The 72,089-nt window shown below is 40.0% G+C and overlaps 4 protein-coding genes across 5 annotated transcripts; 1 reads left to right on the top strand and 3 right to left on the bottom strand.

Moving 5' to 3' along the window:
• Positions 1-4,123: 4,123 nt before the first annotated feature.
• On the top strand, positions 4,124-9,867 carry smim22 (small integral membrane protein 22). The gene is made up of 4 exons (XM_070848628.1): positions 4,124-4,131; positions 5,521-5,661; positions 7,039-7,109; positions 9,446-9,867. The coding sequence occupies exons 2-4, from the start codon at positions 5,532-5,534 to the stop codon at positions 9,491-9,493; spliced, it is 249 nt and encodes an 82-aa protein (XP_070704729.1). The 5' UTR covers positions 4,124-4,131; positions 5,521-5,531; the 3' UTR covers positions 9,494-9,867.
• Positions 9,868-14,671: 4,804 nt separating this feature from the next.
• Positions 14,672-26,455, bottom strand: rogdi (rogdi atypical leucine zipper). Its single transcript, XM_070847452.1, has 11 exons — positions 26,299-26,455; positions 24,285-24,356; positions 21,835-21,917; positions 21,499-21,553; positions 21,309-21,389; positions 19,251-19,346; positions 19,034-19,132; positions 18,215-18,328; positions 18,076-18,125; positions 16,064-16,190; positions 14,672-14,775 (listed from the first exon to the last, which is right to left on the bottom strand). The coding sequence occupies exons 1-11, from the start codon at positions 26,371-26,373 to the stop codon at positions 14,734-14,736; spliced, it is 894 nt and encodes a 297-aa protein (XP_070703553.1). The 5' UTR covers positions 26,374-26,455; the 3' UTR covers positions 14,672-14,733.
• Positions 26,456-28,565: 2,110 nt separating this feature from the next.
• glyr1 (glyoxylate reductase 1 homolog (Arabidopsis)) lies at positions 28,566-46,565 on the bottom strand. 2 transcript variants are annotated; one of them, XM_070847598.1, is made up of 16 exons: positions 46,500-46,565; positions 45,164-45,200; positions 44,989-45,068; positions 44,757-44,895; positions 43,833-43,943; positions 41,603-41,686; positions 40,104-40,157; positions 39,186-39,236; positions 38,933-39,006; positions 38,600-38,699; positions 36,694-36,804; positions 36,488-36,589; positions 34,804-34,966; positions 34,004-34,183; positions 32,896-33,020; positions 28,566-31,670 (listed from the first exon to the last, which is right to left on the bottom strand). In XM_070847598.1, the coding sequence occupies exons 1-16, from the start codon at positions 46,535-46,537 to the stop codon at positions 31,596-31,598; spliced, it is 1,524 nt and encodes a 507-aa protein (XP_070703699.1). In that variant the 5' UTR covers positions 46,538-46,565; the 3' UTR covers positions 28,566-31,595. The 2 variants fall into 2 exon arrangements, with proteins under 2 accessions (XP_070703699.1, XP_070703700.1); XM_070847599.1 differs by lacking the exon at positions 41,603-41,686.
• A 1,713-nt stretch (positions 46,566-48,278) lies between these two features.
• Positions 48,279-69,586, bottom strand: ppl (periplakin). Its single transcript, XM_070847588.1, has 22 exons — positions 69,381-69,586; positions 64,717-64,816; positions 63,773-63,927; positions 62,041-62,161; positions 61,523-61,648; positions 61,375-61,416; positions 60,409-60,570; positions 60,195-60,302; positions 59,987-60,082; positions 59,746-59,868; positions 58,033-58,179; positions 56,829-56,980; positions 56,608-56,717; positions 55,851-56,008; positions 55,550-55,728; positions 54,303-54,441; positions 53,186-53,379; positions 52,884-53,034; positions 52,693-52,776; positions 52,470-52,586; positions 51,488-51,580; positions 48,279-51,403 (listed from the first exon to the last, which is right to left on the bottom strand). Exons 1-22 carry the CDS (start codon positions 69,428-69,430, stop codon positions 48,725-48,727), a joined length of 5,286 nt encoding a protein of 1,761 aa, XP_070703689.1. The 5' UTR covers positions 69,431-69,586; the 3' UTR covers positions 48,279-48,724.
• Between the last annotated feature and the right edge of the window lie 2,503 nt (positions 69,587-72,089).

The following is a 72,089-nucleotide window of genomic DNA, read 5'->3' as shown; positions in this document are numbered from 1 at the left end:
AAACCAATTTCACTTTCATAAATTTAATATTAACAGCCGTGGCCTGATGTTAGTAGCACAGATGCCTGTCAGCCATAGCACATACAGACAGTGGCAGCCAGCCTGTGAGTACTCATCCTTTTTGTAGAATGTAACAAAAAAAAATTATAGAAATTAATAGTCATAAAGAATAGGTTGGAATAGGGCGTACGCTAGCTAGGGATAGTTGTAGCGGCTTGACTTTCACCAATAAGGGATAATACAAGAGTCCCCCAACTTGCTCCTGAAGCAAAGCTTCAGTGTGTGAAAGAATAATCTCCTCTAATTTAGATTCCTTCTGTATGAATGATGTGTGAAAGAGGATTAGATTAGATAGACTTTGTTGATCCCCCATAGAGGGAAATTTAAATATTACAGCAGCAGCAGAGATAAACAGTAATAGAGAGAAAATAAATAAATAAACAACAGTAGAAAAATAAGCAGTAAATAAATATAAATTGTAATGAGAATAAATCAATATTTACACTATGAACATAACTGTATAGTATGGAGATGTATATGAGATGATAAGTGAAAAAAACAGTGCCAATCATCTACCGTGTAGTGTCAGCCAGTGATGCTGCTGTTAGAGTCTGATGGCTGATGGAAGGAATGACCTGTGGTAGCGTTCCTTCTTGCAGGGTGGGTGCCTCAGCCTGTTGCTGAAGGAGCTGCTGAGGGCCCCCACAGTCTCATGCAGATGGTGAGAGGGGTTGTCCATGATGGACTTGAGTTTTGTTAACGTCCTCCTCTCACCCACCTCCTCTATGGAGTCCAGGGAGCAGTCCAGGACAGAACCGGCCCTCCTGACCAGCCTGTTCAGTCTCTTTCTGTCCCTTTCCGTGCTCCCTCCTCCCCAGCAGACCACTGTATAGAAGACTGCAGACGCCACCACAGAGTCATAAAATGTCCGGAGCAGAGTCCTGCACATTCCAAAGGACCTCAGTCTTCTCAGCAGGTGGAGACGACTTTGGCCCTTCTTATACAGGACATCTGTATTGATGTAATGTAATGCGCTTTGAGTAGTCGAAATTAGTAGAAAGGTGCTCTGCATGGACCATTCAAGAGTCTTGTTATCAATTTCACATATAACCACCCCCTCCCTGACCTTGCATGTGACCAAGTCTGTATTTTGATTAGTACTGTAGAAGTTTGAATGAAGTAACTTGTATTAGATTAGAGAGTAGGTTCTTAGGTAATATGTGAGGCATTTCATCTATGTTAATTTCAAACTACCTTGCTGGTACAGCTAGCTAAACAATGACTGACAGGGGTGGGGATGGTTCTAACACCTTCTAAGAAAGTGTTACAAGCATCCCTGTAATTACAACTTGCATATTGCCAAGACAGTGGGTAAGGAAGACGAATAGGGGTGTGTCTTCACATGTACTTAAAGCTGCATCAGATCAGGTAGGGAAAGACAGGGAAAGAGTGAGATCAGTTACCAAAAACTACTTTATCTGCCATGTCACACTGAGCAGATACTGCAGGAGACTGCAAACCCTCAGAGAACAAGGTTAAAGAAAGCTGCCCAGGACTATCACAGCAGTCGAAAAGTCTTCGATGAACAGCAAGATGACTGGTTACTTGATTGACGCAGCAGACTTGTACTATGGGCTTACTGTACTGTACTGTAGGTAGGCCTACTGAGCATCTGACAGGTGCAGAGAAGTGTGTCCTAAGTAGGAATTGGTTACTCCTAGTGACTACTAGTCAGAAAAAGTCACGTGACCGATATAGATGCTGTTTCGTCTGTCACTGAGTTGCCAAACTGTGTTTATAAGGAAGCGCACCTGTCAACGGGATGCATCTCTTCCAGCTGTCCCTACAGTTTTTATGCACGCCAGCTTCATCAGTGCCTTGCGAGCGGGAGTTCTCCAAAGCTGGAGAACTTGCCTCCAAGAAACGGAATCGATTGAATGCAAGACACTGGAAAAACTTTTTTTGAATAAAAATTTGAAAAAAAAAAGAAGAAGAATTCACTTTGATTTTCACATTATGACACAGGTTCACATTATTTATTGACCGTACATTTTAAAGATAAGATATTTTACACTTAGATTAAGATATAAAATAATACAATATAAAATACAATAACAAATAATATTATTTTGTATATACTAGGTCATTTAACCAGTATGTCAGTGGAGTCTCTCAACCAGGTTGCCTGCAATAATGTTTACGATCCAGCAGGTGTCCCTATTGAGTAACAGTGACACCGTATCGACACAGTATCGATACAGTTTGGGTAATGTGCCGCAACGCTTCACGAGGTCTCATCTACCCATCACTAGTTACTACTGTATGTATTAGTTCTGAATATATATTCAGATACCATGAGGTACAACTAACTAACTAATGGCGCTTTTCCATTACACAGTTTTAGCTCTACTCGCCTCGCCTCGACTCGACACGGTTTGGGTCGTTTTCCATTACAGTAGCGTACCACCTCAACGTGGGTGGGGTCGTCATAGCAAGGCGGATCGAAACTCCAGTGCCGTAATTTGTGTGCGGCACAAACACAAACACAACTAAGGACAACTAAGGAGTGTTTGATTTGTGTGTAGCCGCTTACCTCGTTCAAAGAAATAATAAAAACGCCCGGTCGCTGTTTCCAGGGTTTTAAAAATGGCGGGTGTGATTCTTGCGAACGAATCGCTCTAATGACTCATCCAATGACGTCACTCCCTGGCCAATCAGTGGACTGCTGTATGTTGACGTCACATTTAGGCTCGACTCAGCTCACTTGGAACCCTGACCGAGTAGGTACTAAAAAAGTACCTGGTACCAGGTACCAGGTACTTTCTAGTGGAAAACCATAAAGATCGAGTCGAGTCGAGTCGAGTCGAGCCGAGTAGGTGCTAGTGGACTAATTAGATAACTAATTAGCTTTCTTTTTGGTCAGGATGTTTGCATATTAATTTACGGTTGACTACAACATCAAACATGGGATGGGATGAGAACAATATGAAAGGTCCTGATTGATTTCTCAGGCTTTTTTGAAAAGGCGTCTTAACTTGTCCATGAGAAGTGCAGAGGAAACTAGATTGGCAAGCTTTAACCATACAAATGTGGAAGAAGAAGCTGGGGGATGTACTTGAGAGGTAGAGCTTAGATGGATGCAACATATGGAATATGGACGAGACTGTTGTCTGGCCATTTAACTCAAGTGTTTTTGTGAATTTGCACCTTCTCCAACCATCCAGGCCCAGCTTCAATGGCTTCTGCAACCCCAAATCAAGACACCGCCCCCACCCTGCCTCAGACGTCCTCTACAGCTACAGCAGCCTCCACCCTGCCTCAGACGTCCTCTGCAGCTACAGCAGCCTCCACCCTGCCTCAGACGTCCTCTGCAGCTACAGCAGCCTCCACCCTGCCTCAGACGTCCTCTGCAGCTACAGCAGCCTCCATCCTGCCTCAGACGTCCTCTACAGCTACAGCAGCCTCCACCCTGCCTCAGACGTCCTCTGCAGCTACAGCAGCCTCCACCCTGCTTCAGACGTCCTCTACAGCTACAGCAGCTTCCATCCTGCCTCAGACGTCCTCTACAGCTACAGCAGCCTCCACCCTGCCTCAGCAGCCTCCACCCTGCCTCAGACGTCCTCTGCAGCTACCTCCCCCGCCACAGACTTCCTCAGACATACTCTGCAGCTACAGCAGCCTCCACCCTGCCTTAGATGTCCTCTGCAGCTACAGCAGCCTCCACCCTGCCTTAGATGTGACTGCTGAGTCCATAGCTGGACACACTGAGTCCATAATGTGACTCAGCAGGACTAGTGTAGAATTTGTCCAACAACAAAATAAAGTCAATCAAATAAAATAGTGTATGCCATCTTAAAATACTCTCTGTTTAGGTGTAGGATCACAAAATTACTTTAAACTCAAAATTACTTAAAATAACTCCTTTCCTAGCAGATCACCCTCAATACAAAGATACGACACATTTAATTTAATTGTACTTTTGGAGCCCTCTCCACCAGTTTGTAACAGTCTGCATTAGTCTCATGACCACCGAGGACAAAATGTAGATTGTGCCTTAGTGTGATCGCGTTCGTCAGGTAGACTTTCGTACCCGGAAGGAAAAACAGTAGAACAAGCAGCGCCAGTGTTCAGGTAAGCATCCTGCGCTTCCGTATAACGTCAAAAATAATAACACTACATAGTTTATAACCAATATGTTTTGTTTTATTGTGTCGTATCGATATTCGTTTAGTCAAACCTCGTATTTAAAAACGTCAGGATGAAAGAAGGTTGATACTATTTGTACGATGATTTCAAATGATTCCGCCTGGTTACCAGTCAACACAAAACTGTGCTGGACCACATAACACACGAAGTAGATACTAAGTAGTACTAAACAGGTCAAACGAGTGCATTTCACAGTTCCACAAATTGGAAAACGTAGCTTATGGATCTAAGTAAATAAAGTGAAACATGTCAGACATCAGTGCAACGATTTAGATTTCCATAAAGAGGTTTTTTTCTTGTCACAATAAGAGAAGCACAGGTGTTTCTTGAGAGTTATTTACACCTGTGTTTTTTTTTTTTTACTGTGACATGTCATAACGTCTGCAACTTTAACTACAGATTGATGGAAAGCTGCAACAGACGTTGGTCTCCTCATTTTTAGATTTTACACATTTGTAGTGACCCAAATCAGAATCCATTTCAACCTGAACAGCTCGAGAACACACACATTTATCTTAAATGTAGAGATCAACCATGAGCTTTTCCGAATCCATCTAGGGACCTAGATTCTCCATCTCTCTACCTCCTCATTTCCAGTCCTCTATAAACTGTCAACTGTAATGAAAACATAAAATGCAAAACAATTTGAAATATGACACAAAAGTGTAAATCAAACATCTTGAGTGAATCATCCTCTGTTCTTTTCCTCTGGTTTAAATTGTACATATTTCATATCTCCTCCTGCTTATATCACTGCACACTAGATTATTACTGTTTTATTGAATGTTCTACTTTTGCTACACACTTGCTGCTGTAACACTGAATTTCTCCGTTGTGGGACTAATGAAGGAATATCTGATCTTATCTCATCTTAACCAGTTTAAATAGTTTGGTTCAGTTACATACATCAGGTTACGTAAAGTTTATTTTATGTAAGAAATAGACATTACTTTAGTCCTACCTAAACATAATAAGACAAAGCTGTTTCTCTTCAGGAGGGACAGTACAAGTGCCTTTTTCTATAGTGGTAGTGTACCTGAAATTAACTGTGCATACAGAGATCTCTGGTGTTTTGCTAGATTCTGCTTCACATGAGGTTGTACACTGTGTTGTATTTCTAAACTCTATAGAAATAATCTTTTATGTAAAATTTTAATGGAATGCCAACATTCTCTCCTTTCTGTGTAAATTCTCATTGATAAGAAACTATATGCCATGAAGTCTATTTGTTCCGCCTTGTGTTGTTGTTCTCACAGCCTCCGATGGCAGTGAACTCTGTCCTCTAATGCTGCGTTCTGTGTGTGTTTCTGACAGCAGACAGAGCGATGGAACAGAGGGACCTGCAGCAGGACTTTGAGGATCAGTACAATGATGTGGTCTCCAGACTACAGTCCAAACACTTCTTCCAGTCTGACTGGGACATCGCCTCTTTTGCAGTCTTCTTCATTTTCATCGGTGAGTGAAAGTGAAGGAAATGGATTATACATACACAGATGTTGTGATGATTTCTATAACACATAAGCATCAGGGTCCATATTCATTATGCTTTTTTTGACTGTAAGCAAACGCAAAATAGAAAATGAGCAGAAGCAATGGAAAATTGCATTTTAACAATCCCCACTATCTTTTCAGTCACCCCTCCATCATCCCTTAATGTTCCACCCCTTATCAGCAATTCGCAGTATTCAGAGTGAATCTAAACATATCTAATGAAAAGTAGACACAGAAACAATAGTGCAAAACACACAAAATCAAGTTTCAGAAATCACATGAGATCCCATAGGCAGTATTTACATTTGCAAGATGGTCCACTGGAGGAATATTCAGTTAACAATTAAGTTAACAAACACAACATCTGTGAGCTGATTACATTGAGTTGACTTCTACAAATTCAATCACTGATATGTCTGGTGCTTAAACTGCCTTGACGTCTAGCTTCATTTGTCCTTCAAAAAGCTGTCACTGACTCAAACTATTTAACCTATGTGTCAGTCATAAATCAATTCACCAGTCAGCGCATAATTGCCATCAAAATGACATGTCCCATCAGACTAATAGACCCCTCTATAATAAATGTGTTTGAAAACCTGAGAACCTCAGAACATGAGTGGCCCTGTAAACTAAAGACAAAGTCAGTGCATTACTGGGTTGGTTGAAGATATTTGTACTTATACATTTTAATTCTGTGTAAAAGCGGTTTTACTCATGTCCCACTTTTGATCAAAAAGTAACACAGTTAATGAGGGATTAATGTTAAGCATAAACAAATTAGCTACTAGTTAGTCATAGAAAACATTTAACAATTTAAAGGCAGGGTTGTTGGCCTCCACTGAAGATTCACTGTTGTCCAAGATGCACCAGTTAGGAAATTGAAATATTTTTTCATGGACGTGCCTGGGAGCTAGTTAAGGTTCCCCTGTTTTGAAAAGGAACACCAGACACATTTCACACTGCCTTGTGTAAAACACACTGCCAGAATTTTGACATGGGCTGTCTTTGGTCTCCAAAGTTCTCATGGTATGTCACAGTGATGACCAAAAATGTGAGCATGCTTCCCACGATTACTTATGTTTGCCTGGAACAGTCACAGTCCTCAGAGTATGGGGACCTCATGCTTAGTCCAAGACTTAGTCCTGTGGCCCAAACCCTCAAAATGCAGTGCTAAATCACACTGAAAGTTTCATGAATCTTGGTCTCACTGCAGGTGTAGCTTGATGTGATGGTGTGGTTGCAGATGTATGAGGTTTTCCACCCTGACAAAGAACAAAATTCTACACTGAACACTGATGACTGTCAGCTTTCTGACTGTTGTTGTGCTGTGTGTGTTGTCAGGTATGGTCATCCTACTGGTCATCCTGGTCCTCATCCGCTGTTGCTGTTGCTGCTGCTGTGATGATGAGAGGGTAAACGCACACATATGTACATTCTCTCTCTCATTCTCACCCACTCACACACACTTTCACAAACAAACAAGAGAGAACTGAAGGAAAATACACAGCTGTTGTAGTGAGGTGCAGGGTGCAGGCAGACATGAAAGAGCGGAAAAGACTATATTTCAAACTCTTCATATTGATGTTTGGTCACAGTGTTTTCTTCAGGATAAAATCCAGTCACCTGACTGACATTTACACCAACTAGGGCAGGTATTTCAAATCAGAGCTCTAAACAATCAGCTTGAGAGGCATGGAATGTGTCCAAAATCATTCCATATTTACTATATTTACCCTGTATTGTTTTATGTGAATATCTGTATTGGAAGTGTAAATTTGTCTTCTAAAAATTTCATCAATGGAACAAAAAAATAGTAGCCATGTTCACATACGTTATAACATTTAAGTAAACTGCTGTCTGTTAGGGAATGAGTCTATAGAGAGGCCATTCATAACCAAGAAAGGCCTCCAGCAAAAACGTGCACATATCTAGGATCCAACCAGAACAATATAGAGAAATACAGGGTAAAAATCAAAGAGAAAATTATTATAGTCTTTACATTCAAATTTAAAACTGAATCTGAAAATAAAAGGGTAATATCAAAATTGACAAAGCAAAATAAAAAAAAGAAAAACATTATTTTAAATGATTCAAACATAACTAGAAAATGTGCAATTCCTGAAGAAATTGAAGCATTGTGAACGCTGCCTGCTGAGTAGCTGACGCCACACTGCATTGCTGCCTTTTGTAACTGTAATTCATGGTTTAGGGTTCCATAGGAATTCCTACTGCCTATGAATGCACCATGTGCGTGTCACTCAGCTGTCAGGTTGCCATGGTGATGGTGCCTGCTGAGTCACTCTGGGCTCACACAGCTCTTTTTATAGAGATTTCAGCTGTGACACATCTCTGAAAATCCAGGTTTTAGCTAAAAACTGTCACAGCTTTAATGTGTAGACATGTGGAGAGAAGACACTCTGCTGAACACGTACATGTAGTTTGATGTCTCTAACTTCTAAATTGAGAGAGCTGGAGCAGGTTAGAAAGTGTTTGTTTCTGCCTCCCTCCTGAAGTTTGTGCTCTCAAGTTAACATGGCAGGTAATGAGGCAGTTGGTTGGCACTCCTGTCGCTTCGAGGCTCATGGAGGCAGCTGTGTACGTTTTTTGTTTCCGTGGCCACATTACTGCGACGGGCATGATGTTTCCTACGTGTTGATGCACAAATGGTGAGTCTGAGTGACACACTGTGGGCGTGAGAGCGAGTTAAGACAAAATGTTCAGACAATTTTTCTGCTCCTCTGCACTCTAGCAATGATGTCACCCACTCTAGGTAGCGCAATACACACCCATTAAAAAATCTGAAAAGGAGGGAAAACGGCATAAAACTAAAACTGCGATATTGTCAAAACTGTAAAAGATATCAAAAAGTTGAAAAATCGTCTGAAAATGTTGTCTTTAGCTCACTCTCACACCCACAGTGTCACTCACACTCACCATTTAAGCGTCAACACGTAGGAAAAAATCGTGCTCGTCGCATGGCCACAGAAACAAAAAACGTACATAGCTGCCTCCAAGAGCCTCGAAGCAGCACAGCAGGCAATGAGGGCCGAGAGCACAAACTTCAGGAGGGAGGCAGAAACACTTTTTAACCTGCTCCAGCTCTCTCAATTTAGAAATTAGAGACATCAAACTACATGTACGTGTTCAGCAGAGTGTCTTCTTTCCACATGTCTACACATTAAAGCTGTGACAGTTACAGTTTTTAGCTAAAACCTGGATTTTCAGAGATGTGTCACAGCTGAAATCTCTATAAAAAGAGCTGTGTGAGCCCAGAGTGACTCAGCAGGCACCATCACCATGGCAACTTAACTAGTGAGGTTTGACACACAGAAACACGTGCATGGTGCATTCACAGGCAGTAGGAAATCCTACCACTTAAATCATGGAACCTTAAACCATGAATTACAACAGGCAGCAATGCAATGTGCCGGCAGCTATTCGGCAGGCAGCATTCACACTGCAATTTCTTCAGGAATTACACATTTTCTAGTTACATTAAAATAATAATGTCCAACCAGTGGTAAAAAGAAAAAAGTAAATACATATTGTATAATGAACCTACACAGAAAATCATAGAGGAAAACACCACAAAAGAAGCAAAAAACATGACCGGTGATGGTTGTAACACTTTTTGTCTTAGCACCTAAGACAAAACTTGCATAATAGAGAGATAGAGCACTCAAATTTTGACACAACTTACCCTCACATGCCATGTAATGAAAGTGATTAATTTATGCCTCCTCAACAGCCTCAAAGACGGAAGATTGGCATAGAGAACATGGCTCTGGAGCCCTGACAGATGAACTGCACTCATCAAGTATTGTGAAAGATCATGGAACTAGATGCAGAGCCTCATAGTTTGATTCCTGTGCCAAAGCAGAAGCTTTGATTATTCTGTCATCAGTCTGTAACCAAATTGAATCCGCTTGTGCATAGAATGAATTGTTGTTCACAAGCCCTTTGTCACCCCACTATAGACATATCAAAATCTAACACATGTGATCTTGTTGACTGTCACTACTACGTGGGGTTCATTGCTAGGATACCACAGAGGAGCTGGGAACTCTCAGCCGTCTGTGTTTTTATGACTCCATAGATTTCTAATTTTGTTTATTGAAAGGATGTGAAGTTTAAATTAGATTTTACAAAGTCATAAATACATACAAATCACTCTACGCTTATGTTGTCATGTGTTCCTTCTCATCATGCCATGTTCATCTATGGGCTACTTTTCCAAATAGTCACAAGGACATTTGTAGAGGACAAGGTACACAGAGGTCTGTATTTGTATAACGCCTTTCTAGTCATTTTGATGACTCAAAGCGCTTTTAAATTACATCTTCATTCACAAATGAGGAATATAACTTTCACACACTAAAGCTATGCTTCAGGTGCTATTTGGGGCTCAGTGTCTTGCCCAGGGACCCTTCAACATGTAGACTTGGAGGAGCCAAGGATTGAACTACCAATCTGCTGAGTGACGAGCCACTCTACCTCTGAGCCACAGCCGCCTCCCTACGGACTCAGTCCAGATTTGATCACAGAGGGCTGTAAACTGCCGCTGCATCTCCATCACTCTGAATAGTGCTGGTTTCTCTCAGAATATAGCAAAGGCTTTCAGCACAACATACGGATTACCACTTTATGACATATCATTTCACTATGTTGGGATTCTTCACAAAATCTCTTTGACAATTTACAATTCAGCTTAGTAATATTCCATTTCATTTTGCATACTATCCTGAAGAAATGCACCCCTTTGTATATTAAAAATAGCATTACTCTGCAACTTCCCAACAGCAGGTTTGAAACTCAGTATTGATGCAAATCTGAGGTACATATCTAAAGAACCCCAAAGTGTTCAAATTGAATAAATGAAAGGGACAGTACCTGTGGATTGGCAGACCGGGGTGGTGGTCCCCATTTTCAAAAAAGGGGACCGGAGGGTGTGTTCCAGTTATCAGGGTATCACACTGCTCAGCCTCCCCAGGAAAGTCTGTGGGCTTCCTCAGACCGTGACTTTCAGCATGTGCTGGGGCGGTTTGCAGCTGAGTGTGAAGCGGTTGGGATGAGGGTCAGCACCTCGAAGTCTGAAGCCATGGTTCTCTGCCGGAAAAAGGTGGATTGCCTCCTCTTGGTTGGGAGTGAGTTGCTGCCCCAAGTGGGGGAGTTTAAGTGTCTCGGGGTCTTGTTCACGAGTGACGGTAAAATGGAGCGCGAGGGAGCTGAGCCGGGGGCGAAACTCTTGATTTACCAGTTGATCTACATTTCAACCCTCACCTATGGTCATGAGCTCTGGGTAATGACCGAAAGATGATTACCCAGACCGAGATCATGGATACAAGCGGCTGAAATTAGTTACCTCCATAGGGTGTCTGGGCTCAGCCTTAGAGATAGGGTGAGGAGCTCGGACATCCGGGAGGGGCTCAGAGTAGAGCCGCTGCTCTACGGGCAATTGGTCAGGATGCCTCCTGGGCGCCTCACCATAGAGGTTGTCCAGGCATGTCCCTCTGGGAGGAGACCCTGGGGCAGACCCAGAACCCGCTGGCAGGATTACATCTCTCCGCTGCCCTGGGAACGCCTAGGGATCCCCCAGGGGTAGCTGGAAAGCGTAGCTCGGCAGAAGGGCGTCTGGAGTGCCCTGCTGTTGCCACCGCGACCTGACCTCGGATAAGCGGAAGATAATGGACGGATAAACCCATTTGTTAAATAATTAAGAAATTATTATAACTCAATTTAATACCATGAAATGTTATGTTAATTTTATTTTATTTCATGATTTTGAATGCAGGACTTCGTCAGTGTAATTACGTGTTTTTTACACATTGGTATTACATATCTTTACATATCTCTTTACATGTGAATGCGAACTGACAATGGAGTTACAAGTTTAATTTCTCTGCATGTTTACCATGCGATATCTTTTTTGGGGTGAGGTCAACACAGACAGTTCAACATGCATCTTATTGTTTAGAATATTTTTATTGCACAGATATAAGATATATAATTTTCACATTTTATATGATAGGCAGCTTTTAAATTAGATTAACACTTACTGGAATGAAGTCATTTGTTCATGACTGGATTAGTGTTTGGTTCACAGGGAATCAACAACATATGTGCAAAACATGTAAAATAAATATGAACATAGAGACAAACACTTGAAATCAAAGGTTACATCAACATGTCTAAATGATAAGATGCATATCATTCCTATCATCAGTAACAAACAGGGAATGTGAATTGTCGTCATGTCATTTCCACCAAATGGGGCAATGAACTACAACAAAAAAACCCAACAAAAAACAAAGCACTGGCCCAACTCTAATGTCTTGCCCTAACGCCACATTAATGCCATATTACAATTACTGTATTACCAGTTTACAACTTGAAAATCTGCAGCAAAATCCAAGTTGTAATTATGACTGGGTGACCAGTCTCAGATTTTCCTTGAATGCTCTGATATATTTTACTATAGATATCCAACGTGGTAGTTTATAATACAGAAATGCTGAAAACTAAGTATGAAAAGACCATTGTTCAGTGTAAATAAACCTGAGAGAACGCCAATGAATTGTTACTAAAGCATATGTGAGAACTTTGTATCAAGCCTTTAAGTGTCTCCATAGGGAGCTGTGTGAAATCCGATAAATGTCCTGAAGTGATGTCACTCGACTCTGTGTTGGTTGGAGCTGAAAACTACAAGTTAAAGGGTAAAATAATCTATTGGTGTGGAGTTAGAAAGGAGTGAGCTGACCAGAAATCTGTAGCCCACTGCTCTTCTCAGGCTACAGACTCCCTGGCATCCCAATCTCCCACCCAGCTGTCAGTGGTTGAGTTTCACTATGGGGCAACATGTTTTAACAAGAAATAATAAAGACAACATCTCTGGTTCTGTTGCATCAGTGGAGTAATCTTTTGTGTATAAGGGATCCAAATATGGGGCAGCACAGTGCGGTGGTTAGCACTGTTGTCTCACAGCTTGAGGCAAGCAAGAAGGTTCCAGGTTCAAATTCGCTGGCCGGCAGGTTTGCGGTTTGAGCCTTGAACCTTTCTGTGTGGAGACTGCAAGTGCTTGTGTGGGTTCTCTCTGGGTACTCCGACTTCCTCCTACAGTCCAACAACATGCAGGTTAGGTCGACTGGCAACTCTAAATTGCCCAGGTGTGAGCATGAGTGGTTGTCTGTCTATGTGTTGGCCCTGCGATTGACTGGCAACCAGTCCAGGGTGTACCCTGCCTCTCACCCAAAGTCAGCTGGAATTGGCTCCAGCCCCACGCGACCCTTAAGGATAAGCAGTATAGACAATGGATGGATGGATGGATGTTAACACACTCTGTATTGTATCTTATTCCCTTGAGCAATGTCTATGGAGCTGAAGACACAGTGTGCATAAGACCTAAAACTAAACTCAAGGGCCATAAAGCGCTGTCTCATTTACTGTGAGACAACCCCAAGCCTTTTGCGAGGCTATCAGGAATGTCTTTAAACATTGAAACTGGGAAACAAATAGATGACACTGACATAAGAAACATACTTTCTTTTACCAACATGTTTGTGTCCACAAGAAGATCACAATGGGGAAATATTTTCCTTGTACAACTCTATCCTTTCACAGCTCTTTTTCCTTCCCTAAGAAAACATTTTGCCAATACTGTTGCATTCCAAATATAGAATGCAACATCAAGCTCTCCATAATTATGGAATTAGTGAAACTAACAAATCCCCAGAGTAAGGGGGCTTTTTTTGGTAAAATAAGTAGTGAGAGGTAGTGTCTGCAAGATGGCCATAACCAGGTACAGTACTCTGGATGGGCTTCATTAGTAAAGGAGGAGTACTGTAAATGTAGAGATTAGAAAATGAATCCAGTGGTTTAGTATTGCACTTCCATATTGTTGGGGGATTTACAGCAGGCAGATTAAACACGAATGGTCAAAATCTTCTTTCAAACCACACTTTCCTTCTTTCCACACATTCTCTATATCTTACACAGAAGTTCTATTACAAATTTGTGGGCTTTAAACCCAAACTCAGGCTGTTTTCAAATCTGTTAATCCGTAGTTAGGTGTGGATCAAAACAGATGCAACAGTACTGTTAAGAGGAAGTGGTCTCACTCAGGTCACAGGGATATTCTGAAGCAATTTGTGGTGGGAACATCATTGACCTCAATCTGATCCAATGACAAGGTCTACAATGCAAGTTTGAGTTAAACGGCTCCTGTGGCCAGGTGACATTTGCATTTTGGGATGCCCCTGAGTGAAATCAACAGTTGTTAGCAGTTAGCAATAGAGTGACTTGAGGTCTGATCTGGATTAACAACCAAATATGTAACATTTTTGGGCTGGTAAGAAGCTTCCTCCTGTGTTCTTTCTTGTTAATGTTCTCTCATGACATTTACTAATGTGTTTTGGTTCACTTTAATTTTTCTCTGTATGCGAAGAAGAAAAAGGGGAAACATAACAGCTTAGTGGTGAAAACCATGACCAGAAAATTAACTATGACAAGTAAAACTGGACTATACTGTGACGGAATCCAAAAGGTGAGGAAACTTTAGAAGAGCTGTGAAGGAAGTCAAAGTATTTCAGAATGAAAATTCCCACTGTGACCTCTTAGTGCTGTTTGTCTTCCAACCCTGAGTGCACAAATTAGTGTTTGACACGACAAGACAATTCATAAGTATCATTAACTATTAACCTATTATATTCAAACCTAAATACTAAGTCGCTTGAATGTAACACAACATAATCCTAATAATAAATAATAAATCAGCATCAATCACATTCATTAATTGAGAAATTCAAGTCAGTGCTAGGAAATGCAAAACAAAGACATCAGAGAAATGATGAGTCAGCTGGGCTAACACAATTGGGAATGGCAAACATTGATATCTGCTCTGGTTTGACTGGCTCCTTCAACTCATCATGGAACACTTGAAACTGAATGGCTGAATAATATTAAAAACATAAAAACCTTCCCAGGATGTCCCTTACACTTATTGTGGTTAGTTGCGGTCTGACCGGATGGATGAGAGATGGATTAGAAAGGTCTGTAGTTCCAGAAACTGGAGAAGACAGATATCTGCATGGACAGAAGGACGATTGAGTTATTCTATGAGTGATGACAAATAAAGTATTAACAATATGGATCATGCTTTTTTCATTCATATCCTGATCCAAGTCCTTTCATATAGGCTATCTATTGATATCGAACCTGATCTGATGCGTGTATTTACCTGATTAATAATTAGTGGGCCGCTTGCAAGCAAGGCCCACTATTGTTATTTTGTTCGTTTATTAGTGGGCCGCTTGCAAGCAAGGCCCACTATTGTTATTCTGTTGGTTTATTTTTTGACTTATTATTCCTCTTCTTCCGCCAAAATTTCACAGCGCTACTCCTCCCAGAGCCTTTGCACCACACACACAAAAAAACGCATCAAAATGTGCGGCTCGGTGGTGGTCGAGTTGCTATATATATATATATATATTGTATATATATATATTGTATGTGTGTGTGTGTGTATATATATATATATATGTGTATGTGTGTGTGTGTATGTGTATATATATGTGTGTGTGTATATATATATGTGTGTGTGTGTGTATGTGTATATATATATATATATGTGTGTGTGTGTGTATATGTATGTGTATATATATGTATGTGTATATATATACACACACACACACACACACACACACACATATACACACATATACATATACATACACACACACACACACACACACATACAATATATATATATACACTACTCACAAAAAGTTAGGGATATTCGACTTTCAGGTGAAATATATGGAAAATGTAAAAAGTAAATGCGACAGTGATATTATATCATGAAAGTAGGGCATTTAAGTAGAAGCATGCAATGGTCATTTTATTCATCTTAAACAATTTATTGAAAGAAAATCTAACAACAGCGGTGGGTATACCACAACAAGCCTAATATCCCTAACTTTTTGTGAGTAGTATACATACATACATATGTGTGTGTGTGTATATATATATATATATATATATATTTATAAATCATGTCATTGTTTACCTCTAATCTGCACATTCATCTGCACACTGACTGTACTTTATGTTAAGTTGCACATTTTGTAAATATATTTATATGTCAAGCAATAGCAGTTTATTTAGCAATAGTAGTTTATATTTATATGTTTTTATATTTTATTCTATCCTCTTCTTTTTTTACTCTTTGGCATTCAGTGTGGATGGCAAAGTAAGATTTTCATTGTACAGGGAAACCCGTTTCTGCACTGTACACTTGACTATAAACGCTTTAAATCTTGAATCTTATTGTGTATTTAATATGTTAAAAGTCATCTTGCAGAGAGACACCCACCTTGTCCTTGAGCTGCTGACACAGCTGCAGGGAAATGGTGAAGAACACTAGTGTATCATTAAGCCAAGGCACCACGCACTCTACCTTGTGAACATGGCTCACCTCAAACCGGTTATTGTTGAGCTCACTGTGGAGGAAAGTGTTCACAACAAAAACAGTATAGCCAAACACAGCCCTGAAATCCCAGAATACCAGTGTACACACAGAATATTTCTTAATTAAACTATTAGCAGTAACTATCTCATTCTTTCCATTTACTATTCATATATTTGAATGTATTCGTTGTATCTTATTTATGGTAATCAGTTAATGTACAGTTGTGTTCAAAATAATAGCAGTCCAACATCACTAACCAGATCAATCACTGTTTTTGGTAGAAATTATATTTCTACATGGCAAATAATTTACTAGTGGTGTAGTAGAGTAATAGAAAACCAACAGATCCAACAGTCATGACATGCATGCTCCTGATTCTGTGTTATTGAATCATTAATTAAAAGGGGCGTGTTCAAAATAATAGCAGTGTGGAGTTCAATTAGTGAGGTCATTCATCCTGTGAAAAAACAGGTGTCAAACAGGTGGCCCTTTTAAGAACAAAGGCAGCAAATGTTGTACATGCTGGTTATAGGGCATTTATCTCTGAAAATCTGAGTAAAATGGGTCGTTCCAGACATTGTTCAGAAGAACAGCGTACTCAACTTTTTAATTAAAAAGTTGATTGGAGAGGGGAAAACATATAAAGAAGTGCACAAAATGATTTGCTGCTCAGCTAAAATGATCTCAAATGCTTTAAAATGGCAACCAAAACCAGAAAGATGTGGAAGAAAATGGAAAACTACCATTCAAATGGATGGAAGAATAGCCAAAATGGCAGACTCTGCCAATGATCAGCTCCAGGGAGATCAAAGAAGGTCTAAAGCTACCTGTGAGTACTGTAACAATTAGAAGATGCCTATGTGAAGCCAAGCTACCGGCAAGAAGCCCCCGCAAAGTCCCATTGTTGCAAAAACAACGTGTACTGAAGAGGTTACAATTTGCCAAAGAACACATTGACGGGCCTAAAGAGAAATGGCGCGACATTTTGTGGACTGATGAAAGCAAGATTGTTCTTTTTGGGTCTAGGGGCCGCAGACAGTTTGTCAGGCGACCCCCAAACACTGAATTCAAGCCACAGTACACTGTGAAGACAGTGAAGCATGGTGGCGCAAGCATCATGACATGGGGATGTTTCTCATACTGTGGTGTCGGGCCTATTTATCGCATACCAGGGATCATGGATAAGTTTGAATACATCAAAATACTTGAAGAGGTCATGTTGCCTTATGCTGAAGAGGAAATGCCCTTGAAATGGGTGTTTCAACAAGACAACAACCCCAATCACACCAGTAAGCCAGCAGCATCTTGGTTCTAGACCAACAACATTAATGTTATGGAGTGGCCAGCCCAATCCCTGGACCTTAATCCAATAGAAAACTTGTGGGGTGACATCAAAAATGCTGTTTCTGAGGCAAAACCAAGAAATGCAGAGGAATTGTGGAATGTAGTCCAATTGTCCTGGGCTGGAATACCTGTTCACAGGTGTCAGAAGTTGGTTGACTCCATGCAACACAGATGTGAAGCAGTTCTCAGAAACAGTGGTTATACAACTAAATATTAGTTCAGTGATTCACAGGAAAGCTAAATCTTCAAGTATTTTTCAGTTTTTACAGTAAATGTTTGAGTTTGTAAAGAAAAATGCAGACACTGCTATTTTTTTGAACAGCCTAATATTCCTTTTTCTTCACTTTCTGTAAAGTAAACAAATTTGATGCATTTTGCATCTTCATGTTTTGATTTGGAATAGAATGTGCAGTGCTCCCAATGCATTTGCGTGTATGGAAATAAAAGCTATTATAAGGATTTTGAGCTTTACTCACTCTTTTAAACACACTGCTATTATTTTGAACACAATTGTTGCACGTAAAAGAAAGAAAAGTCAGGAAATGAATGGAGAGAAATTAAGCAGGACTTACAACATTGCCCCAGGGTTGTGCAACACTGAGCTTCCAGCTGGCTTGAAATTCTGTCCAGATAAGACACAAAACAAGAAAACATGAGTCACATGATGCTGTGTGTAGCCTAATGTAGTATTGTGGAGTCACATGCTCTAACCTTAGTGGTGTTGGGAGGCAGCACATGAAGCTGGTACACAAACAGACACAGTTTGCTTAAGTTGATGTAAAAGTTCACCATCACATCCCCAGGCATTGGAGGAGTGAACATTTTCTGGTGATGAAAGGAGACATACAGAGAGGGTCACCAGAGGAAAAGGAGGAACATGGAATAATAGAACAATGCTTCATCTGCATTTTGTCATTGGGTGTGTGTGCACCTACATTACACAGGCAAATGTATGTGAACACATTTCAACTTTATGTGGTGGTTGAACATGTAATTGTGACACTATGAGCATTAATGTACTATAACAGCCCCCACTTTTCTAGTTCCAGTCTTTCCACCAATTAAATCTGCAGGTATTCTTGTTTCTTGGTATAATTGTTTGTTTTTTAACAAAAAAAGAAGAAAATTTGTAAATGGTCCGTACTTATACAATGCTTGTCTAGTCATTCCACCCACCTAAAGCGCTACATTCACCCATCACTCATAGAGGAGGAACCTAAGTTGGAGGAGACTATTTTATCACACACTCACACACCAACGCTATGCTTCAGGAGCAAGTTGGGGTGCAGTGTTCAGTGTCCGTGGACACTTAGACATGTGGACTGAGGGAGCCAGGGATCGGACCGCCAATCTTCAGATTGATAGATGACCTTGTCTACCTCTGAGCTACAGCCGCCCAATATTGGCCAATATATTATCTTCATTATGATTTTGTCAGAATGATGTTTGCCTCAAAAATGTATTGTCTGTCATGGTCCTCAATGTGTAAAAGCAGTATGTGCCTAGTGTGTACTCTCTTATGTCCTATACCATCAGACCACTGGTGGCCAGTTCAGGCAGTGTCATGGAGGCTGGGGTGGTGAGGCGGTTTCGTGCTCGCGTCAGCTGGAGCATCACTGCATCCATGAGCTACAGCAATAATAGAAACATGAAGTTAGTGGCACTGACAAAGTAAAGGACTGCTCTCCATGTTCAGCTCTGTACCAACTAGAGCAGGGTGATTAGCATGAGGAGACAGAGGACAGACCTTATTAACCTCAGCGCCTGTTTTGAAGTGATAGCTCTCATCATGGCTGCTCAGCAGCTGGAGAGCCTGGGTCACATGGTTCCTGGCATCCTGAATCTGATCGATGAATTTAAAGAAGAGAGAGGTGGAACTGTGAGAGGGATGAGTAAGGCAGGATTCAAGCATTCATATATTTTGCAAACAAAAGCAATATTTTGTATTTAAAGCCACGATAAGACTATATTCGACATATACATGGTGAAATGGGTTCAAAGTTGGGTGATCATTCCCATGGAAAACCCAGTATTCATGTTCTGACCTATCATTAGGCCCTGCAGTCAGTATCAGACTGCATAAGTCTACTGAGCAAACACTGGGTAGTTTCAAACGTATGCTCCTTCCAAACGTCTACAGTGACATAAAAGGGTGACTGATAATATCATTAATTTGTTTACAATATACACACACAAACACATATATACATATAGAAAACAGTATTTAAGTTCTTTTTTATTATCTTATATATTTTACTATAAAACTAATTCCAAAACATGTGTAATACTGTCACTGTACACTTACTGTAAATTAAGAACTAAATGAAGTGCTTGGATTTGTGGGATCAGACAAAAAACTATGACATGAATACAATGTACTAGATGAAGAATACAATGTACTAGATGAAGAATACAATGTACTAGATGAAGAATACAATGTACTAGAAAATTTGCAATTCCTGACGAAATTGCAGTGTGAATGCCTGCTGAATAGCTGTGTAGCACACTACATTGCTGCCTGTTGTAATTCATGGTTTAAGGTTCCATGATCTGAGTGGTGGGATTTCGATAACCTTTCGATTTTGATATGAATGCACACTAATAATAAAGAACAGGATAGCATTAAGGATAGGATGTGAATGCTGCTGAACAGCATTCACACTATTACTATTATTCTGACTTTTTCTTCTTCCGTACGTTTTTCGGCACTTAACAACTCCTTCATACTTTCAGCTACAGAAACCATTCATCAAAATGTTCAGCTCATTGAGGACATTCCAGCCATGACTTTTAACATTTCAACCTTTTAAACTTTTTAAAATATTCAGCTTTTTTTTTTAACATTGAATTCTATGGGCAGAATGTTCAAATCCTCTTCAACTTCCTCCACTTTGAAAGGTTCTAGCTTCCTCATTTTTGACATTTGACAATATCGCAGTTTTAGTTTTATGCTGTTTTCCCTCCTTCTCAGATTTTTTTAATGGGTGTGTGTTGCGCTGCCTAGAGTGGATGATGTCATTGCTAGAGTGCAGAGGAATAGAAATATCGTCTGAAAATTTGGCTTTAGCTCACTCTCACGCTCACAGTCACTCAGACTCACCATTTGTGCATCAAAACGTAAGAAAAATCGTGCTCATCGCAGTAATGTGGCCACGGAAACAAAGAAATGTACACAGCTGCCTCCATGAGCCTCGAAGCAACAGGAGTGCCAACCAACTGCCTCATTGAGTGCCATGTTAACTGAGAGCACAAACTTCAGGAGGGAGGCAGAAACAAACACTTTTCTAACCTGCTCCAGCTCTCTCAATTTAGAAGTTAGAGACATCAAACTACATGTACGTGTTCAGCAGAGTGTCTTCTCTCCACATGTCTACACATTAAAGCTGTGACAGTTACTGTTTTTAGCTAAAACCTGGATTTTCACAGATGTGTCACAGCTGAAATCTCTATGAAAAGAGCTGTGTGAGCCCAGAGTGACTCAGCAGGCACCATCACCATGGCAACTTAACTAGTGGCGTTTGACACACAGAAACACGCGCATGGTGCATTCATAGGCAGTAGGAAATCCTATCACTTAAATCATGGAACCTTAAACCATGAATTACAACAGACAGCAATGCAGTGTGCCGGCAACTATTCGGCAGGCAGCATTCACACTGCAATTTCTTCAGGAATTGCAAATTTTCTAGTACTACATTTGAGATACCTCAGATACAACACTGTATAAGAGAAAAAAATCAGCTATTGTGTTTTTCTCAGTTTTGTTTCCACTGTTCTGGCGGTGTTACACACAGACATACTCTACCTGCTGCAGTTTCCACTGCTTGTCCTCTCTGAACTGAAAGTGCAGCACTTGGCTACTCTTTGCAACCTTCAGGTTTATGTCCTGTTAAGAAAACCAAAACAAAACATTAACAGGGGACGCATTAGCTTAAATAAATATTTCCTTGTCACATAAGAGGGATACAGCCTCAATAAGAACAAGACAAACTCACAGCCTGAGTCAGAGCCTCCCCCTGCAGAGTGAGCACCCCCTTCACTTGATCCATGCTGTGAAACACATCACATTTTTATTTTAACATCACCAGAGAAACATTATGAAAGACATTATGGCAAGGGAAGACTTAACAGTGTTTGAACGCGGAAAGATTACAACGTGAGTGAAATTACCTACACATTCATTTAGTATCTCTGCATACCATCTATCACTGAGCATCACATGGCTACTTCTTTCACTAAAGATGAGCTAACCATTGTATCACATTTATTATGGCTATAACTGTACAAAAAAATTACACATGAAAACAAAATGATCAGAGGTGCAGCATTACGTTGAGCTGCCGAGGATGAAGTTTTCCTGTTTGAGTTGACTCTCCAGACCTGGTGATGGCATTGAGAAACGTCTAGATGCCTCCTGTTGATGGCAAAAACATACTATTAGAATGACATTTTAAACACTGTGTTGTGAAGTCCTTTGAGCTGATATCATTATATATACAGTCATGGAAAAAATTATTAGACCACCCTTCAATTTCTTGTTCATTTTAATGCCTGGTACAACTAAAGGTACATTTGTTTGGACAAATATAATGATAACAACAAAAATAGCTCATAAGAGTTTAATTTAAGAGCTGATATCTAGCCATTTTCCATGGTTTTCTTGATAATAACCAAAATCACTTAAGTTCTTACATCAATAGCTATGGCATTGTACTGCCAAAACCAGTGCTTTTAGGCATTCCATGTTTTCTTTTCTGTCTGTTAGTCACATGATACAGACAGGAGTTAGTACTTGATTGCATAACCATTGTTTTTGATGACTGCAGCCATGTGTCTTAGCATGCTCTCCACCAGCTTCTGACATTGTTCTGCTGTCACAGCAGCCCATTCCTGTTGCAAAAATTCAAACAAATTTGCTTTGATTTTGAGCTTGTGGTTCTCCATTTTGAGTTTGATGATGTTCCACAGGTTTTCAATTGGATTTAGATCTGGTGATTGAGCAGGCCAAGGCATGGTTTGAATGTTCTGGTTCTCCATCCAGGCTTTAACTGACCTTGCCGTGAGGCAAGGGGCATTGTCTTGGTGGAAAATCCAGTCATTCGAGGCAGGAAAGAGTTTATCAGCTGATGGAAGAAGACTGTTTTCATGAGTAGCCCTGTACGTGACCTGGTTCATTCGCCCTTCACACAATTGCATTTGCCCTCTTCCACCCATACTGAAACAACCCCAGATCATCACCGATCCACCCCCATGTTTTACTGTAGGGGCAAGACAGTCTGGTTTGTAGGCTTCTCCAGGTTTCCTCCTAACCAGTAAGTTGGCTGGAGTGGGCATCAACTCAACATTGGATTCATCACTGAAGAGAACCTTAGCCCAATCATCAACAGTCCAATCCTTGTGATCCCTAGCAAAGAGTAACCGGGCCTTCCTATGCCTTTCGTTGATGAAGGGCTTCTTCCATGCCCTGTGTGACTTCAGACCAGCTTCAAGAAGTCGGTTTTGAACTGTCCTTGCTGAACAAGTAATTTCTCGACAGTGCCCACTCATTTTTAAGGTCCCTGGAGGTCTGACGACGATTCCTGACACAGGAACGGATGAGTGCACGGTCCTCTCGTGGGGTAGAAAGACGTTTCCTGCCTCGACCAGCTAGCAATTTGGTAGTACCAAGTTCGGCTTGCTTTTTCTTGGTGTAATGAACGGCTGTCTTGGAGATCTTCAGTTTTTTGGCTACCTGTCTCTCACTCATGCTAATTTCGAACAGTGCCAAGATGGCTGCCTTTGTGGCTTCACATAATTCTTTTGTTTTAGGCATTATGTGAGATCTGACAACTTCTGAGTTGTGCTACGGCTTGAATGTAAGCAGGAAACCACTCTAGGCCTTTGCACGTGCAGTGCTGCTTATGACATGAAATGGCCTCTTATATACCCTGGGAATACAATTAAGCTTAAGCATGTCAAATAGGACATGACATATTATGGAATCAGCTGCATTTTTTGTCGTGTTCATTGTATTCTTCAGGTAATATACCTTTAATGGTACCAGGCATTAAAATGAACAAGAAATTGAAGAAAACAAGGGTGGTCTAATAATTTTTTCCATGACTGTATATATATATATATACACACACACACACACACATATATATATATATATATATATATATATATATATATATAGCAACATTTTCACAAGTTTCTTTTACTCAAATTAATGATTTTGAGAGAACTGAAAATGAAAACGAATAAAAACAACTTTACTTGTGTGTGCGACGCTTTGTCTCTTCAATATGCATCACAGTGGGACACTGTTCATTGCATTGAACACTGATTATTCATTGTCCATTGGGTTAGGAGACAAAATCGATACAGCAGATGCTGAGATATTCTGATTTTTAGTCCCTAGAGTTGGTAAGTGTCAAAAACACTAGATCCTACATTTTTCATAATGTAACTTGACTGCACCTCTTCCTTAGACCCTTTGTGACTAGTAAACACCCAGGTCTTTCAGACTCCATGCAACCAGTTTGTAAGGCAGGATATCTATTATAAAAGTTTTTAAGCCTTGGCAGGGGTAACATCACCATGGCCATTTTCTCACACCTGACAAGGCTCCTGCAGACATACAGATAACTGTTTTCACAGGCTGAGTAGGACTAACTACAACAAGTCAACAGATCTTCGTGTGTAACATTACTGAAATGGCCTTCTAATATTACAGTACTGATTTGTGTCCCATCACTTAGCTCTAAATACAGTAAATACATGTAAATTTAGCTTTTACCTTGAGGACATCCTGGAGCTGCTTCAGGACAGCATGCACTTCTTCTTTAAGCAGCCAGTTGAATTCCTCCTCCTACCAAAAAGAAACTTCTACTTGATTATCACAAATAAACATGGGAAATGGGGTGGGACAGTAAGCAACATCAAAATCACTATCTAAATGGATGACCTCTGCTTCCTTTGCTGTCTCTGCAAAGCTGAAATTCAAAAGTCCTTTTCCCAGAAGAAACAGGACTCCTCTGTCTCAATCAAAGGAGACATAGAAGTACTTAAGGACTTTAAGTACCTGGGTGTCCACCTGGACAAGTGGACTAAGTGTGGAACACTGAGACCCTGTACATGAAGACTCAGAGCTGACAGTACTTTCTGAGGTGTTCTAGTACCATCTGCAGTAGCAGGTTTCCTGAATGTTGTTGTTTTATCATTCAGGCTGGTGGTCAGGATGGTGGCTGGTCCTGAAGGTGGAACTACATTCTCTGGTGGAAGTGTTAAGAGTTGTCCATGATGCTCTGTTCTTTCTCTCACTCTCTTTATATCTGGCTGGGTGAATACAGATGATGCCATCACTGAATACTAAAGATGATCCTACTTTAATCTGTGCAACTCCTATCTCACTGCTGGACATCATACATTATCATAATAGTAAATATATGTCATTGCTGTTTTTAGCCTTGTAAAAAACATCTCTGACATGTTGTATCGTGCAACCTTTGATACAGTTTATGTAATTATTGCTTGTAAAGCTGTAAACAATAACAGCAATATATAGATGTACCTTAATGCACATTTTTTCGTAGCTTGCAATTTCAGTCATTTGTACTTTGCACCTCATTTTATTTTCCAGGGATATACACTCAGTAACCCTCAATGTGCATTAGGGGCCATGTCTGCCTCGAGCCAAAGGAGGAGCAGGGAGTGCTGACTTACAGGGCCAATATTCAATATTACATAAACAACACAGCTACTTCTTCATATGAATAAATACAGACACAATATATTTTCCACAATAACAGTTGACTCCAAGTCGAACATATTTCATTCCAGCAGTATATTCAAAATGTCATTTTTCTAATGTCTGTTTTATTGTACAGTGCGATGTTTTCCAATTACATTTTCATTTTATAATGCTATTTTTCATTACAGTCTTTATCTCTCAATGTAGACAAACAGGGCTGATCATCCAGTTATGTGACTGTTCTTTGGTCTGAATAAGCAGACAATGAATTACAGAACTGGCTCTGCCCAGTAGTTGAATAAAAACAGACTTTGGAAGGGGACATTCTGAAGTAAAACCTGCTGAAGTAAACTCTGTTATTGAAATAACATTTCATAATAATGGGTTGAGCTTTTAAACGTGTGGGTGTATGTAACAATCTCCCAGTTACTCATTACACTGCTATTTATCCCTATGAGTGTTTATTCTATTAAGTCTCCATTGGTGAACTCCAGGATCAATTCAAAAGAGAAAAATGCTTTGTCCCCACGTGACACTTGGAATAAAGCATTTCCCTAATCCATTTACTATAACTCAGGTCTACTTTCATTAACTACTACTAATTTCAAAAGGTAAGTCATAGTATTAATAATGTCTAACCGGTTTACAGTACAGTACAGTATATAGTGATAACGGGCCATATCCTTCCCTAAAGACAGGGCAAACCCACAACAGTAAATACAACGAATGGAAACCGAATTCAGTTAGTTGTTGACATTTTTACGCTAACTAGCTACATGCTAAGCTTGTCTTGTGTTATGCCGTGTTATCATACAAACAGGCCGATTGTTCATCATAACTACAGTGACAGCGCGAGCCCCGGCTACAGCACCTGCACGGGGGCGCGTGGATGCTCCTGTCCATCAGAACAGCAGATATATAAGCAGATACGCTACTAAAGCTGCGTCCAGTTACGTGCTTTTAAAATATCAAACACAAATGTGAACACGTTATATTAACCGACAGTCAGTACGCAGCTAGCCAAATAGCACTGCTGCAGTGCAGAGGCACAACACCTTACCAACACAGCTCTCTCCACTTGACTGGCAGCGGACATCTTGGGAAGCTCAGACAGAGACCTTTGCGGGTTGAGCATTTTGTGAAGCAAACAGAATATCCCTCGATTACCACTTTTAATCGCTGTCCTCTCTTTGAAGGTGTCTCACTACCATGAACTACCTATTAGCTTCACTGAGGATCTGTTGCCTTCGCGTGCTGTCGGAAATGATGCAAGCGCCCACATGAGCGATCCTACTCAGGGGTAAACTCAATTGACAAAATGACCCATTGGAAGATACAAGCTACTGGCGTGCAACGTTTAAGGGACTGAGAGCAAATAAACAGCACTATGTTTTCAGCCATGTGCTTTAGTCCTTAATTTCAAGCATTCATTATGCCACATGTGTAATTTGTCGTCTTCATTCTGACACTGGGGCACAACGCAGTTGTATGCTGTTTGTCAACTTTATAAAAAGACATCCAGAAACAAGTATATTTATGCTGACTGACATTTTATTTTTTCCGACCAAACAACTATGATGAGGGGACTGCAATTGGGTCGTTACGAGAACTACCTGAATGCGGCATTACGCTAGTCACAAGTTCACCATTAAAATGGCCACACCTACTAGTCCAGCGTCACACAAACATACGTCACTGCGCAGCTTAAAGTGACATGGCGACATTTCAATATATTTGAACTCCAAGTCTGCATCAGTGTCGTTTGAAAACACAATAGCAAACTTATGACATTCCGGGTCAAATTTGACCCGTTTCATAACATTATAAAAGGTACCTGAGCTGCCATTTCAGTGACATGGCAGGAAGACTTGGTGTGCATAGGCTATTTAGACATTCTAAATAGATCTGTAGTTCAAAATTTGGTATAGACAGTCACTGAGGGAATTCTTGGACCACGCTGTGAAGGCATAAAATATGAACAGTATGTAAGGGTTAAGTAGCGCCTTTATGAGTTCATCTGATAACTTACAACAGTGCAAGAGAGTTTGTCTATAATGGCAATAATGTGATTTTATGAGGACCCTCCTCACATTGGGTTCCTGGTCACAACCAGGGATGGTATTCTGGTCATGGCCTCTCAACTGTTACAAACCTGCAGTTATCATATTTGAGATCAGATTTTGTCAGTATTTATTTTATTTGTATGCAACTGATTCAAGTACAAACTCTGAACATAATCTGCTGCGGACCACATTAAATTTGCGGTTTAATATACCATGGTGATCTTGTAAGGTTGAAGAAGAGCCACCTTGGGGATACGGAGAATGCTGACTTTAGGCTTAACATACCTCACTAACCCACTGACCTCACTTCCTAGGAGGCCTACACCCGTCATCTTATGACAGGTTATAAAGGTGGGATCTCGTGCCCAATGTGAGAAAACCCAGAGTTTCTCACACTTCACAAGAATCCTCCACGGTTATAGAAAACATTGTAAAACGGTTTTCACAGACTTGTGTTGCATATCATGTCACAAGTAATCTGATCTTTGTGTATGAAAACAGTGTTATGCCCCTCCAAAGCTGAGATGTGTCGACAACAGATGAAATTGGTGGACTGAATGCACAGTGAGTAGCTCTATTTATGGTCTCTTAAGTCAGCATACCTTCATGCGAGAAGGCCTCACCTCTAAAATGGATTATGAAAAATACAGGCTTGATCCCACTTCAGGGCCTGGATCCTCCAAACTCTGCATTTCTACACCAAATACATCATAATGTACCTGTGTATTTACATATGCTCACACTTGTTACACTTCAAAAGGATAAAGATAGTGATATTCATTTTTCCTATGGTGAACAAATCAAGTGTTGCGTGTGTTCAGCCTGGTATATCTTCTTTCTCTGTGCCATAGAGCTCCAGTTTTGTCAAGGAACACATTAATGAGCCATTTTGTTGCACTGGGTGATATGGAACATGCCATTTTTATTAGCAGGAAAACAGTTTCTTTGATTCAATCCCCCACACACCATCCTGCTGCACCATGATTTGTTGTTTGAGTAATTTTTGATAAAACATGTGACCAGCCATTTTAGAAAATTCAAAGCCTTTTATAAAAAACGAAACTATGTGTCTGACTTGTTTATTAGGAGCCAGGGAGCTTGGGACAGAGATCCACAGATGTGGAAGAGAGGTCAGTAAGTGCTGAGATGGACAAACACATTGCTGCTTTTGGGAGGCCAAATATTGGCGATCAAATTCGTTCAAATAATATCAACAGAACAAAATAACATTTCATCAGTGATTAAACATGCATAAACATGTCTGTAATCAGTAGAGGATTTATTAAACAGCACAAAAGTCTTGATATTTCCACATGTACACAAAATCATAAATATCCTCCAAAACAAGTTACACCCTCCTTCCATTGACGGAATCCAAGCCATTGTCATTTCAATGCGATAAGCCAGATTATATAAGCCACATAATAATAAACCATTAACACTTGAACAACTGATCAATCTACAGTATTAGGACACAAAGATGTTAAGACAGTCGCTCTGTAGAGTCAAAACCAAAAGTAGTAGTTTTCATTAATCCCGGGTATTGTCGATATAAAAAGAAACCCTATTCAATGTAATGTGCTATTTACATTTGTCTTCTAAAAACAGTTCTTTACACTAGAGTGTGTCTAAGGGGAACCAAAATTAAAAACTTCAAACATAATTTGTATGGCAATTTATTTTTCCAAATGGGACATTGGATATTTAACATGCAACAAAATTGTTTTTTTTGAGAAACTTGTTCATTTACAGTATAAACTAATAAGAATCATTAAAATGAAAACAGAATGTGATCCTTGAAGGAATAAAACGCCATGCGGTGTTTACCTCATGGTGTTCAAAAAGCAATTACAATTTGTGATTTTATTCTTGAAGGAAAAGAAAAGATTAGCATAGATAGAGATTTGAGATCATGATTCACCCATCACTTGCTTACAGACAGAATTTGGGTTTGATTATAGTGCTAAAATAACACCCAATCTATCTTGCCCCATGAAACTGTTGTCATCATTTGTTAATCTGACACAAATTAACATATAACATCTGTAAGTATGGTAACACAGGTGCCTTAACTATGACTTCATGCATTGTGTTTGAACTGTAGTTTTTTTGTGGTGGAATAAAGAGTGGTCCAACAGGCAACGGCAGATTAGAATGGAATTGATTTGTAGTTCTATCAGATTTCTGGCAGACATAAGAACTCAGCCGTTCCACCCTCTCAGGTACACTTCTGGTTGAATATACACAACCATGCCATTTTCTTTGGCATCCATTGGGCTATCGTGGTCATCATAGGTTCAAAATTCATTCATAGAAAAACTACCCAAACCTAACTTGCATAAATTCATTTTAAAAAGACACCCTATTGGTATAGACTCAAATATAATTAGACCCGATCCAGAATGCGGTGGTTCTAGAACAAACAAGCAAATATACTGGAAAAGAGTATTAATACATTTGATCTTTCCTGTACTTCATTTAATTTTCTGATCATGGTCTCGAATTCACTCAGGTATTAGACATACTGATACACAGACCTGAGATTTGTAGTAAAAGAACGGGACCCGAGCAGACTTGGACTGACTAAAAGTTGGACATAAGTAGATCCTAACTGGCACTGAATTTGAACAGTTGGTAATATACATCCTCCAAAATCCTTTATATTTTTCAGCAATTCCTTAAATTTGTTTACTGAAACACTGTGACCACGATATGTTTGCACAACATTTTAAAGTGCAAAAATAACCTTTCAGTGCTCTCTGATAGACATACTATGATACAGAGACACAGAGTTATGTCATGTTTTTTTCAGGAGTTTTTTTTTTTTAAATGATCTCATGTTGACAAGTGATGAATCTGTCATGAGCTTAAACTTATTGTTAAATTTGCTGGCCAATTCATTTTACTTGGGTATCGTTCACTAAGAACCAAGTGGACTCGTGAAGACCTCTACTATGCAGTCAATATTACCCCTCTGTGATGTGACCACCTGCTGGCCCTCCCTTTATTTGACCCGTTTGAGGCCAACGCAAGAACATATAAAACAGAATCCATGTTAACATTTAGCTTGGGGCCCTGATTGTTACATTTTCATATTTACCCAAACTGGTTGGCTGAAATGAGTTGTGTGTATTAAGGTAATGCTAACGTAACAGTTAAATGACAGTCAGTGACATTCCAACTAAAATCAGCTGCTGCCTGTGGGGCTTTGAAACAAATGAAACCTTCACCACTAATCTGCTTAAAACAGTTTCATTAGTTTGGTTTTTAATATACTTGTGTCCCACAACAGTCTAAACTTGTCCTTCAAAACCCCACTACAACTTGTGCAGCTACCAAAAAAAAAAATTTTGATTGACAATGGGACTTATTTATGACCTCCAGTTAAAATGCAATTCAAAAGGTGGATTCATCTAAATTCAACACTCAAAGAAATATGTTAAAAAAACAAAAGAAAAACAGTGTCAATGACAACTCTTCCAAACACAAGAATGAAGGGTTTTGAACGTGGTAATCTCAAATCTTGAGAAATGAGAAACACCAATTATTACTGCATTTTAAGGCCTCAACAAATCTGTTGCTGTCTTTAACCTGTTCAAGAAAGATCATTAACATCATACAGCGTAAAAGCAAAAATCATCTTGTCAAATACAGACACAAGCCATTGCCAGACTGCACCAAGACCTACAAAAGAAACATAAATAAATACATGTATATTGAAAGATTCGAGGGATTACAATATTAAGGCAATGCAGTGGCATGTTCTTGGTGTTTTCTCTCATGGAATTCTGGACAATTAAAACAAAAGCCAAGATCACACTATATTAAATAAACTCATTATTTGCACATGAACCAAAAAATATTTAAGTTTTATGAACGCACAACACCAGACAGCAATTCCTCTGGCTTGAGCTGGACACCTTGCTCTTCACAGTGGCACTGGACCCCACATCCTTGCCAAACACCCTGAATAACCTCTGTCATTTCTGGTTGTCAGAAACTGCCAACTGGCAAACTACCCCAAACAGCAAACTGCAGCAGTACAGTCGTACCACCTCTTCTGGAGCATTCTTTGAGTGTATATTCCCCTCCATTACAGTCAGTGCAATGCTCAAGGTTGCCTCTAACAAAGGAATCATATCCCCTGACATGTGGGCAGGTAACATGGTTGGCGCTGGGGCAAAATGAAAAAAAAAAAAAAAATCTAGAATTTAAAATAATAAAAAAAACACTCTTTACATGATGAGGGAGAAATAAGGGATTAAAGACTGTGTGGTCCAGAGCACACCTTGCTTTAGTGAATGTAGGCTCTGTAGACTGCAGAAATATCATTGTCTGACTGATCCAGTGCCTTAGCCCTCTTATAAACCTGCACAGAAACAACAAAAGAGCAAAAAGGTTTTTAGTTGCATAGGACATTCATTACTATTGTAATTTTAGTATCTATTCATTTATTGTTAGAAAGGTTTCAGTATTTCTGTAGGTGGATGAAAAAAACGCTTCAGTGGAGAAAACTAAGCATTTTGTGCACAGTCAAAACACACAATGTGTGGAGAAAAAAAGTAAAAAAAAAAAAAGTACACCTCTAGATGACTAGTGCCTTGCGTGGTGATAATGATCATACTAAAGTGTCAGAAGGAGAGAAGTCTGTGTATGTCGGAGTTTCCTCAAGGCTGGCTGATAATGTAATATTATGAAGAACTTGTATTCTCAAAACCCTACCGTTTAAGGTTTAGTTTCGGCTCCTCTTTGAGAGAATACCTGGATTGGTGGTAAGGAATCTCTTATCAAACCTCATCTCTCCACACTCTTTTTATGAACAGAGGGCAGTGTTCAAAAAATTTAGGTTGGGCCTTCTTGGTTTTAGCTGACTGCTGCTGGTTAAATGGCACCAACAGCAGATTAGATCAGATGAAGAAGATGACAGTTAACTCAGTAAAAGCTACAATGAGCAATCTTTTCTCTGGTTGATGTGCTCCCTGCAGCTTGGGTCTGTAGTAGGACAAATAATATTTGAGTGACAAGACAACCCTCTGTAAAAGCATTGTTACAGTCCAATGCCACCTAATGATTAAGTGTGCCCTGCTTTATTGTGTATTTTACTCTAAATGGGAGCGTACTAGTGATTGACACCATAAACTCATTAGGAAAGTGTTTACTGAGGTCGTAAATCAATTAAGTAGTAAGGTGACTCCATACAATCTGACTTATTTTTGCATCCAGTAGAGTTGGCTTCACTTTTTATACCCAGAGGCTACATCCACTTCTTCTATACAGTCTATGGTCATTACATGAACTCAGTCAGTCTCATAGTAGTAGTCTCATTTAGCACCATAAGGCATTATGTTCACTGAGACATTTGTTGTGTGTTTGTAGCAGCATGTGGAATGTACTCCTTTCATTTTAACTGAATGAGCACTGAGAGGCAACTATTTGGTCAACAAATCACAGTAAAGAAGAAAAAAAGATTAAATGCTATTGTTATAAAACCTTTCCAGCAAATAGTAACAAAATTCTAAAACAAAATGTGCACGGAACAAGTGCACAACAAGCAAAAAGGAAAGTAACACCTGAAAATTAGCACACAGTTGTACCTCATTGGCAGCTGCAGCCATTGGGGTTGGATGGTTGGCCATGTCACCCATGGAGATGGCAAGCCTCAGGTCCTTCTGAATATGTTTCAAATAGTAGTCTGGCTTAAAGTTGCCCTGTAAAATATCTGGAAGATGTAAGAAGAAAGGCTTATAATAACCTATATTCAAAAAGAATTTCTTAAAATTAGTTTTGAATTGTTTGTTCAAGTGATCAGTTTTTCTATGCCGACAGCTCAAAACGTTACCATTTTCGACTGAAAGAACATAAATTAACTAGAAAAATTGCAATTCCTGAAGAAATTGCAGTGTGAATGCGCCCCCTGCTGTCTCGCTGCTGCTGTAATGCCGCCACGCCGCTGCTGCTGCTTTACATGCTGAATGGCAGCTCTGCTGCCACCTGGTGGCTCACAGGTCTTTAATAACCTGCTGCTTCTGTCTTGACCCGTTTGTAACGGCGCTGAAGAAAGCGTCGATGACGTCACCACATACACACTCATGTAAAATGAGAAAAAGGAGGGAATAAAACTAAAACTGTGATTTTCGTCAAAAAAGTAGATCATAGAGCTGAACCAACAAATCGTCATCGGTGACATCACCCGCTCTAGCTCGGCCATATACACACATTGTAAAATGAGAGAAGGGAGAGCGGTTATAAAACTAAAACTGCGATATCGTCCAAACCGTAAAAGATACAAATAAGGTTTCAATGAGGTGAAAACAGCTGCAGATCTTGTGACTTGATTAAAATTGTAATGGAGTTTCTAGCTGAAAGTATGAGGAAGTTATAAGCTTTGTAAGTGGAGGAAGTTGAAGAAAATGTCAAAATTCCTCCAAAACAGTCAGTTTTTACAGAAAAGTTTATAAAGTTTACAGAGTTTAACAGATAGATGTGTGAAAAGTCATAGCACCCTAGAGACCGCCGAGCTGGACAGTTTGGTTTTGGAGCGGTGTCTGTAGCTCAAAGCGTTAGGCAGTTGAAACGCGTTGAGAAAGACTAATAATAAAATCGGATAACAATAGTGAATACAGTTGATAAAAGACGACAAGTAAGAAAGATTCAGTTATATCCGTATACACAAGGCTTAAAACTTCATTTGTGTTGATTTACTTTGACATTTCTGGTCCACAAAGGTGCTTGCCATCTGGCCCTGGCACAGGATGTCCAAGAAGGTCTGCTGTGACTGGCCAGTGGCTTGGGCCAGGGTTAGCCCCTCTGCAATGGTGGCCATGAAGCTGCCCTGCACCATGTTAAGAATGAGCATCATCCTTGCTGCATTCCCCGCCTCACCTGAAAACAAATAAGCATTTGTACACACAGACATTACCTTAATGGAATAGTTTTTATGAAATTTGCTCATTTGTTTATTGTTGACTGTAAGATGACAAGATTGCCATCACTGTTATATTTGCACATTGAATATGTAACTGAAGCCAGCAGCCACGTAGCTAAGTTTATCACAAGTTTGTAAACCGTTCCAATAAATGTTAACATGTTAGATCTTGTTTACATAATCTCAATCCATTGTCTATACCGCTTATTCCTCAGGGTCCCGGGTGGCTGGAGCCAATGCTACCTGACATTGGGCGAGAGGCAAAGTACATCCTGGACTGGTCGCCAGTCAATCACACACTGATACACTGAGACAGACAACCACTCACGCACACCGGCAACCTTCTTGCTGTGAGGCAACAGTGCTAACCACTGTACCACCCTGGGCGTTTATATAGGCTGTTATGTGCCAGGCTATTTCTTAGTGGAGACAAGCAACTTTATGGACTTCCTGCTGGTTGCCTGGCAACTGCTAAACGCAAAGTAATAGCCAAGAAGTGGTTCATCTTTGTTAAAACTATAGTGAAACCTAAACATGTGTCACAGTGAACTGGGAGCAGACTTGTATGAGTGCATACCCAGGAAGAAGGAGGTCTTGCCCATGGCTTGGAAGCAGCTGCTACAGTCCTCGTAGACTGTTCTGTCACCAGCAGCCAGGATGACCAGCATCCCATCATTAGACAGCTGCTGGCTTCCTGCCACTGGAGCCTCCAGGAAACGTCCACCTCGCGACGTGATCACCTGACATTCAAACATGGAATAACTATTTGATACAGTAATACTTACACTATCCCAATGATTATAACAGCTACTACTGTAGAGAATTGAGATGAAGAAATGCCAGTCATCTGGGTTTAGGACAGTTCCTTTTTTAGAAAGCTTTGAAACAATGTTTACTTTAGTAGTGCATGCTGTTCTACTGTGTACTTAACGGTAAATTTCTCCATTTCTTTATCTGGATGCCCAATCAGGGTTGTTAGTAAATGTAATCAATTGACAAACAGTTATCTCAGTGTGTGCTATATTGGTCGAGAAAGCGTTCTCCTGCTGCAAATGTGTTTTAGAGTTCTGAATCATGAGCACTATCATGGAAGAGCTACAGACTGCATCAACTTAAGAGTTGTCTCTGCCTCTGCATATCTAGGGGGAATACAGATGCTGCCCCAAAACAAAATGTTCTTGTTCACTTCTGTTGGATTGTAAACTAAGTAGGTTTCTAATGGCAAAAATGGCATTCTAAAATACATGTGCAAAGGATGTTGATAAAAAAGATACCACTTGCAATGTTTTGGCTGATCAGCTGAAAAAAAAGCAGCAAAAAGAGGCAGAGGCTGCTGCCACCGCATTGGCTGTGCAAGGGGAAATGGCAGGCGTGGACCTCCAGTACCTGAGCCGCTGATAGCAAACAGTGACTGGTGGTGACTTGCCCTCTGATGCAAACAGAAATTGAAACATTTTTGTGAGTGTGGCTCCAAACACAACAGTGATCGAGACTAAGTTACCTCCGACCACAGTGACATCTGATGAATTCTGTTAGTGTATGCATCCATTAAAATGTGAGTCAAATATTCTAATGTTTGTTACACGCAGTTCATGGTTATATTAAGCTGGAGTGCATTTGTAATAGCATGTGACATTGTACTGTACTTGTATAGCACCTTTCTAGGCTTTTTGACCACTCATTGTGCTTTAACACTACACTCGCACAGTCACACACTAAAGCTATGCTTCAGGAGCAATTTGAGGTTCAGTGTCTTGCCTGGGGACACCTCGACATGTGGTCCAGAGGATTCCAGGATCGAACCACTGACGACCCACATAGCCACCCATACATTCTGCTACAGTTAATGCATTTTGGCTGCTATTTTTTGCTATTGATAACTTTGCACACCGACTGCTTGTTGACTAAGGCCTGTTACAGTTTGAGTGCTTATTCAGCATTTGCTAGCTTATTACACAGTCATTATGAGCCTGTAGCTCTGTATGACAGTAGTTATCTGTGTCATTTTTGAGCCATCTGTCAAGAAAGAATTTGGCAGTTGGCTGCCAGAAGCTTGCACGCAGAGCATCCTGGTACACAGTCACTGCCACTCTGGCTCGACAAGCAGGAGAACTCAGCTTTCTCAGCCAATATAGCATGCACCGAGATGTTTGTTGCTTCAATAACTACATTTACCACCAGCATCAATTGGAAAACATGGCAAATTTTAAGATATGGTTGTTAAGACTTTAAGAATTGTGGCTACTTTAGCATGGGGTTACCTGTGAGAGTTCTGTGATGGTCTCTGGGTCTACAGTGGACATCTCTACGTAGCATTTTCCTGGCCTGATTCCCTGCAGCACTCCACTGGGTCCCATCACCAACTGCAAAGCAACAAACACAATTACACATTTGTTTTTTAACCCACAAACCAGGAGATTTACACTTTTGCCTTGAAGAAATTTACTGCAGTCGAGATAGTACTCACATCCCGGGCAGCCTTTGGGTCAGAGACACAAGAGAAGGTGATATCACACATGGAAGCCACTTCTGCAGGAGTACGGCCTAACCTGGCACCCTCCTGGATGAACAGGTCACACTATGGAACACAGCAGGCAGAAGTCATTTTCTAATGAATCATCAGCAGCATGCCAACAGAGTGTTCCATGATTATTGTATGGTTTGCCACTGGTAAAAAGGTCTGTATTTGTATAGCACCTTTCTAGTCATTTTGACTACTCCAAGAGCTTTTACATTACATCCTCATTCATACAGGAGGACTATAAGTTGGAGGAAACCATTCTTTCACTCACACACACACACACACACACTGAAGCTATGGTTCAGGATCTAGTTGGGGTTCAGTGTCTTGCTCAAGGATACTTCGACATGTGGACTTGGAGGAGCCAGGGATCGGTCAGAAAATCTGACAATTGATAGAGGACCCAATATATGCAATATATTTCAGTTGTGGTTTGAATACTTGTTGTTACACAGTTGCAATTACTTAATTCATATTTACAGGCTGAATAGCTATTAAAACCTATGCAGAGGTAGAAAGAAGTTACCATTTTTATTGTTGTAATAAGTAAAGTGGAGTCATATCCAATTCAAGAAAAACAAAACCAAAGCAGGAAAACAGAAAATGGCGGAGGGCCAAAGATTCTTGGCATTACATTCTGCACCTTCCTATTTAAAACCCAAGCATGTGGATTTAAACAAACATAAATACTGGCCTCCTTGCTGTGCTCACAGCGGGTGCTGAGTTGGGCGTGTTGTTCAAAATGGCAATGGGGAACTTCAATAACTCTGTCCCACATCATGATAGCAGAAAAGGGCAATGGCCGAGGTGTAGTGCTCACTCTATGGTTTATAACTACCCCTTCTCCACTGTAGAGGCAGCGACTTACATGGGAATGTCTTTTTCCACCTATTCCCATTGTTAGCTCCTGCCATGTTTTTCCCAGCACTTCCATGTTCACTGGTGTTAATGATGCTGTTTGCCTTTTGGCGGCACCAGAGAAACTCGCCGATAACTCCCCAAAACGTCTTAAGGCACTACCTCGATGAATAGGGATGGCTAAATGCAGCAGTTTAAGTTTATTTAAATAAGTATATATTACATTTACCGCTTTTTTATGACAAGTCAGAAAGATTGATTGATAAGATCAGCGTGTTGTTTTTGGAAATATAACATATGATATACAGTGTATGATACAACTTGTTCCCAAAATCCCAAGTAGATAAAAAAGAAAAAGAACAAACAAACAAACAGCAATACATTGTAATATCAAATTTCAATACTTAAATATAGCCGTAAGTGGCAATGATTGAGGTTCAAGCAGCTTGCGAGCATTTGGATGCTTGTTTGCAGTTTAAATGTCAAGAAACAAAACTAGATTTTCTTTAAAATAATTCAGTGCAGTCATCACTATATGCTGATGCTATGTTGGGGTGTATAAAACTACTTTAAGATTTGATGTAGCTTATGACTAGATATTTACTCTTTGCATTTATGATGCCCCTAGTGGTGAAGCACAATGCACTTTAATACATTGATATCTCTATGCAGTTTTTCATCAAAATAGTTAATATCAAAAATGTGCATTAACTCATGAATGCATTGAGCAATCGGACTGAATTGAGACACTGCCATTCTAAAGTTGTTGAATGTAAAATTTCAAAGGCCTAGATGATGCCTCATTTTGGGACTATTGGCCAGGAGTTTGACAAGACGTGAGAAATTTGTACTTTTACCCGTTCTGTATTACAACATCTACTGCACTTCTGTCAGATTAGGAGATTCAAATTCAATATATTATCAGTCAAACTGACGTTAATAAGACCTCATTCATTAAACATTGCGACAATGACTGTGTGTTGCATTACAGTACCTTTTCTGCTGTGCGGTTCCACACTGTGACAACATGACCCATTTTCAATAGGTTGGAAACTATACCACTACCCATCAGCCCCAGACCCAGGAACCCTATCCTGAAGGGCAAAATCCCAAAAGAACAAATAAATCAAAACATGAGCAAGCAAACAGTGAAATTAAAAAATAGCATTCATATTTCTGTGTGGTCTGAGCTAAAATCAAAGAAACACTTTAAAAAGGTAATAAAAAGTAATAAAATCAGCAGTAATAATGTTAAGCCTGTGCTGCATTTTAAATTTAGCAATTCAGTTTGATGAGGATATTCTGTAATGCTGCAGTGAGTGAGTACCTTTTATCGGTGGGTGTGATGCTGCCATTGATCGCTGTGCTATCTGCTGCTTGGATAGATGTTGAGCCTGTGTCCTGCACAATCAATAGAAACGGTATCAATTTCAAACTGACGGGAAAGTGAAGCCTTACGCAGCTTTCCTATGCATTACTTAAAGTAAAATTCATTCCTGAAGTTTTGGTACTGAAAAATGTAGTTATCAGATGCAACATTTTGACTTGTTAATTTTACTGAAATTTCAAAGATATTTTACCTCTTCAATGATCTTCAGGCGCTTGCTTATTGGCTCCATTGATGATGCTGGCTGTGGATAGAGATGAATAAGCCAGACAAGTGGTGACCAATATACTCTACACATACACTTCACCCAGTAATGCCAAGTTCACATCAGATATACAATATCCATGGTAAAACCCATTTACTTAGTAGCTGCTATTTTAGCAATTTTTTTAATGACTTTACTCTGACAAACAGCATTTAATGTAGATCACTTTCATCTATGTGACATATGGCTGTCAGCTTTTAATTTGTGCCAACTTCAGAGAGTGGGACCAGGACCTGGCACCTCCTTCAATAATCTCAAAATCCATAAATAGCGGAAAAGAAAAGAAAAATCCCCCAATATGGGATTATTTTGCACCGTGTCTAAAATCACATAGTATGTACTACATTCCCAATATGTGTATTATCCTTCAAGATATTTTGGTGTGAGGAAACAGCAGTATATATTTTTTTGGATGCACTGTTCAGCAACTTCCCGAAAGCCTCCTTGGAGACACGCGTTAAATTCTTGAGGAGGCAGACCAATAAAATAACGTAGTGACATAGCCAGGCGCTGAGCTGCCATGGATCAGTGTATCCCTGCAAGGCCGACTGGGAAACTACCCGTGTTGATAATTGTTCATCTTCAGCAATGTGCAGAGCAAGACAACAGCGGGTAAGCAGTAGATTGTGCTGAGGATCTCTCAGCCATGTAAAAAGGACACCCTAACCATTGCTTTCAAGGTTGCAATACTGTCACCATAGACTTAACGAGAGGCATAGTTGCATCTATGAGTCTCCTTCTAGTGGTTTGTCAAAATAAAAGTCCATATAACAAACCAAGGGGTGGGGGTGGGGGGGGATTATTCAGTGCAATTGTCAAATTATTGAGCTGCATATTTCCTCTTACCTTCTCAGACTGGCTGAGTAGGAAGTGATGGAAATGTGGATCATCCTTCACAGGCTGCAATAAAAGAAGAGTTCAGTGGGACAGTCTTTTCTTTGCATATGTGCTGACCTGACAGAATATAGGGGGCAGAAACCCTTAAGTCTACACCACACATTGCTGACAAATCGGGGTTCCGATCATTAACGCTACAAAACGCCATGATTTAGAGTTTCTGAAATTTGAGAAGGAGTCCATTTGTGGCCTAAATTATTATTTTTTTGAGTATTAGTGACAAAAGGCCAATTAAATTCCTGAAAATGATACACATTCTCCCTAAAACCTCTACAATATAGCGTAAATTCCATAACCAGTGAGAACCGTGCATGTGCTCAACTGCAGCACCAATCATTCATGTTTAAAAAAACAAAACTGCATCATATCTGCATTGGCTGACTCACATCAATACAGAGCAATAGCAGTTTGTGAGTCAGAAGAATGACAGGTTTACCAATAGCAAAGTTTTATAATAGACACAAATGCACATGCATTATATAGTGTATTGGATGACTAGCCTATGAAGTAACAATTACAGATAGCTCATGGATTGTCTCTATTCTATTCAATGTATCAAAAGAATTCATAAAATAAGTGTAAGGTTATCATATGAGACACTGTTAGCAAATCACAAAGATTTGGGAATTTATCTGTGACACAATGGCAGAATGTGTCCTTCTGGTACCATGCACCTCTAATAATATTATAACCTCAACCTACCCCAAAAAGCCAGTCACCATCTGAATTTCTTCATGTTAGTGGAAACACAACTGACAATTTCATTTTGGCCTGCAAGTAAAACAGTTTCTAAAAGCAGCAAAACATGACCATTACATATAGAACAGGCATAGATTCCTGTGGCTAACAGCAGCTGGCAGTGTGAGCCCTCTACTGTTTTGTATTAACTGACACACTAACTACATTCAAAAGAGTTATGAATCAGTGGGATGCATAGTTTCCTCTATGAAGAACAACTACTAATAATGTATTTTTAGGCCTTTTGGGCAGTTTTTCAGTTGCAGTGAAGCTGCAGCAGGAAAATTGCAATTTTTGACATTAGTGAAAATGTTTCCACTGACATATAGATCAACAGTTCCGCCCCCCCCCCCCCCCCCCCCCCCCACACACACACACACACACACAGTGTTCAAACCAGTTAAAGAGCATTATATTGAGAGTGGTCATCAACCCTGTGCCTGAGGAGCAGGTTGACTTTCAGAAAAGAGGTAGCTGGGCCAACAGAACCAATCCTCAGCCTTCTCTTGAGCCTCCACATACAAAATTGGCGACCATCTCAACAAGCAAACCATAAAAAAACAGTTTCAGTAGTCAAGAGTGAGCACCAAACAGGTCAGAAGGGAAAAGTCTGCAGTTGTTGGTGATTAAAGCCAAAGATTAAAAGGTCAAGTAGAAGAACAGCAAGACAAGGCAAGCTTAATTTGAAGGGGGAGGGTGGGTTCACCTACACTGCTTTCCCATTTGAATCCTGAGCCAGGTCCAGCCCCAGGCCTCTCAATAGTGGATGGCTCTGGGTCAGAGTCAGTTAAGTCCTTGAGGAGAGAGACACATATTCACCTAAATAAAAAGGGTTGAGGTCTGCTGTAATGGGGGACGTTTTGCTGTTATATACACAGAATGTGTTGAGGACCAAATACAATATTCCATCTGCATGGAAAGATACCACTAGAATATAAGTTTATTGTAATTTAGGTGAGCCAACTCTTTAAGTAATGGTGTTGATGCCAGACACAGTATTGTGACAGCATTGGCTCCACAGCCTCTGCTGCTCATTAAGTGCCACCTGTTATTTCAAGTTGACATGTCCTACTTGGTGTCATAAAACAGAGGTGAAAACTTTGTTAATAAGGTGAATTTGACTAAAGAGCTAAATGAAAGCTTGGTTACACAAAATTGACAATGATGTACATACCACTTGGATTACAATACCAATACTCAAATGTAAGGAAAAAGGTTATTCTTTGTGTTTCTCCAGGGTTTCTGCAGGGTTCATCAAGTTAAACCTTCCTCAAGTCTTTAAAATACCACACAGAGTGCAATTTAATACCTAAAATTCATGATCATAATAGTGAAAGTATGAAAGCATGATGGAAAACTTTTAGGGACGATATGGCTTACATCTTCCTAGCCACTGAGGCTAGCAGTAGCAACAATGTTTGCTACAGGTCTGCTTTTGTTGATTGAAACTTCACAATAAAAAAGGACTGAACAGCCTCCTGCAGCACAATACACTGTTGCAAAAATTTAAGTTTAGGTCTGCAATGTTTCCTAACTGCCAGCAATCACATATAAAAAGGGTTATATTGCTAACTTAACTGCCTACAGCAGGCAAGGGCAAATGTACGTTTGTAAAGATCTTCTCCGAGTCCTTTTCTGAGGAAAATTAATTAACGCTTTGAAATTTTTCAAGAGCTGCAAATACCCCCTGTAGAAATCACAACACAGTTTCTGTTCCATGGTTAAGCAAGGTCACATAGTAGAGGAATAAAGTAATCAGCTGTTGAACAGAAGAGAAGAAGTGGCTATGACACTATTATAGATTATCTTTTTAGGTTTATGCGAATATCGCATACAAATTTTTATGCCAATAGTGAAGCAAGGGCACAATCCAGTCAGTGGCCCAAACTGGGGTTAGGCCTTCCTTTGCTCCATTCTGGGCTGGGTACCAAAGTTTAATACATTTACGGCACTGACCAAATCCCTTTGTTACTAGAGTGTATCGAGAAATACCTTCTCACGAGGGTCCGAAACGCTGCCAAGCGCTAAATGAGAGAAGATTTTCCGTTATGTGAGTAAATCTCACAAGGCTGTCCGCCACATTGTTGTACCAAAATAGTCATGTAATACAGAATTATGCTGAGTATCTACCATGTTTAGTGTATTTCACAGGCACGCTGCTTCTGCCCTCTCTTGTCTGTCTCAGAGTTTGACACACACAATACCACATATGTTTTTATGCACATCCAAACAATGCAGCAATGTCTCACGCACTCCTTGTTTGACGACTATCAGCCACTCCAAACATAACGGGAAACAATATGCTTCATCTAAGGAAAACTCTAGCCACCATGATGCACTGGCAGTTTCAGATTCATGTCAAGAGCCTCATTTACACGGGATGATGGACGTGAATGTAATTGGCTGTGATTTTCACAGCCTGTTCACCACCGGTGTGCCACGCAGGCCTGGCCATAACATGACAAAAACTGCATTTGACATGATCTGACTCAGGGGATGGGATGCTTTTGGCTGCAATCTGGCCGCATCACTTAGAGAACTTTGTGTCAAAAAGTTCATTTTGAACAGTGCTTGTCACTGGGTACTAAATATGATACGGAAGGAGTAAATCTCACCAGCATCAGTGAGCCAGGAAGCGTGCAGCATGCTTGTATCAAGATGTAATACTGCTGGTGGCATGCAGGAAAAAAACCCCATCCATATCGCTGCTGCTCTGCATTGCGTACTACCTTGGCCGGGTGTGCGCTCATTTGGCAGTTAGCGCTGATAATGTCGATGCAGGAGCATGGTGGTCAGAACTTAGTTCACCGTCTGGAAATCAGTCGGTCTCCATCTTCTTGTTTGACTATTTTTCCAATCTAGGTTTCATTTTTGCATTTCTAAATAATATACATTCTTATTCAACTAATGCTTGACATGAGAATGTTTTCTCACACTGACCTTCTCAGAGGGGTCCTTCAGGGCACTGAGATCCTCATCATCCTCCTCCAGGATTTTCAGTGGCTTGTTAGGTGTTCTCTTTCCTTTTGAGTCTCCTTTGCCATCTGAGTTCTGTTATAAACAGAGACTATTATGTGGTGCTACTTTTTGCATGTGATGACAGTTCTCTTCCTACTTGCCGAATGCATCTGTGGGATAAAATTGACTTGGGGAGCACCTTGGTAGTCAAATCTTAACAGCATATGGCTGTATGATTGAAACGGTTACCAATACCGTTCTACTTAGCAACCTTTATTCAATGTCAAAAAATATTTTAAAGAAAAGAAAAAAAAAAATACAGTTTTGTTCACAGTAGCCACTATAGGACAGTATATTGTCTGTTCTATAGTGGGTACTGTCTACTACAAGACTCCCTTTGTAAACCTTTCTGTGCCAATACTGTGTAAAATGACAGAACATTTTGATGATGAACAGCAAAGTTTCCCCACTGAGGGATCAATAAATAAATATCTTATCTTATGAATTATTTTTTTCTTGATCGATAATTCAAAGCAATGTTTTGAGGGCAGCTCTAGTACTTTCAAGTAGATCAAAAGGGTATACAACAAATGACAGCCTGTCTGAAGGAAAGAGTTTAATTAGGTCAGTGTGACATTTATAATGCTCGTTTTGGTAGATCTGTACATTCCATATCCCCAACAGAAACTGTAATCCCACATTCTATGATAACATTACAACTCATTGCGTCATGTTGAGTTCATGCGGTTTCTTTTACTTTACCCAACATACTTCAACCAGTAACCTACTGTTGCTTATTTTCTAAAAGTCTGTGTACCTTTCAATACCTCCCACTCCCTGAAATCCTTGCATTCAGCATATAAAAACTGTCAGCAATACTAAAACCAAAATAATTCACCCCCTCACCTGTTCTTTCCCCTTTGCCTTCTTTAGAAAATCTTCCACTGCATCTACTGCCTGCTGAAAGCGCTTTCCTTTATTTATCTTGATCATCTCCTCTTTGTGGATGTGGTACGGCTTCAGCTGTTCTACTTTGATCCAGGCACTGGACAGGAACACAGACACACAGCTCTTACACATTTGATGAAGAGGAAAATGCGAGGGCTATCAGAACAGGTACCTCACCATCAGGACTTACTGGTCTTCAGTTCCAAAGAATTTCACAAAATGGCATTTTTTGCCCCTGGGTTTTTTCAGGTCCTTCGGGGGGCTTACTATCTGAAATGTAAATATTGCAGTCATTAGCAAAATATTAGTCAGACTAAGGTTCAAATTTATTTTGCTTTGAACTAGTCATTGGCACATTTTCTTACCTTTCCTGGCCATGGAGGGTAACGACCAAGCTTCCCCCTGAAAGAAGACATTTACATTTAGCCCAGGTATATGTCTTTCTTGCTAGTTCACAAAAGCATAACAGCATTTTTCATTAATCTAATGATTTCATGTTTGATTGACACTACTTGCTGCTAGGGCTGAGTATTGAACCTCAATACATTTTTACTATTACTCAAGAAAATATGTCGACAGCACCAGTTATCAAAAGCATAGAAAGCAGGCAGACCAACTATTGTACCTCACCTTTGGGAAAGTCACATATTAAGTTAAATGTGATTTAGCAGTAGCCATGTGTCGGCTTTACTTTTTTTTTTTAAATCAGCTATAAATGGTTAAAAACAAGGAGCTTCAGATACTCAAAGCAGTTTTAGCCAACTAACATATGGTTGCACGTTTTTGCTACAGAAATTTGTCGATTAATCGGCTATTCACCAACAAATGTGAAATAAATAAATAATAGAGCAAATATTCGAAATGTCTCTCGTTTGTCTCCATTAACATGCCATTTGGTTATGTTAATGATAATACCATTGTGAAAACATAAACTTGCGCTACAGGCAACATTAGATGAGATAGTTCTTTGTTTATCCCAAAGGAAATTATTGTCCAGCTGTTGCAGTACAATGTAGGAAAAAGTGTAAATATACAGAGAGCAACTTAAAGGATACTCAACGTAAGAATAAAGAATATCAGTAGGCATCGGCCCCTGATGAAATGTAACGTTAAAAGTAAGGTGACCAGTTCGACGTTAATCTCTAAACAACTAGGCCACCTATCTGGGTTAAATGATCCAAACCTACATGGACGCTCGAAGGGAAATTTGTTAACCAAAACAAATAAACGAGAGTTTAGGACCTGCAACAGTTTACACGGAAGCCGAGTTAGATGCGAAGACACCTACAGAAACTTACATATGCTACGGTGTTAGCACAGCTCGTCCATACTACAACATTCCTACAGCATTAGAAAATTAAACGTATATGGCGAAGCGATACAGAAGAACACGCCGGGGCAGGAATTAAGACCTGCGAAGACAAGTTTACACCCGAAAAATCTGTCGTTTAGGTCGAAGCCTTTTTGTAACAGTTCCGCTAGCTAGCAGCTAACGACGGCTGCTGGCCGAGTCAGCTTGGCTAGCAATTTGTTTGGGTTGACCATCAACTAACGCTAGTACGCCAACACTTCCTTTAACTGCGTCTGGCTAACACCAACATGAAACAGTAACGGCAAACAGGCTAATACAACACTATAGCAAGAATGCAAGAATATTAAGCTGAAACGGAGGCGTCTGACGATGTTTAAAGGTTATCTTACCACACAAGGTCCCCGATCCTTAGATGCACCGTCGCCATCTTACAAGTTTAATAAAACGTCGCACTGAATGAGGGGGAAAGGCAACACACACCCACTAATCACATGTGAGGACAAGCCCTTCCTCTTTATGTAACATCCGCTACTGTGCTTATTATTACTTTGCATAGTTTCTAACAACCCCAAACACACACACACACACACACACACACACTCATATACATATGCACATACAAATTACAAGCTATATATTTTTCATGTATACAAAAGAACATCAAAGAGGGAAATTACTTCTCTAAATGGAAATAAAAACAGATGCTGTGGTAAGTCTACATGCCAGAACGTGTATAGTTAATATACTTAAATCTTATGCTTTATATTATATTTGAACTTAATATTTACTAAGATTTACTTTAAAATGACACCAATTTCTATTTCTGTGTGTAGCATATGTGCCTCCATGTTCAGCTCTTTTTAGAAGGACTTACTGCCACCTATTGTTAGGAGGACGACCATCTCTCTGAGTCGGTGGTCTTTTATGCCTTAACACCAAATACAGGCTAGTAGATAGTAAGGTACTCAAAAAGGTAACTAAGTATTTTACAACAAATATTTGCTTCGCTGCATGAATAAGTCAAGGAGTTAAAAACTAACTTTAAAAAGTTATAGGTTTATGCATATTATAGTTATATATAGATATTAAAGTTAACATGGATCTGTTAAAAGTTGAGTGTGAAAGTTTATTATTCAAAATTCATTGAAAATGGTAGTTTGACAATCTTACAAATCCCATATTATGGAAAACCCACTCTTCTCAACATAAATACGTGTCCCTGGTGTGACTCGAAACCCTCAAAATATGAGAAAAGACTCTTGTCTCTCTTCTTCTCCTGCTACATCTTTCACTAAAAGTGTAAAAACGCTATGTTTAGATTTGGCTCCCCATGTGATGTTGTAAAGGCATCTGTCGAACGTGTCCTCCTCCAATCTCTCAGGCTGACTGTCCTTGGCTACAACAAGCCTCCTAAATCTACCATTGTTTTTTCCTTGCACATGCCAACTCCTGGTAACATGAAAATGTCAAAGGCAAGAGCAAACTGTTCTGTTTTTCTAGAATGGGGCGTGCAGAAAGAGGCTGAAAACAGCTGCAGCAGTCATGTCTGCCATGAGAAAAATATGTTAATTGAACATTAAACCATGTAAACCTGTTCTGTTAGGACCCCCAAATACCAGTATGAACTTCAAAATTAGTAGAATATGGGACTTTTACCTCAGGTTCCACTTACAACTTTTTTTTCTGGAACTGACAATTACATCTCAGTCTTCATGAGGAAAATTCTGAGCAGCCTGTGTTCAAACTCCATCAGCCGATAAAGGCAGAGAGGAGAGCATAAGCAATTTAAATGATTTTGGCAAACTGAAAACAAAACTGTTACTACTACAATATATACATGCATGTTTGCCTTTTTTTAACAGTTGACAGCGGAGAGGGGGAAAGAAGTCAAAAGAGAGCACCACTGTGGCTAATACTACTAGCTGTTACAGGCGACCTGGTATCAGGGCAAATTTGAACATTTCATATACACATTTTTCAGTTTATCATTTGTTATTCACTTATTATTATTATTGTCATTGTTCAGCTGTTCTCTGGGTGGTCTTCTGTATTTACATCTTTAGTGTGTTATGTTGGATGAAGTATACTGAATGAAATGTTATATTCCTCAGTAATACCATGGAAATCTATACATATATTTTACCATAGTTAGATTACACAGACAAAAATGATTTTGATTTGACTTTTATTGAAGCTTACAGTGTGCACATGAGATAAACCTTGGAAAACCCTTCAAATAAATGAAGCATTCAGTACCCTTGTGGATTTCAATGGCAATATCAAATTAAAGATATGGTCTCTACCCTATTCCCCAGTGTTAGAAATTAGTTAAGCAAACTTTTCCTGTCATTTAAAGTGTTATGTAGTTGGCTATAACATTAGTAATCTCACTCCGAATAATCTAGCCACTACCACAAAATGTTATATGCGTAACAAAATAAATACATAGTGCATTTAAGAATTATGGATTAAGTACAAAATAATGCCAAGTCACCATAGCATTAGAGTCAGAATGGAAATACAATAGAACACAAGGAGATTTTTAAAACAACAGAGAAAAAGAGGAAATCTTTTATAATCAAACCGGAAATGCCTTATTTAGCATGTTTGCATTTCATTTGCTCTTGCTCTTGCCTGACACCATTACACCAAACTCCTGGATGGAGATTTCTTTGTTCATGTACTGCTGAAGATGGTGATTTGTGATGTACCCGAGACGCAATGCATCATCAATGGAGAACTTTTTCCCAGATTTTCTATCATGAAGAATTGAGGATTCTCCTTTGGGGCCCTTAACCGTGATCTCCTCCCAGTCACATTCCTGGCTCTGCAGGTTGACAAACATTTTCCAATCGATCAGCCCTTCTTTGTAGGCCTCCTCTGGTCGCATCTCTTTGCCTGTATCTGGGTCAATGACCACAATAGACCTACAAAGATGGCTCTCCCTCTGTTCTTTCTTCATTCTCACTGCCGCCAGGTTCTTCTGAAGCCTCTCAATCTCATCATCCTTTTGGATGGTTATGGCTCTGAGCTCTGATAGTTCCCTCTGTAGTGAATCAAGCCTCAACTCCAGGTTCTTTCCATCCTCCCTTGGTGTGGACTCAGTGATAAGTCGAGTCTCTTTGCTGGTGATCTCAATCTCGGACCGAAGCTTGCGGATCTCATTCTGCAGCCTTTGGTTTTCTTGCTGTAGTCGGCTACTTTCATCACGGATGTAGTCCAGTTCTTTAGAAGACTTGGTGTTGGAGAATTCCATATCAGAGAACTGTGAAGTCAAGGAGGCCAACTCCAGGTCAAGTTCTCGCCTTCTCCTTTTCTCCTCTTCCAGAGTCCTCCTTAGGTTGTCAATCTCAAGCTCGGCCTCTGGGTCTCTCTCAACTTGGACTTTTTCAGTGCGGACAACTCTCTCCTTCACATCCATCTTCTCCAAGGTGAGCTGCTGCTGAATGAGGGCATTCAACTCTTTCTCAAGCAGAGTGCGTTTGTGCCTCTCTTCCTCAAGCTGTAGTCTGAGGATGGAGTGTTCTTTCTCTTGTTGGGGATCCTGTTGTAAGACTACCTTCTGTTTGACTGTCACCTTTTCACGGTTTTCTTTGTCACGGATCTCCAGCTCATTAAGTCTGACCCTAAGCCTTTGGATATCCAGTTCTGCATCACGTCTGGCCCTCCGCTCACGCTCCAATTCTTCCAGTTGCAGATCCAGGTCAGCCTTTTGTCTCTGCAGTTGGTAGAGTTCCGTTTTCAGGCTCTCTTTTTGTTTCTGTTCATTGCCAATGTTTTGTACGAAGGTGTCACATTCTGACCTAAGGATAGGATCTTCTTCCATCTTAACCACTTCTTGCTGAACAATTTTCTCACGGACCTGTGAGAGATCAATTTTCCTCAGTCTGATTTTCTCCTCTTGGGCCGACCGTTCTCTCTCAAGGTCAAGGCGTTTCTTCTGTTCATCAGCCAGTTTCCTTTTGAGAGTCTCGATTTCCTCCTTAGTCTTGGGGTCTTCTCTGTACTGCAGAACTTCATTGACCACTTCTTTAGTCTGTACTTGGGGCTTGGTGTCCCTCCATCTTTCAATTTCATCATGAAGTTGGCGAATTTCCATCTCAGATTTCTCAGTCTGGTGGGTTTTATCTACGATTTCATTGCGAAGTCTCTCGAGTTCTCTCTCAGTCTGTGGATCTGTCTTGTATTTGATTACTTCTTTTATGGTCTCTTTGACCTCCACTTGAGGTCCTCTGTTCCTCAGCATATTCAGCTCATCCTGCAGGGATCTAAGTTGGAGCTCTGCATCTTTATAGCGCCTCTGGTGTTCTACAAGTTCAAGCCGGAGATTGGCCACCTCATTTTCAGCCTTGGGGTCAGGACGGACAATCTCCCGCACCTTCTCCTGAATAACAACCTTGGACTTCTCCTCCTCTAGGCTGGTAATTTTCCTGTGGAGATCAGCCTTTTCTCGCTGTGATGATCTTCGTTTAGCCTTCTCATCCTCATACTGCCTCCTGAGGTTTTCCACCTCCCTTTCAAAAGCAACATCTTTCTCTACTTTCAGCACCTCCTTGATGGAAATCTTCTCCTCTGCCATTGCTTTCTCCTTCTCCATCCTTCGAAGCTTCTCTTGAAGAAATTGCAGTTCATCTTCTAGCTGCTTCCTGCCATCCATTTCCTTCTGCTTCCTGTCAAGGAGCACCCGGTACTCTGTTTCAAGCTGGGGATCGTTCTGGATTTTGATCACTTCCTCCTCAGTGATTACCTCCTGTTCCTTGTTCTTCTCCTCAGCCAGGAGTGTCACCTGCTTTTGTATCTGAATCAGCTCATTGTCTTTCATCAACTTCTGCCTTCTTAACTCATCCAGGTCCTCCCGAAGCTTGCGCATCTCCTCCTCCTGACCACGGTCTCTTTCAATGCGCAGGACCTCCTTCACAGTGTATTGCTGTGCCCCTTCTTTGACCTCTGTCCCAAGGCCACGCAATTTTAACTTCAGTACCTCAAGATCATTCTCCAGGACATGGGTAGTGCGGCGCTCTTCTGAGAGTTTCTGCTGGATCTTATGGACTTCCTCATCCAGCTGGGGGTCAGGAACCTTTTTGATCAGCTCCCTCTTAACAATTGTGTCCTGAGGTTTCTGTCCTTCAAGGACATAGATGTCAGTCTGGATACTCTCAATTTCTTTCTCTAACTGCTCCCTCCTATGGATCTCATCTTCCAGCTGTTTCTTGATTCGCCAAGGTTCTTCTCCTGGGACAGCAGCATGGACTGACTGAACATTTGTAGACTGGATCATAGGGGTCTCAATTTGCTATAGAGGGTAAATCCAAATTATTATTGTTGTTTTTAATGTCAATATTGTCATTATCATTATTACTATGAGAAAATACTTCACCTGGTTGAGAAGACTTTGAACTAACTCCAGATTCTGCTGCCTTGACTTGTTCACAGCGTTCACCTCAGCAAACTTTGCCTCAATAGCAGCTTCCTGTAAATATTGAAATTATATGTCATGGAAAGCTCACACAATAAATCCTTAAGTTACTTCAGTGGTTCACAAACGTTTTGGCTCATTACCCTCTAAATTAAAGTAACTTCTTGTTTGTTGTTGTTTCAGTCAAGTTTTGGGTTTTGAGAAGCATGAAGAAGGGAAAACTATCTGGCAATCCATAAAAAAGAAGCAACTATAGCAGAGTCAGAACCACTGAAGGCTTTGCAAAGTGGCTGGATAATTTATGTATAATAATTATTGTAAAAGCACATATGTGACAGAGCCACCTGTTGAAAAATGTTTATTAATTGGACACCAATTGTACGCATTAAGATCGCTTTACTAGTCATGAGGACCACTACACAGCTAGTTCTATATTGTCTTTTCCAGCTCTGGGTTGGTTGTTGAGACTTCAAATCTTAAAACAAAGGGCTGGGACTGTGGGGTTTGAAATAAGTGAGTGATTATCAGGCAGGTAATGTCTAATAAAAGATGCATTAGTTGCATTATGGTTGGATCCAGGGTTTGTGGGGGAGTGGTTTACACCAGGGAAGTGTAGAGGCTATCTCTACTGCATTGATTTTGATTTATTTTACAATCTGACTCTAACAAGCCCCTAAAACTTGTGGAAGTGCATTACTGAATTGTTGGACTAACCCGTTAAATGTGGTAGCTGTTTTTTTGCATATAAGTTAAGCATATGGACATGCTTGAACTCCATCTGGAGGTAGAGGATATGGAGCACATGAATGAGGAGGACAAGGACACGGTGTATGTCTATTATGCTATGTACTTTCAAACACTGGTTCATTTCACTACGGTCACCTACAGAAGATATAATGTTCTGACTGAAATGGCAGTGACATTTTTGGCTGTTGTGTCTCACCTCTGCCTTGACTATCAGTGCAGGTGATTCCAGTCTGCTCTTCTTGTATGTTTGAGGTACAAGTCCATCCTCAAGGTCAAGAATGGATCTGAACTTCTCAGTTTCATTCTCATAGTCCTAAATAAAGGATCAGTGAACCATTAATTAAACCTTCATCTTGTTGTATTTATGCAAATTAAAAATGTGGTGATGCGGTGGTAAAAACCGATGTGGAATATCTTACTTTGACAGCTTGTTGGTAAAACCGGGCATTCTTGGAGACATTGTTCAAATCAGATTCTTTTCTTGCAATATCAGAGAGCAGGTTCTGCAGAAAACAGCAAAATTGTTATAAGCCTTTTTCTATAGTACCACCATATTAATCTCCAACAGGTAACATGCTGAGTAGGAATCACCCTGGCTCATCACTCTCACCCTCTGATTCTTCAGCTTGGCCTCCACTTGTCTTGCGTCATCAGTTTCACGGGGGTCGTAGTTTGGGACACGCGACAACCAGTTGTTCAGATTCTCATAATCATTGCGGTAATTGTTGTACGCCATCTTGGCTCTCTGCAAGCTTTGAGACCTGCAACATACAGCAAAGAGATCATTATTCTGCAAATATTAGGTGTAGGCCTATGTGATATGTTTTTGTGGTGTGATACTCAGTATTCCTTCCAATAATTATTGATGCACAGAACTTACTGAACCTCCTCTCTTTGTCTTGAAGCGCTCACCTGGTGTCAATCTGCCTGTTAAGGTTGTTGAAGCGTTTGTTGAGTTTCTGGACGTCTGCTTCCTGCCTCTCAATGTCAGGGCAGTGCTCTTGGAATTTAGTGGCCATGTTGTCACAGCTGCTTTTGGCCAAACGCAGGTTCTGCTCTGTCTCAGTGATAACTGACCTCTTGGATCTTACGTCTGATGCAACATTCTGCCAGAGCAGCAAGGGAGACTCAGTGAATATGCACATGTTCTTCAAGAAATTATAATACAGACATGTCAGTGATAAAATGAGACAGTGTCTAGAGGCTTTCATGCTTTTACAGTTTATCCTTCGCATCCAGCACATACTAAATTTTTGATTGTGTCCAATAATTCCTCTAATCTTATACTGCATATTTGGTGATTGAGGTACCATGTTTTCACCATGTTGTTTATAGTTTAAGATTTGTTTAAGATTCTTACTTACTTCCAGCAATTATGCTTCAAAAATCATAAAAGTGGTGTTCATTTATGAAGATTACTTTGCTGAACATGTGCAAATGTTGCCTGGCCCCAGGTTTTTGTGTGTCAATGAATGTGTGGCAATTTGACATGTGAATGGTAGGAAAACTACATTTAAGAATATGCTACATGAGAACACAGTATAAACTAATTAGTCCAATCAAAAAATACATGTTTTCATGCAGTTGTTGAAAAACATAGCATGATATGAATGTAGAATGCATTATTTTTATAACCAGGCAGGTCAGGCTTTAGTGTGGCCATGACATATTGAAGTATTGTTTATTCATTTAGGGAAATATATGTGTACATATGTTTGTACTATCTTTGTAAACCTTGGAGTAAAATGGTATTGCTCCAGTAAGTAGGAGCAGCTCTAGTCAACAACAATCCAGCTATGAGGATTAATGCACTACACTACTACATCAGAGCCATGCAGCTATCTTAAAATAATACAAATCCTCGACAGTTTACTCTGTCCATGGCTGATAAATATGTTGCTGAATAGCACTACTAGTGATTAAAAACTTCAAGGTGTATCTTCAATAATCCATTCACCAGTATTTCTTTTTTTTAGTTAGTTTGGGATATCATTGTAATATGTGCCAAAGAATAAAAGAGATATCTTACTGCAAGCTCCCGCTGGGTTTTCTCAAGTGAGGAAATGTCAGCTGGAGCAACCTCCTCCCTGGCCAACTTGTTCTCATAGGTAGACAGTAAAGTCTTCCCATTTTGGAGGGATATCTCCAGCTGGTTGGAATTCTTCAGTCTGAAACAAAGGTAAACACAGTAGAAGTAGAGTGAGTAGAAATGCATGTGCAATGTCATTTAACACACTTGATTTCAACCCATTTAAAGAACATTCAAAAGCAATTCAGACACAAAAAACAGGATGTTATCCTGTTCGGCCATTTTCCGTACGTTTTTCGGCACTTAACAACTCCTTCATACTTTCAGCTACAGAAACCATTCAAACATCAAAATGTTCAGCTCATTGAGGACATTCCAGCTATTCAACTTTTTTTAAAACATTGAAGTCCATGGGCTGAATGGGCTTATGGTTTTGACAATATCGCAGTTTTAGTTTTATGCCGTTTTCCCTCCTTCTCAGATTTTATAATGGGTGTGTATTGCGCTGCCTAGAGTGGGTGACGCCATCGCTAGAGTGCAGAGGAGCAGAAAAATCGTCTGTTCGTATCGTATCGTATGTTGTCTTTAGCTCAGTCTCACGCCCACAGTATGTCACTCACACTCACCATTTATGCATCAAAACGTAGGAAACATCATGCCCGTCGCAGTAATGTGGCCACGGAAACAAAAAACGTACACAGCTGCCTCCATGAGCCTCGAAGCGACAGGAGTGCCAACCAACTGCCTCATTGCCTGCCATGTTCACTGAGAGCACAAACTTCAGGAGGGAGGCAGAAACAAACTTTTCTAACCTGCTTCAGCTCTCTAAATTTAGAAGTTAGAGACATCAAACTACATGTACGTGTTCAACAGAGTGTCTTCTCTCCACAGGTCTACACATTAAAGCTGTGGCAGTTACTGTTTTTAGCTAAAACCTGGATTTTCACAGATGTGTCACAGCTGAAATCTCTATGAAAAGAGCTGTGTGAGCCCAGAGTGGCTCAGCAGGCACTATCACCATGGCAACCTGACAGCTGATTGACATCGGCTAATTAGTGACGTTTGACACACAGAAACACGCGCATGGTGCATTCATAGGCAGTAGGAAATCCTACCACTCAAATCATGGAACCTTAAACCATCAGTTACAACAGGCAGCAATGCAGTGTGGCATTCAGCAGGCAGCATTCACACTGCAATTTCTTCAGGAATTGCAAATTTTCAAGTATACATATGAAGTCCCATACTTCTCCTGAGAGCACTGAAGAAGCTCCTCAATCTTGGTGTACTTCTTGTTGGCTTCATCCACCTTGCTATGGAGTTGAGGGGCACTGGCGCAACTTGGGTTTGAGGTCAAGAAGCTCTTTGCTTCCTGTACTTTAGAGGACTTCTCTGGTTCAATCTTACTGACAGCAGCAGCAATATCCTGAAGGGAAATTTCTGGGTTGGTGAGTTGTAAAATGAATGAATTCTCTATTTCAGCTTTTTGAGCTTAATTGAGAAATGTAGGGACTGTGTGAAACAGCAGAATGATGTGGGAATCATTACCCTCATATCCTGCAGGCGGTCAGCGCTGTCCTGCAGTGGCCTGATCTGCTCCAGAGGCGGGCGCACTCGAGCATAAATGGCCTTCTCTTGTTTGTCCAGGTCACTGGTGACTTTATCCAGACCGGCCATCAGCTGGCGGCACTGCTGCTCCTGCTTGTCTGAGGTCACACGCAATCATACACAACAGAGTGAGCTTTGTTATTTGGATTCATCATTTACTTCAGTGGCAGTTCTAGTAAGAAGTAAAGCATGTTCTCTACAGGACTTCCTATGAAATCTTTGTTTGACACCGAGTAGCCTATAGTTTTGTTTGGTGTTAAATTATTGCTAGATTTCATACAAATCTGTCATGGCTGAATAGCAACACTTCGGTAAAAGTTCAGATAGATGTTGTTTTTAATGCAATTAACCATTTTTTATAATGTAAAGGGTGATTGTAGTTTATTATTGTGGATTTTCATAGTTTGGGCTGTGAATTTGGTTATGACAACAATACTAAAAAGTAATTACTGAAATCTGGGATTGCGCTGACATCCCTACAACAAACTGGCTCATGCAAGAATGTTTCTAAAATGCGATGAATGTTTACAACACACTGATTTGTATAAATATGCACATGGTTTTTGGCCATATGAGGTTACAGTGTATGAAATCATATATTCAAATTAGAGCAACAAATAAATCACGTGGTTTGAGTATGAAGACATGATAAGTTTCCTAAAAGCTGCAATACAACAGAATTGAATGTGTTTTGTACCTGTAGCTGTACCAGCCCCTCTCTCCTTCTGCAGCTCATCAAAGCGTTTCAGCAGAGTTCCTTTGCTACTTGCCATCTTCTGCTTGATGGCTTTTTGCTGACTGGCCAGGCTGCAAACACACAATATAACAAATTGTTAAAACTGAACCACAACAAAATTCAACTAAGTTTGTCATCCAGTAAATGTTGATTTTGTGTTGTTGATCTATGGACACACTCACTTGTCAGAGATTGCCACCGCTTCCAGGTCAGTAGGGGGGATCATGAAGCAGACGGCTGGGCCGGTGAGTTTATGTCCAGCTGCATCCTTCACGTCCCATTTGCCCCCATTGTTCCGGAGCAGAGTGTACCTCTCCCCACGCAAAATCTGGCCCTGTACATATCCAATAATTACAGCCTCTCATCAGCTACTGAACCACAAATACAGCTTCAGCTAAAAGAATCTCTTTAAGGACACTGGAAAAATACATCTATCATCAAAAAGGCTGAGGGACTCAATATTGATTTTTAATATGACTAATATGAATTTTCATAGAGGCCTTTAAAGTTTAGCCTTACCCTATAACATAAATGTTGCAATTCCAATAAAAAATTGTGTGATGACTTAAATTTGTAAATTCAATTTTAATTTATTAGAATCTAAGTTTTACAATGTTTAATTAAATTTAATTTAAAGGTCAAGAGACAACCTGCACATGAAGAACTTTGTGACACCAAAGCAGAAGTGCTCCATAGGCTCTTTAATACAGACTTTTTCAAATCCCCTGTGTTCTGATCCCTGGGGGTTTTAAATAAGATCCTAAGAGTCTCAGACCTGGCTGCCAGGGGGATCTGAATACATTACACCACAAAGCCCTTACATTACAGGCCTAGTAGTTAGAAAAGGTAAAGCAAAGGAAGAGTGCTTAGTCATGCACTCTGAAAGTAGGGAACATCCTGGGATTAGAGCACTGACAGCCAGTGATAGAGAAAAAATAACATAAAATAAAGATAAAATGAACTGTCTTGAGTGGAAGTGGGGTTGCTGCAGCTCAGAAAAGGAAGGAAGGAAATGAGACAGTCAGGAGAAAGTTTCCAAATATGAAATTAAAGGAAGGAATGCAATTCCATAATAAAATAGAGGAATGATAAAACAACAGTGAATTACATTTTCCAGCTGTTTAACTGCTAACTAAACTATGACTAATTCTTATTTTAGTTTATGTAAATTAGTGTTGGTACCCCACATCATAGCTTAGCATCCTATGATGATCTAAATCTTCTTTTAGAGGCTTTTTGACCTAAATAAGAGTCCAGCTTCAAGGAAAGCACTGAAGACTTGAATACCTGGAAAATAAGGGGGGGTGGGGCGGTCTCTCACATGTAAAAATAAGCAAGAAGTGCAGATTAATGGCAGGTATTAGCTCTCAAAAACACACTACAAACCTCATCTGTGTCAAACTCGCACAGAGCCTCAATGGGCAGCAGCTTCTGGGGTGATTCCCGGCGGTAGCTCAGGGGCAAAACCTGTAGGCTGCGCTTCTGAAGAGCTTTGACCCGTTCATCAAAGTGATCCATGGCCTTGGCTTGGTCCTACACACAGACACAACACACACACACACAGACAAACAAACTTAGACACTTAGATAAGCATATGTTTCAGTGTTGTTGAAGCAGTTAGTGGTACTGTCAGTTGGAGATGTACACACGTGGACAAAATTGTTGGTACCCCTTTGTTAATGAAAGAAAAACCCAGAATGGTCACTGAAATCACTTGAAACTTACAAAAATAACAATAAATAAAAATTTACTGGAAATTAACCATTGAAAATCAGCCATTACTTTTGAATTGTGGTTCAACAGAATTATTTAAAAAAAAAAAACTAATGAAACAGGCCTGGACAAAAATGATGGTACCTCTATAAAAGATTGAAAATAATTTGACCAGAGGGACATGTTTAACTCAGGTGTGTCCTTTAATTGGCATCACAGGTGTCTTCAAACTCATAATCAGTCAGTCTGCCTATTTAAAGGGTGACAAATACTCACTGTGCTGTTTGGTGACATGGTGTGTACCACACTGAACATGGACCACAGAAAGCGAAGGAGAGAGTTGTCTCAGGAGATTAGAAAGAAAATTATAGACAAGCATGTTAAAGGTAAACGCTATAAGACCATCTCCAAGCAGCTTGATGTTCCTGTGACAACAGTGGCACATATTATTCAGAAGTTTAAGATCCACAGGACTGTAGCCAACCTCCCTGGACGTGGCCGCAAGAGGACAATTGATGATAAATTGAATGGTATCCAAAGAGCCCAGAACAACCTCCAAAGAAATTAAAGGTGAACTCCAAGGCCAAGGTGCATCAGTGTCAGATCGCACCATTCGTCGTTGTTTGAGCCAAAGTGGACTTCATGGGAGACGACCAAGGGGGACACCACTGTTGAAAGCAAATCATAAAAAAGCGAGACTGGAATTTGCGAAAATGCATATTGACAAGCCACAAAGCTTCTGGGAGAATGTCCTTTGGACAGATGAGACAAAACTGGAGCTTTTTGGTAAGGCACATCAACTCTATGTTCATAGATGCAAAAATGAAGCATACCAAGAAAAGAACACTGTCCCTACTGAGAAACATGGAGGAGGCTCGGTTATGTTCTAGGGCTGCTTTGCCGCATCTGGCACAGGGTGTCTTGAATCTGTGCAAGGTACAATGAAATCTCAAGACTATCAAGGCATTCTGGAGAGAAATGTGCTGCCTAGTGTCAGAAAGCTTGGTCAGGTCATGCGTCTTCCAACAGGATAACGACCCAAAAAACACCCAAGAATGGCTAAGAGAAAAGCATTGGACTATTCTGAAGTGGCCTTCTATGAGCCCAGATCTAAATCCCATTGAACATCTGTGGAAGGAGCTGAAACATGCCATCTGGAGAAGACACCCTTCAAACCTGAGACAACTGGAGCAGTTTGCTCACGAGGAGTGGGCCAAAATACCTGTTGACAGGTGCAGAAGTCTCATTGACAGTTACAGAAATTGTTTGACTTTTGTAAGTTTCAAGTGATTTCAGTGACCACTGTGGGTTTTTCTTTCATTAACAGAGGGGTACCAACAATTTTGTCCACGTGTGTATGCATATTCAGATAAAGAAAATGCTCACATCAATTTCCCTAATTAGACCCTCCATTTGATAAACATCTTTGAACTCAGGGTTGTACTTCTGGTTGAGCTCTGTATCCAGCCGTTTCAGCAGGTCCTGAGTGTCACGTGCCTCCTTCTGGTACTGGACACACACACAGATACATACACAGACACTGATGAACTTTACCTGTTGAAATGTGTTTGTGTTTGAATACTAAGTGTAAATTTTTGTGAATGCTTATCTGTCTTCTGTGTCTAACCTTGTGGTACTCATCCATGTGTTTAAGGTGGTTTTCCTCACAGATGAGCAGGTTCAGGTACTCCTTCCAGTCAGCATGGACTGCCTCCGTATGAGCCTGACAAACAAGGAGTCAATATGGTTCTAGGAAGCCCAGGTGCATTTGCAGCAAGGACAAAAAGTATACCATTTAGAATTTATCTGAATGGAGTAGAGAGATGAGTCTATACCTCAATAACATTCTTCCCTGGATGCTCAGAAGCAATCAGCTTCTCTCCATCATCATTCAGCTTGGTGATGGTGGCCTCTTTGGACTCCAGACATTTACTGATGAAATTCTGTTGGAGCAAGACAGATATGCTGAGTAAGAAGGGGCTCATATTTTATTTACTTTGTAGTATCTATCCTTGTATGCACTGATGCTCATTTTATATATGTAGTTACCTCATACTGCCTCTGGCGGGCAGGGTAGTCAAGGTTGGTGTCGCTCCAGTCATATTTGATCCTCTCCTCAGCCTGCTGGTCCATCCAATACAGCTCATTTGTGCAGCGCTGCATGTAGTCCCGCAGGCTCAACAGGTTGCGCTGACGAGCACTGGAACGGGCCTGAAAGGAGAAAGGAGAAACTACTCCAACAAGTAGACTCTCTCACATGGAAGCTAGTGTGCAAAGCTAACAAAATCAATGAAATGGTAAATGGTCTGTATTTGTATAACTCCTTTCTAGTCATTTCGACCACTCATAGCGCTTTTATATCACATTCTCATTCACACATCATTCACACAGGAGGAATCTAAGCTGGAGGAGACTGTTCTTTCACACACATTCACACACTGAAGCTGCTTCAGGAGCAAGTTGGGGTTAAGTGTCTGAGAGGTGCAACCTACTGCTTGATGGACGACCCACTCTACCTCTGAGCCACAGCCGCCCATTAGAAAAAAGTGTATTTTTATGTAAATATTTAACAACATAAATAGTGCTTTCTGTAAGTAAAAAACGTTTAGTCATAGTGAAAGTATCTAATTTAAGGTGAATTTTCTTACATTGTCATATTTTCCAGCTGTTATTAATACACTGATACATTTTGAAGGTTTTCATTTCATTAACTTAAAGATTAGCATTAATCTAGTTTTGACTTTTTTATATACAAACTAATTAAAAAGACCCGACCTGACAACACTTGCGTATGTTGCTCTCAGAAGTTCTTTATCTTTAAAAGCAAAATATAATGGTCAAGTCATGGTTCATGGTAATGAAGGAGCATGCTACCCAGTGCAACAATGTGATATGATCAGCCTACAGTCACAGCTTGTGCTTATTGACACACAGACAAGTATCAATATATAAACATACAAAGTACACATCCATGGGCTTAGAGTGTGTGTGTATTGGGAGGGGGGTGGTTATTACCAGGAGTTTGTTGTACTTCATCTGGAGGCTACTGACATATTCCTAAAGAGAAACAGTGAGAGTGAGAACAAGACAAACAAGATGAGGTTGATGTGAATAATTTACCTCCTGCATATTGCACAACAGACATGGCCTTTTTTGTTAGTACCTTATCTCCGCAGGTGGATATGTGAGGAGCCAGGGCCTCCACCTCACTGTGGAAGATGTTGTGTTCCTCCACCTCATTTTCCACAGATGGAAGGTCCTGGCCAAACCCCTTGTTGTTCAGATTGTCCTGGTTAGTGAGACAAAACAATACACTTTAGTCTACAAAATATACATGGAAATGTCATCATCATTAGTTTGAATGGGGACCTTTGTTGAAATATCCAAAACATAATTTAAAAGTATGAGACTACAAGCAATATGGATCTATACGTAAATAACAAAAAAGTATAGATTGATGCAGCTTAAAACAATATAGTTTAATGTCCCTCCAATCTTGTATTTTTACTACTCAATTGGATTTTGAATAATTACACGGACCATTAAAAAAAAAACACCCAAGAAAACCTCATAAACCATCAATATTACATTCACTACATACACAAAATACACAATAGACACAACACATTTATGTCAGATCCATAGTGGCACCTTGTGTGACTGTACAGATATGCTTCCTACCAGTTTCTCATCCATTATGTTGCCCCAGTTGATGCTGGGCATCCCCTCCATGCGGATCAGGTGGTAGATGCGGTCATGGTCCTCTCTCAGCTTCATCACTCTCTCACGCAGCTGCCTCATGCTGAATATACACACACACGCAAGATTATACAGAATGTCTTTGTTTTTGGTAACACTTATAGATTAGTAACACTCATTAAATTCCGAATGAATGATAACAACACCTCAGTGTGTACGAGTAGTTATATTTCTTTTTTATAGATGACATTGACCAAAGTAAATGCAAATCATTAGTAAAAGGTATATTTCCACGGCATCATTTATCATACTCACCACTCTGCTGATCTCACTTTCTCTTTTTAAAAGAGGCAATGTTTTCATTCACTAATCACTGTAATTTCTCAGTTGCTTTCATTTCTTTCTTTTTCTGTTCCCCAGTTGACGCAAACTTAACACCTTCTCCAACTTTGCCTGCTGTCTTGATGAAGACGTGCCCAGTGGGTATTTGGGGTAACAATTTTTATTTGACAATGAAAGTGAACTCTTCCTTCAGAGTTTTCATATCTAAAGTCTTGTAGCCTTCCGCTTATAGGTAGTCTTTGGATATGAAAGGGAATGTTTTGATCTATGACATATGTTGTTGTGGGCTACATGTTATTTTGCCTCCCAGCTTTTATTAGCAACCAGCCTTTATCTGTTCATGCTGGCCATGCCTCGGTTTTTATTTGAGCTTGAGGTCCATTCCATACTATCCTCAGACTCCCTCACTGAATGCTAAAACCAGTCTCTGAAGCAAATGCTATGGAAATTTGTGAGTAGCCATCTCCGAGTGCTGTGTTCCTACAGGGACCTGCATATGGGCAACACCCAGTGACTGAAAGCTGTTCCCAAAAGAGGTCTGCTTCTCAATGGTATAGCACTAGCAATCAAGTGGCCCTGGGACTTCATCAAATATTACCTCCAGGGGGGAATATTACCTCCACTGGAGAAAGACGAATCTCCAGTGGCTTGAGACAATGAAGGACACATTTCCATCATTTATCACAATCCAGGCAAGGACAACTGCACAGCAGATTACATCTCTTGCTGGAACTGCACAGCAACCTACACACCGGTGTGGTGGCTGTTGCCACACCCATAGAATTTAAAGTTTCACACTCAACCACATCATAACCCAGTTATTTTCAGTTGCACTCACTTTACATAAAACGATTTGTTTAGTTTCAAATTTCTTTATTGGCACCTTTTGACAACACACTGTTTTTGAATAGTTAGTTTACTTTGGTTTGTCATATTGCTAGTTGGTTTACGTAAGTTATATTAATTCCTTTATTTTAGCCTTTGAGTTACCTGGCTGCTGAGTTTTCCTTCCTAGTTGGAAAAAAGATAGGGCTGAGGGTTCAGGCAGGTTTTATGCAGAGGTCCAAACCAAGGACCATATCAAGAGCTCTGACAGCATTGTTGTCCTCCCTTGTGTGTTTATTGATTTGATTATTCAGTATATATCTTACCCTTAAGTACCATTCCGTTTGGTCTGCTAGTTGAGGTAACATCTTGCATTGTTAGCCTTATCTGTCAGTAGAGTTATGTTTTGTTAGCCTTTTAGGGGCACCATAACTCACAATTTTTTTTGGGTGTGACCCGGTGTTCTTTGTGCCTTCAATGCTTGGCCCACAACACACAGTGCAGCCTTCAAGTATTGAAAGAATCCCTAGAGCTCAGTACTACTTACTCCTGTTCTATCATCTCAGCCTGTGGATGTTGGAGGCGCCTGGCGTTGACGGCATCCTCATCCAAGCTGGTGAGCAGTTCCAGAGAATTGAGGATTCTCTTGTTGGTGTCATCCTGATAAAGCGGCTGCTTCCCCTCATTGATCTTACTCACATCCTGCAAAAAACAGTGTCACAGTAAACACAAACAGCAATTGAATAAACACATAAATCAACACTTTTTGTTTGAAGTTGCATTCTGTCCTCTTTTTTATCACATTCTTTGGAAATGTGAATAATGTTTTGGCTGAAATCAACACACACACACCTACTTAGATACTGCTCTGCTAGCTACCTACACAAGCTAAAGGTCAAGTGTGGTTTTACATGACGGACGAGGTTAGCCAGTCACTACACTGTGATGTCTTGGGTCTCAGTTAGTGTGCTGTCAGTTGTGGCTCATTTTACTGGGCTGTGCTGTGTTTATCACAATTACACTATGTTGGTGTTTTGATTGTTTATGAGAAGTTGAAATTTAGGAATGTAATTTAATGTTTGATGTCTTCTCTAAAACCTCAAACTTTGTTTTTAGAAGCACAGCATTTACAATTACCATTATACCTTGTGATATGTGGGATTTGCAGTGATCCCACATATATTGTAGTCTACATTCCCAAGACAATGTAGTCTACATTATTGAATAAATAAATAAAGAACATTAACACACTTAAGTTGTAAAACACTTGACAGTTGACACAATGTGCTAAGTTGCTCTGTTAGGTCTGACCAAATAAAGCTTGATGATTGTCAGAGTGATAATAGTGTGTGCTTAGAGGCCACAAACAGATGCTGCTGAATGAAACTAATACTCAATTTCAGTTTTTATTTAACTGACAAATTATCTGTTTATTTGGAAGTGGTCAATATTAACTGAACTTTGAGGCCCTTTGGAGACTTTTTTTTGTACCTTGTTGAGGTTCTGCTCAATATCGTCGATATTCCTCTCCACTTTATCAGCATTCTTCTGCAGCTTCTCTATCAGAGCGCCCAGCTCTGCGGACGGAGCACTGGAATACAAACACAAAGAGGTGAATTGAGACACTGTCTGTTATATAAGTTGTCAGTTTCCCACCTTAATTATCATCAGAGGCTGTAATTTTTAACGTCACAATGTGTCGCAGCAACCATGGATCTAATGATGTGAATGTCTATACAAACTTGTGAATCAAAATGTCAGTGCCATTGCAGAATAACAATCATCACTTCAATAGTGTTGTACCTTCAGTGACCAGCTGGAACTTTTGTCCTTTAATGTTGAAGTACCGACTATCACCAGATAATAACGCTAAATCAGGCAGAAAAATCTAAACATTGTCTGGTTCCAGCGTTTCAAGTTTCAGGTTTTTTTCTATTTTCTGTTTCTTTTTCACATTGTTGTGACTTAAAACATTGACATTTTGGACTTTTTGTTGAACAAAACCACCAATTGCAAGATATCACTAAGGATCTGAGTACTTGTGATGGACATTTTTATTTGTTTAAAATTGTAACATTTTATAGAATAGATAATTGCAGCTTCTTGCTTTTAGGCGGTGCAAACCATCACTTTCACCAGTTAAAATGACAAGCATAGGCACGTCATAATCAGCTAATCCATGTTAATTCTGTGAATGAATAACACTGAACTAGTCTGTTCTGAAAGCTAGTATCTGAGCTAAAAATCTAATTTAATTGTGAGGAAAAAAGTTCCAATCTGTAAAACCACTGTGCAATCAGAGTGGACTCAGTGTCTGTAGTTCCAACAACTCCAGATTGAGTGAGTGTGGTCTTTAGTGTCATAGTTACATCTGTCATTTCAATGAGATGTCAAATGCGTATTTAATCAGCATCAAGATAAATACAAGTATTGGGTATCAGCAATCTGTAGTTTGCAAACTGTTGGATGGGCAGACCAAACTGACTATTGTACTGTATATTGCAACTCCTGGACCTTGATGCTAGTGGGGTAAAATATCTACCTGTGTACTATCTGCACAATCTACTGTATTAAGTCTTAAGAGCTAAAGTAGAGGAAACTAGCCCAGCAGGTTATTGCCTCATATCATGCAGCAAACACACCTAGTCTTATCACTGTGATAACTATCACTCTCTGTAACATGTGCCACAGTGCATGTTCAAGTGCTCTTGTGAAGCATGGTATGGAGTTTGCAGTGTTCATATGGAGCACATATCAGGAGAATTTCAGTGATACAGATGGTGATTTATGTTTATTTAGATTAATACTCTTGATGGAATTTCACACATCAATTCAAAGCAGCAATTTCTTTTACAGTGTCTCCCAAATCATGTCTTGGCGTGATACTAGTAAATGTTCGGACATGAATGTTACAGATGAAATAACATAGGCAATTACAATCTCAGTCATTGTCTCCTAAACATGATTATAATTATGCTTTGTGTGTGTGTGTGTGTGTGTGTGTGCGCGCGCACATGTGCGCGCTGGTGAACCAGAAACAGACCAAAGAGTCCATGTCTGCCATTTCAAATCCACCATCCATCTCCTAACACACACATGCACATCCACACCCATTCACCATTTGTACACAAGTTACATAACATCTGCTGAATGCACACTGAATACTGACTTTAATTTAAAAGCCCCTGCTAATTTGGAAATGAAACAAGTGCAAGAACAAGTCTGAACTAGTATACTGTGGAATTCTGCAAAACAGCTGAGTTTCCCAGGCCCATCCAAATGAAAAACAACCTGAGGGGGTTTTCTGTCAGGCTGCTAAACAAGCTCATGACAGCAAACACATACAGTTCACTTTTCTCTATGAAACCTTCAAACCAACAGGCCCTTGTGTAAACTAATAAAGCTGTGTAATGTAAACGCTAATTTACAGACCACACGTCTCCTAAATCCCACATAATTGGATAGCTACTACAAGACTTAATGCATGAGGACAAAAAAAGTGTCAGTCAAATCAATTAAACCAGTTAAAATAAAAAATGGTTTGTTGGTTTGTTTGTGAATGTGTGATTCAGATCAGATTAAAACTCTCTGAAGCATTTAGCAGTGTCTGAAAACAGTGCTACAATAATTGTACCTGCTTTGCTAAATACTCTGTGCTCCAAAAATGTAGTCAATAGTTTCCAGGGAGGCTCACTGGCTCTAATTCAAAATTTTCAGTGTTAGTTCTGGGAGGGAACCGTCACAGGAGAGTTATCTTGAGAAACACAGTCAAATTAGAACCAGAAAGCTTCAACACAAAGTCATAGAGGGTGTGGAAGGCTTCTGCTGTCAGTGGGCGTCACAGCAAATCCTGAGCCCTGCTCTGTCTGACCTGCCTGTTCTCTATCCATATGTTTCAAGTCTAGGTACAAATTACGAATAAAATACAATAAAATAATATACAGTATATGGTTAATTAGGTACATGTATACATACAGAAATAATTCTGTAGTGCATTTTCTGAACTTGCATCTGGAATTCCCCCAGCATCAACAGCAGAAACAAACTCATTAGATAGTACTATGACCATATTAAAAACTTTCACATGTAGTGTTTTGGATGTTGTCGGTGCAGAACATGGCCCACCCGTCAAGTTTGATCAGGAATATTGTAATGGAGATAGGTCTCTGTAAAGATGTGGGCAACAACTGGCTCTGATTTCCTGTTGCTGCGAAGGGGAACAGCCTTAGGTCCAAGTTAGTTGCTTAATTCTTCTCCCAAAAGGACACAGCATCCCTCTTACATAACAAGACCAACAGATTGAAAGAAAAACACAAAAAATGACACACCCACATAATTTGTGGATGTTTTATGTTTCTTTGCAGCCCGAAGGGCCCCTGACCACTTCAGCCCTGAGCTGGTGACCAGTAAGCCAGTTAAGTAATTCATGCATGCCTGGATAGATGGAAAGATGGAGAAGAAGAGGAAATCCAACCTTACCTAAATCAAACCTAAATTAAACCTAAACTAGTATTTCACCTTATTACTGTTTGCACGCAGGTCCTGATCCCTAGCTTTCAGACTCTTCTTGATTCAGTTATCTTTGCTTCAACTTGAGGCTGTCGTAAGCTTGCCAGATAATCGGAGACATCTGAGACAGATCTCAGATCCCATTTCTTCTTTTTACATTTTTTTTCCAATTCTTTTTATAATAACGACTTATCTTCACTGTCATTCTCATTGTCATCTAATGAATAAAAAACAATAACTGCAAAAATCCAAGGAAATTTATGATTTGGTATAGACTTCTTTAACAAAGTACCTTTAAATCTAATACCAATGCATAGCACAATACTATGGCAAATGTAGCGATGTAAGAATTAGATTACTGGCTTGAAAATATACTACATTAAAGAGTAGAAGCAAAGTTTAAAAAGGGAACATGAAGTACTAATTCCTTAAAAGAATGACTTTTTTTACTCATGAGCATTACTTTTACCTGATTACTACCCACCGCTGGGGAGACCACACCCTACACTGGAGGATTGCCAGACTAGATTAGACATAAATATTTTGGTGCTAAACACCAAGGCTGTTATTGTTGAGGTCCCTGACCCTCCTAATGCTTGCTAAGTGACAGGGAGCATTATGTTCCATTCCTCCTTCCATGGAGATGGTGGAAGGAGAGAGCTTTGGTTTAAATGAAGATGAGCAGGCTAGGGATAATGATTTCATAAACCAAACTCAGCCTCAACAAATTAACTTAATCATTTCCAGGATGGCAAACCAGACTGATTTCACCTCTTTGCGACACAAACCCTTTGAAACGACTAAAAATGAATGGAATGGGCTTGGTGTAGTAATATTGTGGGAAAGGCTGCAAGCACTTCTACAGACATTGTCTTTTTAAGGAGGCAGCTGAATACTTATCAAACCAGTTACTACAACTTTACAACCTAGCCTTCCAACCACACCCTCACTCGAGTTAAAGCACACATTCTGTGGACACCAGCTCCTTTAATCCACATTACTTTCCAACAACACATTCAGTGGATTAAAACAATTCAAGTCAAGTCAAGTCAAGTCAAAAGGCAGTTTTACTTGGCAACAGTCAACATTTAATAACAGCAAACAATAGGGGACGCTTCATTCTCTTGTTGCATGTTCAGCATATGCACCACACTCCATTAAAAAAATATCAAATACAAATGACTTTGCATGTACGTTGAATATACTATGATTTATAAACACTTTGAGGTGTTTCGTGAATAAATATGTTTAACTGCTTAATTCGGCCAGTACGTAATCTACCTAGCATGGATTATTATATTTAAATCCTATCTGTTTAGAGATACTACGGTGTATTTTGGTGGAAGAAGTTCCCACAGAACTAATGATAAAAGGTTAAGATAAAATGCTACTTTACTGATAATGTTACTCGCGAAATGATGACAGAGTGAAGGCTTTGGTAAAGTAGTTATGTGTAGTACATGTGAGTATCTGTGCTACTCCACTGTGAGACTTTAAATGGAGGATTTTTTTAAAGACGGTCGGCATCACGGGCTATGACACACTGGAGCTATGAGTACAATAGAAGAGTTCTGTAGGGTTCAAACACAACTACACGGTGTCCAGAAGACGCCATAATTATTTGTATGAGAAAGTCTCCTACTTACGTTGCTTTTGGTTGCGTTATAGCGGTGGACTTGGTCTTTCTCTTGAACATGGTGACAGGATACCTGTCAGCGGCTTCCAGCGAGAAAACAATCCGAGCGGGACAGGTGAACCTCAGCTGTGTGTGTGTGTGTGTGTCCTCTGCCGTGTGTTAAATATGTTCACACAGCCTTCTTGGTGTCACATCTCCCCCTCCCACACACACTGTACCAGCGACTCATCATCTGAAACGTTCACTTTCAGCTTACACCCAAGCCCGTGTACCTGTCAGCCAGCAGAGGACAGGCCCCGCCCTTCAGCTAACCTCCCAGGCATTCACACGCGCGCACGCACGCACGCGCACGCACGCATACACACACGCGCACGCACAGACTTTACAGAATTAACCACCGAAGTTGAGAAACATGAGCAATTGTCCGAATATAGAAAATAAGAAAGGGGACGGTTACTTATGTCACAGTGGTAGGCTGTATTGCACATTATCATGGCACAAAAATTCAAACAACTGTACAACTTTGTAAAACAGGGTGTGAGGACATATTTGTGTGTTGAGGAAAAACTTTTGGTGCTCAAAGTGACATTGTACAGATAATGTGTTGCAATGAAACAGTTTTATAGATTGAGGCCAATTGACAGAGCATGACATAATGTTGTATATTATTTAGTACAGATCAACTATGACACCCATAGACACACAAACATGGACACACCATTAGCAGTTGGTGCATGGGTGAGTTGCTTTGTAGCTGAGGGCGTGGCAGCAAAGACTACACTGGCTGAACCAGTCTGACTCGACAGTGTCCTCCTACTATACAAATGCTGTGATTGTGTAAGTGTATTTGTGTGCAAATTGTGTTACAGTGACACTACAACTATCCACAGGATTTCCAAGTTAACTAGCCCCATAAGTAAACTAGAAAGTAAAGCCACATCAAACTAGATTACACTTCAACAAAGATTTGACAACTCAGCTCATGTGCACTGTGACTTTGAGTTTTACACATTGTGCTACTGTTTAGACATCATTAGGGCCCAAGCACCAAGCGGTGCGAGGACCCTATTCATCATTAGTGTTTGAACTACATCCAGCCCACTTAAGTTCATTTAGATTTTCATCTAAGATACTTTTTGCTAAATTTGAAACTCATATTCATGTAAAAAGAAACGCAAGTGTTTTTCACAGAAATTGAGATTGATTGAGATTCAATCAAATCCATGCAAATACACATTCTTGGCATAACCATAACTTTGTAATATGAACATATTTCCACTGTTTGCATCACAATCTCAACATAAAATTATTGCCATTGTAATAACTTTCCAGATAAATAAACTTTCCCAATAAAATAAACCACTGTGCAATGTTTGGCATGTGTAAAGCTTTCAAATACATATATCTATTCCACAAACTCACCTCTCTGGATTTTATTTCATCATTTCATTCATTTTTTGAGCACCTGTTGACGTATAAAGTTGAACAAATCCATTGCACTGGCAGCTGGGAGCCAGACACAGGGAACAACAGCTAAAAACATAGACATTCTATAAACAAAGTGGCTCAACTCTTGCCACAGCGCGAAGCGTTATCATCTGGCAATACACTGTACTGGTCAATCAAAGACAAGTACACATTCCTGGTAGACTGCTTTGTAACTTGAGCTGTGTAATTCAACTATTTAGAATAACCAATTTACACTAATTAATTAATTACCGTTATCTTTGCCTCTTGTTTATTCCTGTGGGACAGTCTGTGCTTTAGCAAACATTGTGTGAATATGCCACCCATACTTATTTTCTATTAGCATGAGTTTCAGTATTTCATGTTTTCTTTTTGTTCTCTGGAAGAAGGGGGTAATAAAAAGGTATCCCAGTTACTTTTTCCTTCACAACAGGTAAAGGCAGTAAAGCTTCTGGCATATTGCATTTGGACTAGTCTGCAATAGGTTTTGTAAACTTTTGACTTCTTTGGCCAATGCTACAATACTCAAGGCCCGAGCAAAGCCTTGAGAAGCATTTCAATCTATAGTAAAAAAGAAGTTATTACTTCCTTGCACCATGGCTAGTGGATCTCATGTATTTTAGCATCTTTTTAGGATACTAATCAACAGCTCTGTGCAGTGTCTTCACGTCTGATAATTCTTTAATACTGGCTTCTAGGTTTGTGTTTCATCTTCTCTCGAGTATCTGTAGCAACATGTCCACACTTCTGCAGCCCCTTGTGTTGTTTTGTTTTAGGACTATTAACAGCATGAGCATGGCCTTTTTATATATCTATATACATATATACTTTATATTCCAAATTTGAATTTTTAGAGTGGAATGTTCATCAAATAGCGTCATTCTTTTCATCCCTCTGGTGGAATTGTCATTCCACCACATTGTCAAGCATTGTCATTCAACATCTGGGCTGACAGCCATGACCTCCAAACCATGGAAGGAAAGGCTACGATCAGATGGAAGGAAGAGTCGGAAAAACCAAACACAAGTGTGATCCTAAACAATAGTGTGTGTGTTTCTCTGTTACCCTATTTAACCTTAAGTGTAGCCATATTTTAAAAATGACCCTAATCCAACACCTGAGCCTATATTTTTGCTTTGTTTCTTAACATGAGTGACTGTTAGCTCACTGGGGTAATATAATGCTTTTGTAACTTCCTGTTTCTATCTGTCTTCCTTCTGGACATCGAATGTCTGTTTGAAACACTTAACAT

Source organism: Pempheris klunzingeri, chromosome 17, assembly GCF_042242105.1.
Source record: "Pempheris klunzingeri isolate RE-2024b chromosome 17, fPemKlu1.hap1, whole genome shotgun sequence".
In the NCBI taxonomy this organism is placed as follows: domain Eukaryota; kingdom Metazoa; phylum Chordata; class Actinopteri; order Acropomatiformes; family Pempheridae; genus Pempheris; species Pempheris klunzingeri.
This window is presented reverse-complemented; position numbering and strand designations above follow the sequence as displayed.

Coding starts and splice junctions, on each gene's coding strand:
- ppl (XM_070847588.1), bottom strand. CDS start 69,430: ATGTTCAAGAGAAAGACCAAGTCCACCGCTATAACGCAACCAAAAGCA. Junction 63,928..64,716: donor TTGAGCAGAACCTCAACAAG/GTACAAAAAAAA, acceptor TGTTTTTTGCAG/GATGTGAGTAAGATCAATGA. Junction 55,729..55,850: donor ACCGCCTGCAGGATATGAGG/GTAATGATTCCC, acceptor ATTTCCCTTCAG/GATATTGCTGCTGCTGTCAG.
- smim22 (XM_070848628.1), top strand. CDS start 5,532: ATGGAACAGAGGGACCTGCAGCAGGACTTTGAGGATCAGTACAATGAT. Junction 5,662..7,038: donor AGTCTTCTTCATTTTCATCG/GTGAGTGAAAGT, acceptor GTGTGTTGTCAG/GTATGGTCATCCTACTGGTC. Junction 7,110..9,445: donor GCTGCTGTGATGATGAGAGG/GTAAACGCACAC, acceptor CCTCCTCAACAG/CCTCAAAGACGGAAGATTGG.
- glyr1 (XM_070847598.1), bottom strand. CDS start 46,537: ATGGCGACGGTGCATCTAAGGATCGGGGACCTTGTGTG. Junction 45,201..46,499: donor AGGATCGGGGACCTTGTGTG/GTAAGATAACCT, acceptor GTCTTCTTTCAG/GGGGAAGCTTGGTCGTTACC. Junction 39,007..39,185: donor GCCTGAAGATCATTGAAGAG/GTAAAATATCTT, acceptor TTGATTGTGCAG/GACACAGGCTCAACATCTAT.
- rogdi (XM_070847452.1), bottom strand. CDS start 26,373: ATGCTCAACCCGCAAAGGTCTCTGTCTGAGCTTCCCAAGATGTCCGCT. Junction 21,918..24,284: donor AGCTCCAGGATGTCCTCAAG/GTAAAAGCTAAA, acceptor TGCCATCAACAG/GAGGCATCTAGACGTTTCTC. Junction 18,126..18,214: donor TGCCTCCCAACACCACTAAG/GTTAGAGCATGT, acceptor TTATCTGGACAG/AATTTCAAGCCAGCTGGAAG.